General features: G+C 42.3%; 2 protein-coding genes and 1 long non-coding RNA gene across 5 annotated transcripts in view; all 3 read left to right on the forward strand.

The window, feature by feature from the left end:
* The first annotated feature begins 7076 nt into the window (after positions 1 to 7076).
* LOC115177413 (extracellular matrix protein 1) lies at positions 7077 to 26606 on the forward strand. Of its 2 annotated transcripts, XM_029738161.1 has the most exons (8): positions 7077 to 7353; positions 8136 to 8201; positions 8315 to 8655; positions 9054 to 9241; positions 23402 to 23687; positions 24122 to 24330; positions 25501 to 25588; positions 25815 to 26606. In XM_029738161.1, the coding sequence occupies exons 1-8, from the start codon at positions 7293 to 7295 to the stop codon at positions 26001 to 26003; spliced, it is 1428 nt and encodes a 475-aa protein (XP_029594021.1). In that variant the 5' UTR covers positions 7077 to 7292; the 3' UTR covers positions 26004 to 26606. The 2 variants fall into 2 exon arrangements, with proteins under 2 accessions (XP_029594021.1, XP_029594022.1); XM_029738162.1 differs by lacking the exon at positions 8136 to 8201.
* Positions 26607 to 35334: 8728 nt separating this feature from the next.
* Positions 35335 to 45948, forward strand: LOC115177001 (uncharacterized). Its single transcript, XR_003872316.1, has 2 exons — positions 35335 to 35683; positions 44905 to 45948. It is a non-coding gene; the product is annotated as an uncharacterized LOC115177001 (long non-coding RNA).
* Positions 45949 to 63181: 17233 nt separating this feature from the next.
* The window catches only part of LOC115177449 (extracellular matrix protein 1), a 21852-nt gene continuing 12944 nt past the window's right edge, over positions 63182 to 72089 (forward strand). The window contains exons 1-4 of one of the 2 annotated variants that reach the window (XM_029738231.1): positions 63182 to 63467; positions 64238 to 64306; positions 64414 to 64742; positions 65184 to 65371. In XM_029738231.1, the coding sequence (XP_029594091.1) occupies positions 63407 to 63467; positions 64238 to 64306; positions 64414 to 64742; positions 65184 to 65371 (647 nt within the window). In that variant the 5' untranslated portion in view covers positions 63182 to 63406. The remainder of the gene's footprint in view (positions 63468 to 64237; positions 64307 to 64413; positions 64743 to 65183; positions 65372 to 72089) is intronic. The other variant, XM_029738232.1, reaches the window with a different exon arrangement.

Raw genomic sequence — 72089 nt, forward strand, 5'->3', positions numbered from 1 at the left:
GTATGGGCTGTTTTCAGAGCAGATTTTCAGATGCACCAATGACTGTCTGAGATGGGATTTTCTCCTTCCCACCTTGTGTCTTTAGTCAGAGTTTGAAGCACTTTACACGTGCAGCTGCAGACTGGCGGTATCGTGGTCTGGTAGGTGAGGTCATCATCTTCACCTCGTGTTGGTTCAACGTTTCAAACATTTCCCACGTAGCTAACGCTCATCACTTTTCTGGTCTTATAGGTGAGGTTATCTTCTCATCTAGTGTTGAGGTTGAGAGTCTGGTATGATATGTTAATTCTTTGTCAGTCCTTTTAAGCACTCTGGTCAAATAGGACAATTTCATCATGCTGTCAAGCTCTCTGACCTCATTCGGGGCGTGGCTACTTAATGTGCAAAGGATATGATTAGAAGTTATCTCTTATGACTCCTAAAATCACATTCCTATCTTAACAAAAATAGTTTAATTCATTTTCATATCACAATGTATTGGATGGAAACTTGACAGATAAAGGGGGTTTCCATCCTAAGTTACAGTATTTGGTTCATACAGTTTTTACTAACATCACAAAATGAAAAACAATATGACATGATTATTATTTAGGTCCCCACTGACCATTTCCCACATTTGGATGTTAGAAATATTGTTCCAAAGTTCACTCAGAGTTTTTGGGTGGCAAAAGTCTCTCTTAGACAAAGACATTCCGATCCCAATACTAGAGTGCAAGAGATAGTTATCTCTTTGTTGATTTACGACAGGGTGTGAAGGTGACCATAAAACCGTCCCAGCCCCCTCTCCCTCTCCTCTTTTGTGGGTGAGAGGGGTCTGGTCATCGTTCGCCATTTGCCAAGCTGATCTGAGGCCTTGGATCCTCAGCCAGGAGAGTCAAGACAAGAGGATAGTGTGTACGGCCCATTACATGACTGGGACCTAGCTTCCTGCCATCTAGGACCTGTATACTAGGCGGTGTCAGAGGAAAGCCCAAAAAATTGTCAAAGACTCCAGTCACCCAAGTCATAGACTGTTCTCTCTGCTACCGCACGGCAAGCGGTACCGGAGCACCAAGTCTAGGACCAAAAGGCTCCTTAACAGCTTCTAGCCCCAAGCCATATCACTGCTGAACAATTAATCAAATGGCCACCCGGACTATTTACTATCCGGACTATCTATTCACATCGACGGGCTGTAGTGGAGCATTTTGAGAGCTTTAAATTCCTTGGCGTCCACATCACCAACAAACTATTATGATCCAAACACACCAAGACAGTTGTGAAGAGGGCACGACAATGCCTATTCCCCCTCAGGAGACTGAAAAGACTTGACTTGGGTCCTCAGATCCTCAAAAAGATCTACAACTGCACCATCGAGAGCATACTGACTGGTTTTATCACCGGCTGGTATGGCAACTGCTCGGCATCTGACCACAAGGCACTACAGAAGGTAGTGCGTATGGCCCATTACATCACTGGGGCCAAGCTTCCTGCCAGGACCTCTATACCAGGCTTTGTCAGAGGAAGGCCCTAAAAATTGTCAAAGACTCCACCCTAGTCATAAACTGTTCTCTCTACTACCACTTAACAGCTTCTCTTAACAGCTTCTACCCCCAATCCATAAGACTGCTGAACAATTAATCAAATGGCCACCCGGACTATTTGCATTGACATCCACCCCCCTTTGTTTTTACACTGCTGCTACTGTTTATTATCTATGCAAAGTCACTGTACCTCTACCTACATGTATAAATTACCTTGACTAACCTGTACCCCCACACAGTGACTTGGTATCGGTCCACCCTGTATATAGCCTCGTTATTGTTATTTTATTGTGTTATTTTTTATTTATTTTTACTTTAGTTTATTTAGTAAATATTTTCTTAACTCTTATTTTTTCTTTAATTGCATTGTTGGTTAAGTGCTTGTGAGTAAGCCTTTCACGGTGTTGTATTATGCACATGTGACAAATAAAATGTGTGTACGACAGGTGGGGGCGAAGGACAGTCTACTGGTGTGTACTAGCTATAGCTAGCTACCGTTGTCGGCCCTGCCTCTTTTTCAGTGGGGTTGATCGGTGGTTGGCATCCAACATTATGGTACATTACCGCCACCTACTGTACTGGAGTGCCCCTGCCTCCTGCCTATGTACTGGAGTCAGCTTAAAAATGTACCAATAGAAGTATAAAGAAGGGTTCCTGTAGATGCGAGGAATGCCCACTTGCAGGAACGCCCTTGAATTGCGGGCTGCAGATGCACCTTTCTCTACTAGGGTGCGTTTCCATTGATTGGCCCTCCCACCTACCTGTTTCATGTCTCAGGTAGCCTGTGAAAGCCAGCATGGATACTATTATTCTAGGTGTAACAAACATCTAGAGTAGAGAATTCACAGCATGATAATTAAAGGTGCAATATGCAGAAGTTGCTCCGCAATTTCCTGGTTGAAGCTGGTATACAAAACCAGAAGCAAAAATGTAACTTAAAACCTCTTTAGGATCATTCCTTTTTTTTCAATTTTCGCCTAAAATGACATACCCAAATCTAACTGCCTGTCTCAGGCATTGAAGCAAAGATATGCTTATTCTTGATACCATTTGAAAGGAAACAATTTCAAGTTTGTGGAAATGTTAAATGAAAGTAAGAGAATATAACACATTAGATCTGGTAAAAGAAACTACAAAGAAAAACCAACTGTTTTTTGTATTGTTTTTGTACAGTCATCTTTGAAATGCAAGAGAAAGGCCATAATGTATTATTCCAGCCCAGGCGTAATTTACATTTTGGCCACTGATGGCAGCAGTGGATGTGCAACGTTTTAGACTGATCCAATGAACCACTGCATTTCTGTTCAAAATTTTGTCTCAAGACTGCCGAAATGTGCCTAATTGGTTTATTAATAACTTTAAGTTCATAACTGTGCACTCTCCTCCAACAATAGCATGGTATTATTTCACTGTAATAGCTACTGTAAATTGAAAGCAACTCTAAGAAGCTGAAGATCTGTTCTATGTGCGTTATTTCTATGAAGCTCTTTCTTAAACTTCTTCGGGATCGGTGGGTCCCCCACGGGCCGGTTGAGCTAACGTAGGCTAATGCGATTAGCATGAGGTTGTAAGTAACAAGAAAATTTCCCACGACATAGACATATCTGATATTGGCAGAAGGCTTAAATTCTTAATCTAACTGCACTGTCCAATGAGAATAACAGATCTATAAGTCACATTTCTAGCAATGCCTCCTCTCTTTCTGATAAAGGAATTTTATATCTCTCATGTCACGTCCTGACCAGTAAAGGGGTTATTTGTTATTGTAGTTTGGTCAGGACGTGGCAGGGGGTGTTTGTTTTATGTGGTTCGGGATGTGTTTATGTAGAGGGGTGTTTATTTAGAGTGTTCCGGGGTTTTGGTTAATGTTCTATGTTAGTATATTTCTATGTTCGAGTTTAGTCTTTCTATTTCTATGTTTAGTTGATGGCGTTGACCTTCAATTGGAAGCAGCTGCTCTTCATTGCTTCTAATTGAAGGTCTTATTTAAGAGGGGTGTTTTTGTCATGGGATTTTGTGGGAAGTTGTTGTTGCACTGCTGTGTTAGCCTGCAATACTTTTCGTTCGTACGTTTTCTTGTTTTGTTTATTTAGTTGTTCAATAAATGTTTAAAATGAGCACTCAACCGGCTGCGCCTTGGTCTACTACATACGACGATCGTTACAGAACTTCCCACCACCAACGGACCAAGCAGCGGGCCCAGGAGGAGCAAGGATCCTGGGCTAGGGAGAGAAGGGAGTGGAGGACATTTTGGACATGGGAGGAGGTATTGGCAGGGGACAAAACCCTGCCATGGAAACAGGTGGAGACAGCAAGGGAGGAACGGCGAAAGTGGAGTGAAGAGCGGGCCCAACGAAGGAAGCACGAGAGGCACCCCCAATATTTTTTTGGGGGGGGCACACGGGTAGTTTGGCTGGGCCAAGGGTGAGCCCTAAGCCAACTCCCCGTGTTTATTTTGGGGAGCATATGGAGTGGAGAGCGCCGGAGTATGCGGAAGTGCGCACGATCTCGCCCGTGCGCACGCACAGTCCGGTGCGAGCGATCCCAGCTCCTCGCAAGTGCCATGCTAGAGTGGGCATCCAGCCTGGAAAGAGGATGCCTGCGCAGCGCATCTGGCCACCAGTGTGCTTCCTAGGCCCAGGCTACCCTATGCCTGCTCTACGCACGGCAACCATCAGGCCTCTGCACAGCCCAGTTCGCCCTGTGCCAGCACTCCGCTTGTGCAGGGCCCCTATTACCATCCAGCCAGGACGGGTTGTGCAGGAGGTGCGCTCCAGACCTCCAGTGCTTACCCATGGCCTGTTCCCGCTCCTCGCACTAGCCTTGGGGTGCGTGTCTCCAGTCTGATACCTCCAGTACCAGCCCCACGCACCAGGCCTCCAGTGCGTCAGCCCAGTTCAGCTCGTCCTGCTCCTGCTCCTCGCACTAGCCCTATGGTGTGTGTCCCTAGTCTGGCGCGTCCTAAGCCAGCCCTACGCATCAGGCCTTCAGTGCGCAGTCCCCGTCCAGAGCTTCCGGCGACAGTGCCTCGTCCAGAGCTTCCGGCAACAGTGCCTCGTCCAGAGCTTCCGGCAACAGTGCCTCGTCCAGAGCTTCCGGCAACAGTGCCCCGTCCAGAGTGTTCAACGACAGTGCCCCGTCCAGAGTGTCCGGCGACAGTGCCCCGTCCAGAGCTTCCGGCGACAGTGCCCCGTCCAGAGCTTCCGGCGACAGTGCCCTGTAGAGAGACGGCCCACAGTCCGGAGCCGAGAGAGACGGCCCACAGTCCGGAGCCGAGAGAGACGGCCCACAGTTCGGAGCCGAGAGAGTCGCCCTATAGTCCGGAATCGACGCAGCGAGAGTCGCCCTACAGTCCGGAATCGGCGCAGCGAGAGTCGCCCTACAGTCCGGAATTGGCGCAGCGAGAGTCGCCCTACAGTCCGGAAACGGCGCAGCCAGAGTCGCCCTACAGCCCGAGGTCTCCAGCAACGCACATCAGCCCGAGGACTTCAGCGATGCGCCATAGCCCAGAGACTTCGGGAAGGATAACATTCAATAATTATTTAGCGGGGGTGGACAGGTTAGGTGGGGGAGTAAGGCCGGAGCCTGAGCCACCTCCATAGTAGGTGGGTTGGGGAGGGGGGGGTGTAGCACAAGAACCGTCGATGACGGTGGCCACCCTCCCTTCCCTCCCTTTAGTTTGGGATTATTATTTTTTGGGGGGGTTATTTTGTGTTTTTTTTGTGTGAGGTGCATCCGGGGTTTGCACCTTTGTGGGGGGTACTGTCACGTCCTGACCAGTAAAGGGGTTATTTGTTATTGTAGTTTGGTCAGGACGTAGCAGGGGGTGTTTGTTTTATGTGGTTTGGGATATGTGTTTATGTAGAGGGGTGTTTGTTTAGAGTGTTCTGGGGTTTTGGTTAATGTTCTATGTTAGTATATTTCTATGTTCGAGTTTAGTCTTTCTATTTCTATGTTTAGTTGATGGCGTTGACCTTCAATTGGAAGCAGCTGCTCTTCATTGCTTCTAATTGAAGGTCTTATTTAAGAGGGGTGTTTTTGTCATGGGATTTTGTGGGAAGTTGTTGTTGCACTGCTATGTTAGCCTGCAATACTGTTCGTTCGTACGTTTTCTTGTTTTGTTTATTTAGTTTTCAATAAAAGTTTAAAATGAGCACTCAACCCGCTGCGCCTTGGTCTACTACATACGACGATCGTTGCACCTAATGATAATAATTAACAATCAATAAGCCTTGACTAATCCCCAGGGTTTGTAAGACACAGGGTTAATAATTAGGCAAGGACTCAGCTTTCTGCAAAAGGTTCATTCGGCTTTATTCAGAGAATGTTCTGAAGTCCAAATAACAAAGATGTTCATTTTATCCTCTCTCTCCGCTTACGCACACACATCCACACCAACCGTAGATAACCCATGCACACACATACGCACATACAGTAGGTGAACAGTATCTCTTCCTTGACCTCCCACCACTGTTCCAGCACTGCCTGTTCCTTTCCCCATAGATTAGGAGGACCTTGAAGGCTACTCCCGGTATCTCTAAACACACACACACATTTCTCTCCCTCTCCAGCCTCTACTAGACCTTTATGAGACTAACGTTAAGTACATTAATTATTACTTATCCATGCTACATAACTACTAATTAATGATGGATTATTGATTAATTTACCCTTATTAGATAATTCTCTTATCACTTTCATGTGGACAAAATGTTCTATGACTCTGTCATACAGTACACGCTTTTATTTTTTGTTGTCCTAGGCTACCTGGCTAAAATGCTTCATCCCTAGCCTAACTTGCTCTCATGGGAAACGATGAGCCAGCTGGTTAACATTGGCCTTCTACATCTAGCTACATATTGAACTTCCATCCTCTCAGGCAAGAGACACAATACATTTTATGGTTGGATCAGAATCGCTGTCATAATCATTGGCCAGTATGGAAAATTAAGTAAAACCACAAGTCCAAATCCCTATATTCATCCATGGCTAATTTGGGAAAGGGACAATTTTAGCTAGCTAGTCACTGGAGGACAACAACACAACAAGATTCAAATTGTTTCTGTCAATGACATTTGACTCTGGATGTGACATGATGTGATGTCATTGGACTGTAGCCAAATCCAAACTGGCTTCCTTGACACTTTTTGGTGTGCCAGGACCATTCACAGTTGAGCTCACTAGATTTAGTTCAACACTGATTGGCTATTATTTTATAAGTGTTTTATCAAGGAAGACCAAATGCTTGCTAGCTTCCCTTGCATTCGATATTACAAATATCAGCTGATGTAAGAAGGGCTATATAAATACATTTCATTTGATTTGAAATACAGAGAGGCGCTGTTTCGCACGATCAGTTGCTTTCCATAGTGTGATACATTCAACCTCTTGCGAAATGACAAATATTTATTTTGTTATTGGTCAATTTTGGGGGGGGTAGACTAGCTTCCATCCGTGAATACATAGCACTGCTGACTAATGGTGGGAAAATATCCTCCCTCTTTTTCCTCCAATCACAAAACAACCATACATGTATTTATGCTCTCTCACACACTCATTCTGTTTCATACCCCTCCAAAAGGACATAACGGTTTGAAAAGAAGGGACTCCAGCTGTCATTTATCGAGTAGTTTCCTGTACTTGCCGTAGCTTTGGAACAACTTTGCTAAACACAGGGAAAGAGAGTGGGGGGTGAAAGAGGGCAAAACAGAGGGAGTTGAAACAGTCCAGTGAAAGAGGACAAGGATAACTCCCGTGTCAGTACTCAAAATGAGTTGGTCTTGGGCTCTAGCCTGCTGGTGTGCATTAGTGCTGGTGTGCGCGTCTGAAGGTTTGTAGCCTACAAGGTTTTTGCATGTACTCATCAATTCATTCTGTCGTTGTTTTATGTCCTGGTATGTGTTTATGGCTCCCCTTCTGTTTGTGCATGGTCTGTTAGAAGTGAGCAGAAGAGGCCATTTTTATGCCCTATCAAGATCATGAAGAAAAACATTATTTGTTGGACGTGATACATTCCATTCCAACAGTTTAGCGTGGAACAACTTTGTCCAAGTCTACTAACAGTATAACTATTATTCTAGGTGCAACAAAAATCTAGACTAAAGAATTCACACCATGTTAATTAAAGGTGCAATATGCAGAAGTCGCTCCGCAATTTCCTGTTTGATAAAATTCAAATAGTTAGCCTAATTTCAGTTTGTGACAAAACAAGCAATGTATAGTGTAGAGAATCATTGTACCATCTAAACCGCTATGAAATACATTTTCAATAACCAAAAATATTTGCATTTTAAGCTGTTTAAAGCTGGTATACAAAACCAGAAGCAAAAATGTAACTTAAGAAATGGGAATCATAGAAATAGTACACATAGAACATATCTTCCGCTTCATAGACTTGCTTTCAATGAGAATAACAGATCTATAAGTCACATTTCTATGTGAATTGGGTCACCCAAAAAGTTACATATTAGCTTTTTCTATTCTGATTTCATGATTTCCAAAAATCTAGGTGGTAGACAACAGTACTGACATCACATGGTCAGAGTGCTATGGCTTATTTATTATCTAGTATGTGTGGGCGTGTGTGTTTACATTCTCTCATCCCTTCCACAGATAACAGATCCCTTCCTGACATGTTACAGAGACAGGCCTCTGTTGACATAGAGGATTTCCTGCACAGTTAGTGTGACATGTACTGTATATATACGTGTGTGTGTGTGTGACTGTGTGTGTGTGACTGTGTGTGTGTGTTTCAATGCCCTCACAGTGCTGTGTGTATATCTGTCTTCCAGGGGAGATTCAGCTGGAGCCTGACATGATCCAGAGGGAGATCACCCTGCACCTGAACACAGACTTTAGACCTGGAGTTCGGCCAATGGCTGGGCCTCGTTCGTTTTGGGATTCCCACCCCAGTATCCTCTTCCCCCCTGGCCGGCCCTCCCCTAAGAACCTCCAGGCCATCTGTCTCCATAGCAGCCATCGTCCCCGGTACTCCCTCCCCCAGGACGGCAGACGCCACTTTCGTCGTCGAGCTGAAGCAGTCAACCGGGTAGAGTCCTGGTACAGCGCATGTTGCCATGGGAACGGGACACAGCAGGTCCAGGAAGTGACGCTGTGCTGCGTTACACAGGCGGTGAGTGTTTCTGTGGCAACATTGGATTCTGTCCTGTTCCATTCTGTCCTTTCGTGTTGTGTTCAGTTCTGTTTAGGTCCATTCACTCCTAGTGTACCAACAGAACCACCTTCTACGTGCACAGATGCAGTAGTGATGAGGACAGAGGATGTCTAGGGAAGATGAGACAGTAGTAGTGATGAGGACAGAGGATGTCCAGGGAAGATGAGACTCAGTAGAAGGAAAGCCCATACAGACACAACAGATCAGCCTTGGAGTCTATCTGTATAGCTGTGTAGCTGTGTAGAGGGGAAGGTGTTTATGAGTCAGGCCCACTAAAGCTGTACCTTCACCATTTTAGGACTTCTTTTACCTCTATTTTTCATGTGTGAATTGATGTTTGTGTATGTCACTTACAGTGGGAACAGACCCTGTCCACATTCTGTACTGATGAGTTCTCAGTGAAGACACGCCACCACCACTGCTGCCTGAAACAGGGCGGGGCCAGACTGAGCTGTTTCCATATGGAAAACCCAAACGCCACCTACCTGCCGACCACCCCCATACCTGAACCTGGCTTCACCTTTAACCCCAACACTTGTCACAAGTAAGGGAGGGAGAGAGAGTTTTACTTTAGTTTTAGGGCAGGGCTGTTATGGTGACGGTTTTACCGCCACACTGGTGGTCACGAGTCATGACCGCAGTCAAATTCCATGTGACTGTTTAGTCACGGTAACTAGGCTTCTCCAAAACTGCATTCTGATGGTGCTGATGATCATTAGTAGAGTACCAAACTTGCTAACAGTCAGTTGCTATTGTGCTGGTACTCAGCACCTTACTGTCTCTCTAATCACACTGACATCAATAGAAATGAAATCGAAAATCTAATCAAACACTTCATGAGAGCCCATGAGCTCATGTTGCGCAACAGTTCCATAGGCTTTTCAATTGCAGGATTTTTTTGGGCCTCTATTAAAAAGAGGATCCCATCAGCTTTCTATAGGCTAAGCCTACTATATTTATTTCTCAACTTTCCTAATATTAAGCACATTGCTTCGCTTTACAACAGGAGTATAGCTTGCGTGGCTGCATGAATATTAACCATGGGAAATGCGTTAATATTGCTATTTAAGTGTATTTACATCAAATCAAACTATATTGTCACATGCGCCGAATACAACAAGTGTAGACTTTACCATGAAATGCTTACTTACAAGCCCTTAACCAACAGTGCAGTTCAAGAAGAGTTAAGAAAATATTTACCCAGTAGACTAAAATAAAAAGTAAAAAAAGGTAACACAATTAGAATAACAATCATGAGGTTATATATAGGGGGCACTGGTACCAAGTCAGTGTGCGGGGGTACAGATTAGTTGAGGTAATTTGTACATGTACAGTTGAAGTCGGAAGTTTACATACACTTAGGTTGGAGTCATTAAAACTCGTTTTCAACCTCTACACAAATGTCTTGTTAACAAACTATTGTTTGGGCAAGTCGGTTAGGACATCTACTTTGTGCATGACACAAGTAATTTTTCCAACAATTGTTTACAGACAGATTATTTCACTTATAATTCACTGTATTATAATTCCAGTGGGTCAGAAGTTGACATACACTAAGTTGACTGTGCCTTTAAACAGCTTGGAAAATTCCAGAAAATGATGTCATGGCTTTAGAAGCTTCTGATCGGCTAATTGACATAATTTGAGTCAATTGGAGGTGTACTTGTGGATGTATTTCAAAGCCTACCTTCAAACTAAGTGCCTCTTTGCTTGACATCATGGGAAAATCAAAAGAAATCAGCCAAGAAAATGTAGACCTCCACAAGTCTGGTTCATCCTTGAGAGCAATTTCCAAACGCCTGAAGGTACCATGTTCATCTGTATAAACAATAGTACGCAAGTATAAACACCATGGGACCACGCAGCCGTCATACCGCTCAGGAAGGAGACGCGATCTGTCTCTTTAGAGATTAACGTATTTTGGTGCAAAAAGTGCAAATCAATCCCAGAACAACAGCAAAGGACAATAGGACATATTCCAGTCTGTGCTAGCAAAACAGTCCTGTAGTGTAGCATCCGCGTCATCTGACCACATCCATATTGAGCGAGTCACTGGTACTTCCTGCTTTAGTTTTTGCTTGTAAGCAGGAATCAGGAGGATAGAATTATGGTCAGATTTGCCAAATGGAGGGTGGGAGAGAGCTTTGTATGCATCTCTGTATGTGGAGTAAAGGTAGTCTCGGATTTCTTTTCTTCACTGGTTGCACATGTGACATGCTGGTAAAAATTTGGTAAAACTGATTTAAGTTTGCCTGCATTAAAGTCCCCGGCCACTAGGAGCGCCGCTTCTGGGTGAGCATTTTCTTCTTTGCTTATGGCCTTATAAAGTCGGTTGAGAGCGGTCATAGTGCCAGCTTCGTTCTATGGTGTTAAGTAGACAATTACGTATAATATAGATGAGAACTCTCTTGGTAGAGAGTGTGGTCTACAGCTTATCATAAGGTACTCTACCACTGGTGAGCAATACCTCGAGACTTCTTTAACCTTTCTGGGCTAGGGGGCAGTATTTTCACGGCCGGATAAAAAACGTACCCAATTTAAACTGGTTACTACTCTTGCCCAGAAATGAGAATATGCATATTATTAGTAGATTTGGATAGAAAACACTCTAAAGTTTCTAAAACTATTTGAATGGTGTCTGTGAGTATAACAGAACTCATATGGCAGTCAAAAACCTGAGAAGATTACAAGCAGGAAGTGGCCTGTCTGCGATTTTGTAGTTCTGCTTTTGCTTGTCTATCGAAACTACAGTATCCGTGGGGTTATGTTGCACTTTCTAAGGCTTCCATTGGCTCTCTAAAGCCACCAGAAAGAGGATTGGGGCATCTCCTGTCTCTGGGCAAAGTATAGTAACTCAGTTTGTCAGTGGTCTGCCTGAGGACAAAGTGCATGGAAATGCGTGTTCACGAGACCTCGCCATTTTTTTCTTTTCCTCTTTGAATGAAACCAGTATTGTCCGGTTGGAATATTATTGCTATTAAACGAGGAAAATACCATAAAAATTGATTTTAAACAGCGTTTGACATGCTTCTAAGTACGGTAATGGAACATTTAGAATTTTTTTGTGTCGATATGCGCTCGCGCGTTACCCTTTGGATAGTGACCTGAACGCACGAACAAAACAGAGATATTTGCACATAACTATGGATTATTTGGAACAAAAACAACATTTGTTGTGGAAGTAGCAGTCCTGCGAGTGCATTCTGACGAAGAACAGCAAAGGTAATCCAATTTTTCTAATAGTAATTCTGAGTTTAGTGAGCCCCAAAGTTGGCGGGTGTCTGAATAGCTAGCCTTGATGGCCGAGCTATGTACTCAGAATATTACAAAATGTGCTTTCGCCGAAAAGCTATTTTAAAATCTGACACCGCGATTGCATAAAGGAGTTCTGTATCTATAATTCTTAAAATAATTGTTATGTATTTTGTCAATGTTTATCATGAGTAATTTAGTAAATTCACCGGAAGTTTTCGGTGGGAATACAATTTCTGAACATCACATGCCAATGTAAAAAGCTGTTTTTGGATATAAATATGAACTTGATTGAACAAAACATGCATGTATTGTGTAACATAATGTCCTAGGAGTGTCATCTGATGAAGATCAAAGGTTAGTGCTGCATTTAGCTGTGTTTGGGTTTTTGTGACATATATGCTTGCTTGAAAAATGGCTGTGTGGTCATTTCTGGCTATGTACTCTACTAACATAATCTAATGTTTGGCTTTCGCTGTAAAGTCTTTTTGAAATCGAACAATGTGGTTAGATTAACGAGAGTCTTATCTTTCAAATGGTGTAAAATAGTCGTATGTTTGAAATATTGAAATTATTGCATTTTTGAGGTTTTGAATTTCGTGCCACGCTCTACCACTGGCTGTTGAATAGAGTGGGACACTCACGTCCCACCTAGCCCAGAGAAGTTAATATTAGACATCACGCACCAGCTGTTATTGACAAATAGACACCCTCACCCCTCGTCTTACCAGAGGTAGCGTCTCTGTTCTGCCGGTGCATGGAAAATCCCGCTAGCTCTATATTGTCCATATTGTCATTCAGCCACGTCTCTGTGAAACATAAGATGTTACAGCCTTTAATGTCCCGTTGGTAGGATAATCTTAATTGTAGGTTATCAATTTTATTTTCCAATGATTGCACGTTAGCAAGAAGAACAGATGGCAGTGTGAGTTTACTCACTCGCCTACGGATTCTCAGAAGGCTGCTCGATCTTGTTAAAGGAATTTTATATCTTGATGATAATAATCAATAATCAATTCGCCTTGACTAATGCCCAAGGTTTGTAAGACAATGGGTTAAAATAATTAGGCAAGGACTCAGTTTTCTGCAAAAGGTTTCTGTAGCTTTATTCAGAGAACGTTCTGGCGTCAGGATAACAAAACAGTCATTATATAGTTCTTGCTTACTTACGCACATACATTTACACACAATCTGTTGGTAACCTGCAACCCCCATTGACTTCTCACGCTGTTTATCACTGGCTCAGCCTGTTCCTTTCCTTCAAGGTTAGGAACTCTTTGAAGTTTTACTCCCTTGACCATCTGCTTCTGTAGCTCTCTATACTAATTGCATACACACATTTCTTTCCCTCTCCAGTGGTTCCTGGACTTTCCGGAACTAATCAGACCAATCGATCCCTACATTGATCATTACATTGATTATTCATTAACCGTGCTGTATGACTAATAATTCATGATGGTTTATTGATTCATTTACCTTTTGTAACGATCGTCGTCGGGTGATGAAGAAGCGGACCAAAGCGCAGCTGGGAGCGAACACATGTTTATTCTTCACACTGCAATAAACACGTACACAAAACCAAGAAAAATGCCGATACGTTAACTGCTCAAACACAAAGAGGCAACACCCCCCAAACAGCGTGGGGGAAAAAGGAACTTAAATGTGATCCCAATCAGAGACAACTAGCGACAGCTGTCTCTGATTGGGAATCGACAGAACCCAACATAGAAATAACCCACATAGGCTATAACGCAAACATAGAAAACAAACCAAGGAAAAATACCCAACATGACACACCCTGACCAAAATACCTGAGTTCACCTAGTCAGGGCGTGACAGTACCCCCCCCCCCAACGGTGCGTACTCCCGGCGCACCAAACTTAACCTCTTACATCTAGATGTTCTGCTAGCGGAACACCTGCTCCAATATCCAATGATGGGCGTGGCGTGAAATACAAATTCCTCGAAGATCCGAAAACTTCAATTTTTCAAACATATGACTATTTTACAGCTATTTAAAGACAAGACTCTCCTTTATCTAACCACACTGTCCGATTTCAAAAAGGCTTTACGGCGAAAGCAAAACATTAGATTATGTCAGCAGAGTACCCAGCCAGAAATAATCAGACACCCATTTTTCAAGCTAGCATATAATGTCACAAAAACCCAGAAGACAGCTAAATGCAGCACTAACCTTTGATGATCTTCATCAGACGACAACCCTAGGACATTATGTTATACAATGCATGCATGTTTTGTTCAATCAAGTTCATATTTATATCAAAAACCAGCTTTTTTACATTAGCATGTGACGTTCAGAACTAGCATACCCCCCGCAAACCTCCGGTGAATTTACTAAATTACTCACGATAAACGTTCACAAAAAACATAACAATTATTTTAAGAATTATAGATACAGAACTCCTCTATGCACTCGATATGTCCGATTTTAAAATAGCTTTTCGGTGAAAGCACATTTTACAATATTCTCAGTAGATAGCCCGGCATCACAGGGCTAGCTATTTAGACACCCACCAAGTTTAGCACTCACCAAAATCAGATTTACTATAACAAAAATGTTGTTACCTTTCCTGTTCTTCGTCAGAATGCACTCCCAGGACTTCTACTTCAATAACAAATGTAGGTTTGGTCCAAAATAATCCATAGTTATGTTCCATCAGCGACGTTTTGTTCGTGCGTTCTAGACACTATCCCAATGGTAAATAACGCATTTCGTGACAAAAGATTTCAAAATATTTCATTACCGTACTTCGAAGCATGTCAACCGCTGTTTAAAGTCAATTTTTATGCCATTTTTCTCGTAAAAAAGCGATAATATTCCGACCGGGAATCTGCAATTAGGTAAACAGCCGAAAGAAAATAAAACACGGGGTCGAATCGGGCACGAGCATGAAGCCCTTTGTCCTCTGATAGACCACTTAGCAAAAGCGCTCGTGTGTTTCAGCCAGGGCTTTGAATTACGTCATTCAGCTTTTTCCCGGGCTCTGAGGGCCCATGGAAGCCGTAGGAAGTGTCACGTAACAGCAGAGATCCTTTGTAATGGATAGAGAGAATCAACAAGGGGAAGAAATGGTCAGACAGGGTACTTCCTGAACAGAATCTTCTCATGTTTTGGCCTGCCAAATGAGTTCTGTTATACTCACAGACACCATTCAAACAGTTTTAGAAACTTTGGAGTGTTTTCTATCCAAAGCTATTAGATAATTATATGCATATTCTAGTTACTGGGCAGGAGTAGTAACCAGATTAAATCGGGTACGTTTTTTATCCGGCCGTGCAAATACTGCCCCCTATCCCCAACAGGTTTTAACTGACTTGCCTAGTTAAATAAAGGTTACACACACACACACCCCACACTGACCAAAAAGTTATTTTGTTGGCATTTATGTATGTCCCCAGTATCAGTAAAACATAATCAACATTTCTTTCACTTATTTGCTGTGTTGTTTCGTTGTTAATTTGTTCAGTCGTTTCATTCTCAACCAGTATTTCTATGGAACACCGTTTGGGTCTTTCCGTGTCAAAAAAGATACAAGTCTAATAACTCTATTTGACGTGTCAAATAACACAACATAATCTGTTTCAGTAGCTATAGTTACCTAGCTAACTATATAGCTAGGTGTCATCTAAAATAACCCTAATTTATAAGACAGTTCTTATTTGATTAATTGTGGTCAGACCCATCTATGTGAAGCTAGCCACAATAAGGATTAGCCACAATAGTGGACTTTGCGGTTAGCCTTCAAAATAAAGTATGGCATAATTCTATTTGTATTCATTTGCATCACTGTCAATGACATACCTTTATCTTGAAGGCAAACCGCAAATTCCACTACTGTGCCTAATCCTAATTGTGGCTAGCATTACAACACAACCCAGTCTGGTCGAGCCTCACTAGCCAGAGGAAACTAGCTGGCTACTTATAACGTTAAATTGCAATAGGCAAACAACAAGTGTCAGCCTAGCTAATACTTACAAGGATTCCTAAATCATTGCTAAGAATAATGAAAATAACAGCAGTTTTTACTGGTCGTTGTGTTCAGGCTGGTTGAATTGGTGCTAGCTACGTACCAAGCTAATGCTAGCTACCCCTGAAGTTGCGGTCGAAAAAATTATGCTTTATTACCAATGCGGTATTGTGAGCACATCGTTCGTGGCCGGTTTTTGCTTGTTTGCAGACTTTTTTGTACAGCTTTGACAGTGCTACTATATATTTTTTGACACGCAAAGACTCAAACGCCTTTCCATAGTATGTATGTCGTCAGGCTAATAGCAGTGACGATATTACTGTGCAACTCCGGTAGGGCAACTTCATAAAAATAGCGCACTTGTTAGGGTAGTGTTAACTGGTGCTCGACCAGTTGGCAAAAGCCAACATCACCAACGACAGAGAACGGTTGATTGTCAAGGGCAATGAATGCCATTATCTTGGCTTTAATGGATTTCACCTTTGAGTTATCTTGCTGAAATGTTTACTTGTTGACTGCTCGATCCACACAGCATACATTGTGGGCTAGTTTAGGAATGCTGTGTTGCACATATAGCGCAAAATTGTACGTGGCGTCATTACGTCATGTACCTTCGTTCAAATCAAACGTATTTGTCACATACACATGGTTAGCAGGTGTTACTGCAAGTGTAGCGAAATGCTTGTGCTTCTAGTTCCGACCATGCAGTAATATCTAACAAGTAATATAACCTAACAATTTCACAACAACTACCTTGTACACACAAGTGTAAAGGAATGAATACGAATATGTACATAAAAATATATAAATGAGTGATGGCCGAATGGCATAGGCAAGAAGCAGTAGATGGTATAGAGTACAGTATATACATATGAGATGAGCAATGCCGGGTATGAAAACATTATATGAAGTGACATTGTTTAAAGTGGCTAGTGATACATTATAACAAGATGGCAAGATGCAGTAGATGGTATTGCGTACAGTATATACATATGAGATGAGCAATAGGTATGCACGCCAGCTTTGACATCGGTTTTGCAAATTTGGCGTTAAACTAGACATCGGCTGATACCGATGTTGGCATTTTTAGCTAATATCGTCCGATTCCGATATGTTCACGATATATCGAGCAGCCCTATTTAGTATATGTAAAGACAAGATTAAACTAGTCTAATGGGTGACAATATTATAATTTGTTAATGATGCCCAGTATGTGCAGTAAGGCAAGAAACAGCGCATGCTTTATTTTGTGCAACTTTTTCAAATCATAGTCGCCAACATCATGTAGCCCATAGGCCTATATGTTTTGACAAGATTTGTATCATAACTAACGTGGCCAAATAACTCCAAACGCAGCCTGCACACCTAGAACCCCTGGGACACGGTAAGAGAGCACATGGCCTACAGGCCTAGAACCCCTGGGACACGGTAAGAGAGCACATAGCCTACAGACCTAGAACCCCTGGGACACGGTAAGAGAGCACATAGCCTACAGACCTAGAACCCCTGGGACACGGTAAGAAGAGCACATAGCCTGCACACCTAGAACCCCTGGGACACGGTAAGAGAGCACATAGCCTACAGACCTAGAACCCCTGGGACACGGTAAGAGAGCACATAGCCTACAGACCTAGAACCCCTGGGACACGGTAAGAGAGCACATAGCCTACAGACCTAGAACCCCTGAGACACGGTAAGAGAGCACATAGCCTACAGACCTAGAACCCCTGGGACACGGTAAGAGAGCACATAGTCTACAGACCTAGAACCCCTGGGACACGGTAAGAGAGCACATAGCCTACAGACCTAGAACCCCTGGGACACGGTAAGAGAGCACATAGCCTACAGACCTAGAACCCCTGGGACACGGTAAGAGAGCACATAGCCTACAGACCTAGAACTCCTGGGACACGGTAAGAGAGCACATACAGAGAGAGCCTACAGAGCGTAGTGAAACATGTGCTCTTATAAACCCAGGCATTGCAGAGTTGTGTGTGAAAACAGAGTTTTGACTGGCCACTATATAAAAGAGGATCACAGCTTTCTTGTGCTGATATATTTATGTCTAAATTCTTAAAATTAAACACATTAATCTGCTTCACAACCGGTGTAGCCTAACTGGCATACATAGGCAGTGCATGAGTTTCATATTTGGGGAAGATATTTTTCACCATAAAAATGCACCTTTTATAATAATGCATTACATGCATATAATGCTGTTTCTTATGTAAAATAGCCTACTATTGGAAATGTGATGAGTAGATTGGATGGTCATAATTTAGGCTAATAATGCATGGCTGCGCGTGTATAGCATAGAGCTTCCCAAACTGGGGTAAAAAAAAAACTTTTTTTTCTTCACATTTTCAAACAGTTGATTTAAATTTTCCAACAAGGCTATACATTTTGGTGTTTTTTTTTCTCTCCTGAGTAGCCTCATTTCACTGCCAAAAATAGAAGTAAACCATCTATTGTTCAGCGAAATAACAACACAATGTCAAATACAGGTAGCCTTGTCAAATAATTAACATCCAATCACATTAACCGTTACTCTCTTGCGGGAATTCCACCAATGGTCCATATATAGCCAAACATAGCTGCTGCTCATTCTGTTTGCTCAAAAATTGATAAATGGTTAAAAAAGTAAGGCCCGCGTCCATAAAGACACATACCAACAGTACTACCCCTGCACCTGTCGACGACACAAGTTGTTCTGCTTCCACGAGCACATCCAATGCTAGCATCAGTAATTCTACATTTGTTGTTAGCTCAGCTAGCATGGACACTGACAGTTGTGAATCTGATGCAGCCGAAGAGCTACTGCCCCTTACCTAGGAAAGCACCGAACAACAGACAGGGACGTTGGGCCATCGAGAGGCGCAAATATGACTACATTGATTTGGGGTTCACTTACACTACCATTCAAAAGTTTGGGGTCACTTAGAAATATCCTGGTTTTTGAAAGAAAAGCAAATAGTTTTGTCCATTACAATAACATAAAATTGTTCAGAAATATAGTGCAGACATTGTTAATGTTGTAAATGACTATTGTAGCTGGAAACGGCTGGTCTTTCATGGAATATCTACATAGGCATACAGAGGCCCATTATCAGCAACCATCACTCCTGTGTTCCAATGGCACGTTGTGTTAGCTAATCCAAGTTTATCATTAAAAAAGGCTAATTGATCATTAGAAAACCCTTTCGCAATTATGTTAGCACAGCTGAAAACGGTTGTTCTGATTAAAGAAGCAAAAAAACTGGCCTTCTTTAGACTAGTTGAGTATCTTGAGCATCAGCATTTGTGGGTTCGATTACAAGCTCAAAATGGCCAGAAACAAAACTCACTTGTAACGGCTTTCGTTTGAAGAAGTGGATCAAAGCGCAGCGTGGTAAGTGCTCATCATTTATTGTATATAACGAAACACTTAAACAAAGAAACAAAACGAACGCAAACAGTTCCGTCAGGTAACAGATAACTAAACGGAAAACAACTACCCACAAACACAGGCTGCCTAAGTATGATTCCCAATCAGAGACAACGATAGACAGCTGCCTCTGATTGGAAACCATACTCGACCAAAACAAAGAAATATAATGACATAGAACGCCCACCCCATATCACACCCTGACCTAACCAAACAGAGAAAAACGGCTCTCTCAGGTCAGGGCTTGACAGACCACCCCCAAAGGTGCGGACTCCCGGCCACAAACCTGAACCTATAGGGGAGGGTCCGGGTGGGCATCTACCCATGGTGGCGGCCCCCGCTCCGCCGATCCCTCCGCTTTTGTATCCCCGGACCGTGGATTGTCGGAGGAGGAACCGGACCGCGGTACATCGCCGGAGGCTCTGGACTGCAGACCGCCGCCGGAGACCCCGGACTGCAGACCGCCGCCGGAGACCCCGGACTGCAGACCGCCGCCGGAGACCCCGGACTGCAGACCGCCGCCGGAGACCCCGGACTGCAGACCGCCGCCGGAGACCCCGGACTGCAGACCGTCGCAGGAGACCCCGGACTGCAGACCGTCGCAGGAGACCCCGGACTGCGGACCATCGCTGCAGGCTCCGCGCCATGGATAGTCGCTACAGGCTCCACGCCATGGATCGTCACTGGAGGCTCCGTGCCATGGATCATCACTGGAGGCTTCGTACTATGGATCATCCCTACAGGCTCCGGGCCATGGATCATCCCTGGTGGCTTCGTGCCATGGATTATCACTGGAGGCTACGGACCATGGATTATCACTGGAGGCTTCGTGCCATGGATCATCACTACAGGCTTCGGACCATGGATCATCACCGGAGGCTTCTTACGTGGAGCCGGAACAGGTCTCACCGGACTGAGGAGACACACTGGAGACCGGGTGCGCAGAACAGGCACAGGGTATACTGGGCCGTGGAGGCGCACTGTAGGTCTGGAGCATAGGGCTGGCACAACCCGTTCTGGCTGGATGCTTACTTTAGCCCGGCAAGTGCTGGGCGCTGGTACAGGACGAACTGGGCTGTGAAGGTGCACTGGTGACACAGTGCGTAGAGCTGGCGCAGGATATACTGGGCCGTGGAGGCGCATTGGAGGTCTGGAGCGTATGGCTGGCACAACCCGTCCTGGCTGGATGCTCAGTTTAGCCCGGCAAGTGCGGGGCGCTGGCACAGGACGAACTGGGCTGTGAAGGCGCACTGGCGACACAGTGCACATCACCACATAACATGGTGCCTGACTGGTCACACGCTCCCCACGGTAAGCACTGGGAGTTGGCTCAGGTCTCCACCCTGACTCTGCCAATCTACCCGTGTGCCCCCCCCCCCAACATTTTTTGGGGCTGCCTCTCGTGCTTCCGTCGTTGCCGTGCTAGTTCCTCGTAACGTTGCCGTTTCTCTCTCGCTGTCTCCACCTGCTTCCATGGCAGGGTCTTGTCCCCTGCCATTACCTCCTCCCAGGTCCAGGATGTCCTCCACTCTCTCCTTTCCCGGGCCCAGGATCCCTGCTCCTCCTGGGCATGCTGCTTGGTCCATTTTTGGTGGGTAGTTCTGTAACGGCTTTCGTTTGAAGAAGTGGACCAAAGCGCAGCGTGGTAAGTGCTCATAATTTATTGTATATAACGAAACACTTATACAAAGAAACAAAACGGAAGCAAACAGTTCCGTCAGGTAACAGCTAACTAAACGGAAAACAACTACCCATAAACACAGGAGGGAAAAGGCTACCTAAGTATGATTCCCAATCAGAGACAACGATAGACAGCTGCCTCTGATTGGAAACCATACTCGGCCAAAACAAAGAAATATAATGACATAGAATGTCCACCCCATACACACCCTGACCTAACCAAACAGAGAAAAACGGCTCTCTCAGGTCAGGGCATGACATTTCTTCTGAAACTCGTCAGTCTATTCTTGTTCTGAGAAATGAAGGCTAATAACAATGTCTACACTGTAGTTCTGATACATTTTATGTTATTTTAATGGACAGAAATGTGCTTTTCTTTCAAAAACAAGGACATTTAAGTGACCTCACACTTTTGAACAGTAGTATATACGGGGAGTAGTGCCTTACCTCAGCCACAGTGTGTTATATGTGCAAAAGTACTATCTTACAACTCAATGAAACCTTCACTCTTGCGCAGACATTTAGAAACAAAACATTTGAAAAATAAAACCCAGGAGTTTTTTGAGCGAGTATTAAGACATCTTTCGAGTAGTAAGACATGCATAAAAGCAACAGATACCATTAATAAGAAGGGGCTAGAAGCGTCTTATGTGGTGATCTACCGAGTGGCTAGGACAGCCAAGTCCCATACTATTGTGGAGGACTTATTTCTTCCTGCTGCCGCGGATATGGCTGGGACAATGCTGGGGGAAAAGGCCAAAAAAACTATACAGACAATGCCTTCATCAAACAACACTGTTTCATGACGCATCAGTGACATGGCAGGAGATGTTTTGAAACAATTACTGCTTTGCATACAAGCCAGTGAATTCTATGCATTATAGCTGGTTCAGTCAAAAGACGTGTCGGGCCTAGCACAGCTCCTGGTATATGTCCGTTACGTTTATGGGGGGTCAATTAAGGAAGACATCCCCTTCTGCAAACCACTGGAAACCAGGACAACAGGAGAGGATATTTTTTAAGTACTGGACAGCTTTGTGACATCAAATGGACTTTGGTGATCAAGATGTGTTGGTATCTGTACTGATGGCGCAAAAGCCATCAGTACAGATAAATATGAACTTGATTGATCAAAACATGCATGTATTGTATAACATAATGTCCTAGGAGTGTCATCTGATGAAGATCATCAAAGGTTAGTGCTGCATTTAGCTGTGGTTTTGGTTTTTGTGACATTATATGCTAGCTTGAAAAATGGGTGTCTGATTATTTTTGGCTCGGTACTCTGCTGACATAATCTAATGTTTTGCTTACGTTGTAAAGCCTTTTTGAAATCGGACAGTGTGGTTAGATTAACGAGAGTCTTGTCTTTAAATGGTGTAAAATAATCATATGTTTGAGAAATTGAAGTAATAGCATTTCTAAGGTATTTGAATATCGCGCCACGGGATTCCACTGGCTGTTGAGTAGGTGGGATGCAAGCGTCCCACCTAGCCCATAGAGGTTAATGTAAATGCATTCCAGATGACAACCTCATGAAGCTGGTTGAGAGAATGCTAAGAATGTGCAAAGCTGTCATCAAGGCAAAGAGTGGCTACTTTGAAGAATCTCAAATATATTTTGATTTGCTTAACACTTTTGGTTACTGCATGATGCCATATGTTATTTCATAGTTTTGATGTCTTCACTATTAATCTATAATGTAGAAAATAGTAAAAATAAAGAAAAACCCTTGAATGAGTAGGTGTGTCCAAACTTTTGACTGGTATTGTATATCACAACTAAAGTTGCATTAACAACAAAACATTAAGCATACAGGAGGACCTGTTTCTTTGTTAAGCGTTCAACACAGAATAGCAGCATGTGTTCACTCCCTCGTAAATCGTTTGGAGAAAATATCCTTTCTATTTTATTATGCTATGTTCAATGGAATTCTTCATAATATAAAACAATGCCACGGAATTCTAAGAAAATCTTGTCTGCTAAATGAACTAGTGTAGCCCACAGCCATATGGCATAGCCAGATCAGGACCCAACATAGGGACAACTCAGAGTATGCTATTCTGTTCTTCTGAAATAGACTACATTTTCGTCATATCATGTTTCTTTACACCTGTCTAAAATAAATAATGGTTTTATTGTGATGGTGTAGCCTATATTAAATGGATTTATTAGACTTCTTAAAATGTAGATGTTCCAAAGGTCTGCATCAGTGGCTTGTAGGCTATGTGTGGAAACCAGGAGATGCTAAACATGTTGATGTTAAATAACTTCAATTACCATGAGACTGGCAGTCATTTGCATGACCGCCACAGCCCTGGCAACTAATGACTACATGTATTGTGTCCTTTCCTCCCAGGTCCCAGCCTGGTCCATGTGCTGTCAGAGGGGAGGTGAACAAGGAGAGCCCCCAAGCTACTCCCAGAGACTCTGACATCAGCTTCCCCCCTGGACGCCCCACTTCTGACAACATTGAATTGGTCTGCTGCCTACACAACCGCCGACCCCTCTCCACCACCAAGTGGCTGCCACGTACAGGCTTTGGCTGGCTGGCCCACCAATCAAAGGCCATGAACCGGCTGGAGAGAGGATTCAAACACTGCTGTAAGGGACAGGAGGACGTGCTACCCTGTGCTGAGGGAAAGGTAAGGAGCATGGTGTGTGTGTGTGTGTGTGTGTGTGTGTGTGTGTGTGTGTGTGTGTGTGTGTGTGTGTGTGTGTGTGTGTGTGTGTGTGTGTGTGTGTGTGTGTGTGTGTGTGTGTGTGTGTGTGTGTGTGTGTGTGTGTGTGTGCGTGCTATGGCCTGCCTACCTGCACATGTCAATGTGGGAAAAATAAGGATCCCATTCATACCTACACTGAAGAAGGCTGATAAACCTAAACATCTGTATAAACTATCCTCTACAGTGAACAATAATACATTGTTTTTTTAGGTATCTTTTTGTGTGCAGATCTATACATGTTTTTGCAGGCATTAAGGTTCTCCCCTGGCATTCAGAGTGCAGCTCAAGCTTAGATGTACAGTTCGAGTGTTGATCAATTCAAGTGTTTACAGTACATCTCTCCACCTCTCTCTTAGTGGCGTGAGGTGCTTGACAGGTTCTGTGAGGAAGAGCAGAAGGGGAGGCTTCACAACTCCTCCTGTTGTGATGTGGGAGAAGGTGAGGAGAGGTACACCTGTTTCTCCTCCCGCGCCCCTCATCCAGACTATGACCAAAAGCTCGACTCTGCCGCACCACAGACTCACACCCTCGGACACATCTGTGAAACATACAAGATCATCAAGAAGTAAGGGTTTGTTTAGGATTAGTGTGTGTGTGTGTGTGTGTGTGTGTGTGTGTGTGTGTGTGTTTAATTTGACCTTTTTCCTCCTCAGTCACATTTTTATGCTGCCCAGCCTGATTGTTTATCTTTCTGGGTGACAGAACCAGAACTTTCAGAAAGGGTACATTTCACTGTAGTTGATGGTGACTGTAGCTAGGATTCCATCCAGTTGGTGACAGATTTTAAATATTGCCATTTTCCCACCAGTGGTATGTTTTCACCAAACTGACTTGTTGCTGATTTTTGTAGTGCACACAAAAGGTACTTTTCCCTTAACATGTCATGTACCGAATAAAAATCTGAAGTTCACTGTGTCTCCATCATATTTTCAACTCTACCGATAGATTTGTCACAAAAACGGTTGTTATAAATAGTATATGTGCCCACTCTGGTCTTGGCACATGCGCTCTAGCAAACGGATACAGTGCGGGTAGGCTAGTCCAGATGATGATATTATTATGGATAACAGTGAGAATATATATATTTTTCAAACGGCAGTCAAGCATCGATCATCATGTCACCAGAATAAAACCCTCGATATTTACTGGAAAGGAGCATCACTGTGCATCTTCACCACCCTGTGAAGTTCATCATTTATTTAATCTGTAGCCTAATAAACTGCATAGTTTCCTGAGTCGTAGTGGAAGGACCAAACACCATATTATCGAGTGACTGCAAGTTTACATCGATATGATGGTTATTATATCAATAATAACGAGCATAAAGGCATTTCCACCGCCATTTCTCACATAACTAATTTTACAGACGAAAAGATCCCACCATGTCAAACAAACAAATTATCTGTCAGTATTTATACAACTTTACGAAAAATTCCTGTTTCCATTACAGTTGTTGTGGTTTTGTTTTATACGGTATGAGCTTACTTGCATAAAAACTGTGGATGGAAACGTGGTTAATGACATTAAAATTCCAGATTTGCATTGTATGAAAGACCATTACCAAAAATGTAAAAACAATAGTATAGAATAACTTTCACAAGTATCTTATTACAGCAGCTAGTTTGATCCAGGCACATTTGTACATATCTGTCTAACAAAGCCCTTTGACTGATTTGATTATCGAGTAAAACAAAGATGTAGTATACTGAGATAATCTTGCAATCTGGTCTCTCAGGTTCCCTTTGGCTCTTCCTGTCCAGAACTTAGTGGTCCAATGCTGCCCCCTGCCAGCAGACCAGAGAACTGCATGTGTTCAGATACAGGTGAGTTCGACACTTAATAATGCAGGTTCACTCAGACAACCCCATATCTCATATTAACCAGGTTGTCCCATTGGGATAAAATGAACATGATTGGCCATCAAGTGTCTACAGGATCTTAGACTGCGAGTTAGTTATAAACCATTTTATTTTTATATTGTGTCTCTGCATATTGCAGGCTTTTTGATATTGTTGTTTTCATAACTTCTCTCTTTGACTGTGAACCCAGCTAGTGATGCTGTCGCAGAGACGCTGTCTTGAGGGGAAGCCCTCCTCTTCCGCTGTCTTGCAGAAGTCCTGCCCTTCCTCCTCCTTCTCCCAGGACTCCCCTATGTGCCTCTCCAGACTGCTCATGAATGCCATCACCAAGGCAACCAAGTCACCACACCTCAGAAAGAGGAAATTCCTCCTCACCTGATTTTGTTTTTACTCTGATGGCAGTGGGCCAATCCGAATTGGCGGTCAGGGGATTTCTGCAGTAGTCACTAGATGACCATGCCAGAAAGGATAGAATTGGCTAATACAGAAGAACTGTTGAGCAAGTGCATGATTTAGTCAAACAGGGGATAGGGTGTGGGTAAGAGTAAGCAGAATTTATAGTTAGAAAGTGCCATTTATTCCATATTTTCTTACATGGCCAGATGACAACCAATTAATATATGGTATCACAGTGCACATAATATTTCAGTATTACTGTCAGTGTCTGTCATTAAGAGGGTGTTATAATGATAGAACACAGAGAGCTGATACGAATATAAAAAAGAAGTGGTAATTCAAATGGTGATTTGTTTCGTAAAGCAGACATGTTTCAGATTTGTTAGTTGTATTATTCATATAGTTCCAGAACTGCTAGTCCAGTTGTCCTGTTCTATTTCTAACGTTTGAAAAAAATCTTTCTAGAATATGTCTTAATCATTTTGGAGTGAAGCACTGCCAGTTATTGTAATTTGTCGTTATCTGACACATAAACAACATTGAAATTATTATTTGAATAAACTGAAATGTTGATGGAAGTGGACCTTATGTTATAGTGACTGTGTGACTTGCATTAATAAAGACAGACAGGGACCTAACTAGCTGTCACAGCCACAGAGTTTAGCCTAAAGCCTGGCAGATGGCGACATTGAGTCGTTTCATCTTACCGTCCAAAGGCACTGTATGAAACCGGCTATATACACTTGTATCCTTAGTGGACCGGTTATTGCATGAAACATTCTCCATTCAGGCTGCAAAGGCATCGATTTCCTCCGTAATTTGATTTAATGGCGAGAAGGCAGAAGAAAAAGTGGCTAAGAATGTTAGTCCCAGATGTTGCATATTGCGTTCAGCCAATCAGGTTGCAGAAGTCTGTATACCTTACCCCAGTGACGCTGGGTCAGGACAGGAGAGTCTTCACCTTTCTAAGCCTGTTATCGTAAAGGCTCTTATCAGCTTGACTACGTTGTTTCTTACAGTTGATCTTCCCTTGGTACTGTAGTAGCTAGCCAGTTTGAGTCAGGTCATGAGAATAGACAGGTCTGTTTCGGTCCCACAATAACAAGCCTGATTGCTTTATGGGAATCTAAGTCTGAATACAGGACTGCGAACTAAGGCAATGAACACACACATACAAATGATACAGGGTGTTTTCACTATATACAGTACCAGTCAAAAGTTTGGACACACCTACTCATTGAAGGGTTTTTCTTTATTTTGACTCTTTCTACATTGTAGAATAATAGTGAAGACCTCAAAACTATGAAATAAGACACTATGAAATAATGTAATAACCAACAAAGTGTTAAACAAATCAAAATATATTTTATATTTGAGATTTTTCAAGTAGCCACCCTTTGCCTTGATGACAGCTTTGCACACTCTTGGCATTCTCTCAACCAGCTTCATGAGGAATGCTTTTACAACAGTCTTGAAGTAGTTCCCACATATGCTGAGCACTTGTTGACTGCTTTTCCTTCACTCTGTGGTCCAAATCATCCCAAACCATCTCAAATGGGTTGAGGTCGGCTGATTGTGGAGGCCAGGTCATCTGATGCAGCACTCTATCACTCTCCTTCTTGCCCTTACACAGCCTGGAGGTGTGTTTTGGGTCATTGTCCTGTTGAAAAACAAATGATAGTCCCACTAAGCACAAACCAGATGGGATGGCGTATCGCTGCAGAATGCTGTGGTAGTCATACTGGTTAACTGTGCCTTGAATTCTAAATAAAACACAGACAGTGTCACCAGCAAAGCACCATCACACCTCATCCTCCATGCTATACTGTGGGAAGTACCCATGCGGAGATGATCCGTTCACCTACTCTGCGTCTCACAAAGACACGCCGGATGGAACCAAAAATCTCAAATTTGGACTCATCAGACCTAAGGACAGATTTCCGCTGGTCTAATGTCCTTTGCTAATTTTTCTTGGCCCAAGCAAGTCTCTTCTTCTTATTGGTGTCCTTTAGTAGTGGTTTCTTTGCAGCAATTCGACCATGAAGGCCTGATTCACGCAGTCTCCTCTGAACAGTTGATAGGCAAGATGGCGCCTGACAGATAGGGCAGTTCTGCTTCTAGCTCCCAAGCAACTTTGCAGTATTTAGCTTTTTGTGTGTTATTTCTTACATTATTAGCCCAGGAAATGTTTGTGTTATTACATACAGCTGGAAATAACTTTTGGATATCAGAGTGGCGGTAACTCACCAGCATTACCACCGGGAATTTGACTTTCCCAAATTGGATCTTTTGTTCGTATCCCCGGGGCAATTTAACTTATTCCAGAGGCTGATCCAAAACACCGCCGGCGGAGAAGGGGTATTCGGAGTGGACTTCTAGTCCGACTCAGGAGGCGCACACACCATCCACTGCTTCCTAGTGTATTACTTGCTAATGTTCATTCTCTGGATAATAAATTAGACGAGCTCAGGTCGAAAATCTCCTTCCAGAGAGACATCAGGGATTGTAACATACTCTGTTTCACGGAAACATGGCTGTCTCGGGATATACTGTCTTTGTCCATACAGCTAACTGGGTTCTCAATACATCGTACAGACAGGAATAAAGAACTCTCTGGGAAGAAGAAAGGCGGGGATGTATGTTTCATGATTAACTACTCATGGTGTGATTATGATAACACACAAAAACTCAAGTCCTTTTGTTCACCTGACCTAGAATACCTCACAATCAAATGTTCGTATTACCTCCCAAGAGAATTCTTTGGTTATAGTCACAGCCGTTGATATTCCCCCTCAAGCCAATACCACAAAGGCCCTCAAAGAACTTCAATGGACTTTATGCGAACTGGAAACTACATATCCTGAGACCGCATTTATTATAGCTGAGGACTTTAACAAAGCAAATCTGAGGAAAGATCTGTGGTGATAAATCATCAGGAGTCATCTGCGACGGCTGAAAGGTGAGACTGCAGCACTTCGCACCTAGTTTCACTCTGACCAGGCAGACATAACAAACCGTGTGGTCAGATTACTTATTTCCAGGGGTTTCATTGGTTATGTCAATGGTCCTCTCTCCACCTCAGGGTTTTCTCCAGCGTAGTTAGCTGCTGTGTGTGTCCTACTCCTGTTCCAGACAGAGTAACTGTCCTATAGACAGTGCCAGCCGCAACCGCTGCCAGAGCTGCCGACTGCAGAAGTGTGTGTGTCACGTCCTGACCAGTAAAAGGGGTTATTTGTCATTGTAGTTTGGTCAGGGCATGGCAGGGGGTGTTTGTTTTGTGTGTTTCAGTGTTTTTGATTTAGGTTCTATGTTTTCTATTTCTATGTTTAAATCTGGGTTTCTATTTCTATGTTGGGGTTTTGGTAGGACCTCCAATTAGAGGCAGATGGTTGTCGTTGCCTCTAATTGGAGGCCATATTTAATTGGGGTTTGTTTCACTTGTGTTTTGTGGGTGGTTGTTTTCTTCTATAGCCTGTGGTGCCTTACGGAACTGGTTTGTTAATTTTGTTAGTGGTTTCTTCAAATAAATTAAGAAGATGATGAGCACTTTACCCGCTGCGCCTTGGTCCAATCCTTACGACGCCTATGACAGTGTGACCCAGGGCATGAGCCAGGATGGTGAGACACGCATGCACACCTAAAAAAAAAAGATGTCTCCTGGTAAAATAAAGGTTGAATAAATACACACTTTTCAGATCAGGACGGTGGATCAGCGTCTACAGATCGTAAATTGTAATGCAGTAGACAACTCCTTTCTGGTCTCTAGTATGGGTGAATGGAATGTCCAAAACTTCAACATCAAACAATGAACACTGGGACAATATATTTCAAATGCTGGGAATGATGAGAGATGGAATATAGAAAATGTATAAAGACATTATAACGAAAACTTGAGGGGCTTTAACACCAGGTTTACATCCTTTACGTGGTGTAGAAAATATCAAGGATGAAGAGAATGTTTTGTGATAGGATTGTGATTTTAGTTCTCTAATAAGATCATAGTGATTAGAATACTTTGCCTCGTAACTAGCCACGCCCCAGTGAGCCCAGAGAGTGTGTCAGCATGATGAAAACTCACCCCCTTTTTTTTTTAAAAGAGTGGATCACCTATATTGCAGAAAGATTGTTGCTTCCAATGTAATTGGCTGCATCATTTCCAATCCCCCATATATTTTTGGGGGTAACCATATACATACATATATACATACACATACCTGTATAGATATATACTTTTTTTTGAATATACCTTTATTATTCCTGCAAACCCTACCACCCTTCCCCCAATTGGAGTAAACGAATAAACAATACCACTTTGGCTTCTACCTTCAGTTTATACATCTTATACACATTTTACAGACACAATCTATTTTACAATAGTTATATTTTGTTTTTAGTCCTTCCTCTATTTCTGATGTCCATCCAGTTTGATTTCTATTTGTAACTGTGCTATTTCACAAAATTCCTGAACCTATATACTTTTTACAGACCCAGTATGTTTTACATTGGTTATCTTGTTATTAGTCCCATCCTTCAGCTCCATTCAACCCCTCCCATTATCTCTCAACACCATCCATTTTGGATTTCTATTTGCCATATATTTTTCAACTGTGCTGTGATGCTTGACAAAAGTACTGAACCTTTCAATTCTCATAGCTTCTACAGATGGTAAATTAAAAAGAGTTTTGCTAAAATAATAATTATTTATTGATTGACTATCGCTTTTCAAATCACCCAGTATTGCTATCTGCAGCGTTAGTTCTAGGCAAATGTTGCAATTCTTCAGCCATTCCTGGACCTGTGACCAAAAACGAGCTACATACGGACAATAACAAAATAAATGATCTAATGACTCTGCCTCCTCACAGCAAAATCTGCAGAGCTGGGAAGATTGTATCCCCCATATATATATATATATAACATTCTATTGGTTGCAAGAATTTTGTATAGAAATGTAAATTAAAAAAATGTGAAGTTTTGATTCCGGCGTTGTTTTCGGTATCAATTAATAAACCATGTGCCATGGAATGGGTACATCAAAAATCTCTTCCCAACTATTTAGCAATTTATATGGCACAGCTGTCAGTTTTTTGGTCCTTAAATGAAATTAGTATATGTTTTTATTTATCACACTTTTCTTTAACCATTTATGTTCTTTAATACAAGTAAGTTCCTTACTTTTTCCCTCTTCTACTTGCCTCTTCCATTTTTGTGGTAATGCTGCAATTAGTTGGTGGTAATTTTGAGCAGACATTTCCATATGTCTGTGTTAGCTGCATGTGTGACATCACTACACCAGTCCTATTTATTATATCATTCACTAAAATCATACCTTTTTTTTTAAAATGTTTTTTTTATCAATTGGTATATTTGAGTTTAACCACAACATTTGTATTATTTGTTCTGTCTTTTCAGGTGGATTAAACTGTAATTGCAACCAACTTTCTAAGGCTTGTTGAAAAAACAATGATATTTTGGAGATTATTTTCTTTTCAAACAACCGAAGGTGAGCAGGTGTAATCTGAATAAAGGGAAAAAGGCCATTCTTGAACATAGGATGAAACATTCCTACCAATTTACTAGAGAACCAGTTTGGATTTAAATGTAACTTTTGTATGACTGCCTTTAGTGAGAGGTCTAATGCTTTAGTATTTAATAATTTTTGCCCTCTGAATTTATATTCGTTATATAAATAGGCCCTTTTAATTTTGTCTGGCTTGCCATTCCAAATAAAATGGAATCTTTTTTGTTTATATAATTTAAAAAGCAGGTCACTAGGTGTACAGAAAACCATAAGCAAATAGGTAAACTGTGATATGACTAAAGAGTTAATCAGGGTGATTTTTCCACAAATAGACAGGTATTTTCCTTTCCATGGTAGCAAGATCGTATCTATTTTTTGCTAACTATATATATAAAAATGTATTGGAGTGAGATCATTTCGTTCTTTTGGGATTTGTATATCGAGTATGTCCAAATCTCATATTCTTAAAGTACTTTACTTCCTCTTTCAAAATATAATTCGGTGAATCATGCGTGACTCCATTTGTAACAAGTTTCAATACATTTTTTTTGTATCATTTCTATATTGAAGATTGAAAAAGAATTTGGTGCATTTTTCCACATATTCCATCCAGTTCGCTTTATTTTTATAATATATTACACTGGATCTTTCTTGAATAAGTTCCTCCATTTCTTTTTGTTTTTCCTCGAATTTATTCTGTGCCTCTATGATACAGTTTTTATTGCTATCTAACTGTAGTGTTAGTCCTTCAAGTTCCTTTGTTAATATGGACTCTTTTGATCTAAACTGCTTTTGTTTTATAGATGAATACTGAATTGCATGGCCTCTAAAGGCACATTTTAAAAGTGTCCCATACAATAAGGGGATTTGCTGTACCTATGTTATGTCTGAAAGTCAGTTATAAATTCTTCTGTCCTAGTTCTAAACAATTTATCATCTGGTAGGCTTTGATTCAATTTCCAATATCCTCGCCCACATGGAAATTCGGTAAGAGTAATATAAATTCTTATATATATTTTCAAAGAAACTTGGATCATCATTATTTGGACCGTATAGGTTAATAAGCCATATCTGTTTATTGTCCAATAACATATATAAAATTATCCATCTTCCTTGATGATCTGTTTGGACAATTTGCACATTTGGATCAAAATTACTGTTAATTAAAACCATCACCCCTTTTGAATTTCTTTGCCCATGGGAGAAATATATTTCGCCCCCCAGTCCTTTTTCCACAAAACTTCATCTAAAATTGAATGAGTTTCCTGTAAACAATAGATATTATATTTCTTCTCTTTTAGCCAGGCAAATACTGATCGTCTGCTAAGCCATCTGCTAAGCCATTACAGTTGTAACTGGCTATACTTATTTCACCACTTACCATAATGAGACACAACTTTCAATTCTATTTATCAAAATATGTTTGTAAACGTGCCATTAAAAAGTAACATGATGATTGAGTGTCTATATAGCTGTACCATGATACTTGCATTGCTACTAAGTAAACCTCCAATTGGTCCCCACTTTTCCACCCGCTAAAAGCCCTCCTCATCCCGAGTTGGGTTGTCATCCCAATGCCCGGCCGACCACCCCCGACCCCCGTATCTTATAGCCCTGAAAAGACTGGCATCCATCCTTCAAAAAGAGCACACAGTGCCATTTACAGAACAGAAGTAGATCAACCGCCAAATGCATTTCCATCGCCCTCACCTCGATTTGCATTATATATAGCAAAATCCTGTTTCTTAATTTCCATAATTAGCTGTTCATATTTGTAGTAATGTAGGCAATTTATGCAAAGGATTTTACCTCTCACCAGTCTCACCATTACCAAAATTACATTATTGCAAGCAATTATTATATTAGCAAACAATTATTGTGAATCATCCTATATTGTCCCTAACATCTTTATTCCTTCGCAACAGTTGTGGGATACACACACACACACTCAACCCTTTCCCCCCACACAACCATAGGCTCACATTCAACAGTTGCACCATCCCAGAGCCCAACTCAAGAAAGGTCTTGATTTACGAATGCATATACAGTTGCAGCTGTATGAGAAGGCCTGCAAGACTGTGCAAAAAAAAATGGGCAGAAATGGAGAGATTTTATTAACCATTGTCACGTCCTAGATGATGGAGGTCAAATGTACACCTATTCCCTGAAACACCCACAACACAGTCCCCTGTATTGACCATATTCGCAAGCATCTCCATGCAGTCAGACTTATGATTTTGTGCCACCAGGGCCACAATAATATACCCCTTCTCTGAATGTCCGAGTGTGACCCCCTCCCCATGGGTTACTGCAGCTAGTGTTGCCAGCACTTTTTATCTTCACCATGTTGAATTAGTGCTTTTGTGTTCCAATTAGTTATATTTGAAGATATACAGAAAGGCTATATTTTTTATTGTATTATTACAATCCATAACCGGGCTAGAATTGTGTTTCATTATCTATTACCCCTTCCTCTTTCTCACTCCCTCTTCTTCAGGGTTCGACTCCCGTCAGCCATCTCTTGACCAGACGATAGGGATGGGAATTAGATTGTATGACCCAGAAGACCCCTACTGCCCTTACCCCCTGCTACACATAGAGGAGCTGTGTGACAGTATCGTGCGGTCCCATAGGGACACCAGTCAGAAGACAAAGTACAGTGAGACACAGGTTTTATCTTGGACATATGAAACGTAGGAGGGATACAGAGGGCGAGGGGCAACAGAAGATGAACAGCAGAGGGGCTAAGGATTTTAGAGATAGGGAAATGTCAGAAAACGGGGGAAAGTTTACAGGACTCCACCCGGAGGGGCAGGTCCCGAGTGGAAAGCCATACCCTCTGCCCGAGCCGATAGTTGGGAGCAGGGGTTCAGTGGCAATCCGCTTGTCGAAGATACCTGAATGTGGTCTTCAAAAGAGTGGCCTGGGCTCTCTTCCAGGTACGGCGACAGCGGCGGATGAACATCTGGGCAGAGGGTATGCTGACTTCTTCTTGCTCAGGGAGGAGCGGGGGCTGATATCCCAAGGAACACTCAAAGGGCGAGAGACCAGCGGCCGAGCAGGAAAGGGTGTTACGGGTGTATTCCACCCACACGAGTTGCTGGCTCCAGGTGGTGGGGTTGGCGGAAATGAGACAACGAAGGGCCGTCTCAAGGTCCTGATTGGCTTGCTCCGACTGGCCGTTAGATTGGGGGTGGAAACCAGAGGACAGGCTGGCTGACGACCCAATGAGGGTGCAGAACGCCTTCCAGAACCGGGACGAGAACTGGGTACCATAAGGCATTGCTGTAACTCCTTGTGTCTTCCAATGGTGGCTCTTTGCTGTGAGACAGCATTGCGGAGCTGGTCTGAGTCTGCTGGGTCATTCATGGGCAGTTCATACTATAAACGACTCAGGATGTAGGATGTAGATGCAGACACAGGAGGCGGATAGTACAGTTTTCACTAATTTCTTATAACACGGGGCAAAGGGCAGGTCGTGGACAGGCATAGGTTCATAATCAAGTCAGAGTCAGGCAGGTACAGGATGGCAGGCAGAATGGTTAGAACAGGAAAATGTGAAAGCATGCTGGTAACACGACGAACTGGCAACAGACAAACAGAGAACACAGGTATAAATACACGGGATAATGGGGAAGATGGGCCACACCTGGAGGGGGGTGGAGACAAGCACAAAGACAGGTGAAACTGATCAGGGTGTGACACTCTCGCCCCCTTTCCCTCTCTCTCCCCCTCCTTCCCTCTTTCTTTCTCCCCCTAACCCCCCCATAGCTCTCTCCCTCTCTAGTCAGTAGATGAGATGTCGCAGCACTGTGCGGTACACTACGTGGTAGAGTTTGCTAAATGCATCCCAGGGTTCCGTGGGCTCAGACAGAACGATCAGATCACCCTGCTCAAGACTGTTGAGCCAAACCCACCTGTCAATCACTACTTACTCTACTTTCCTCTCCCAAGCAAAGTCTTCCTGTAAAAAGTGCACATTGCCATTATTAAACCTTCTTGACCCTCTCTCTCTCTCCATCTCTCTTTCTCAGATTCGATGGAGGTGGTTCTGGTCAGAATGAGTAGGTATTTTAACACAGAGAACAGCACCATCTTCTTCAATGGGAAGTTTGCCAGCACTGAAGTTTTCAATTCTCTGGGTAAGTCCATTGGTTCCTAGTCTTAGCTGTTGAAGGGATGCTACAGTGCCCTCCATAATTATTGGGACAGTGAAGGATTTTTTAAATTCTTATGGCTCTATTCTCCAAAAGTTTGGATTTGAAATCAAACAATGACTGAGGTTAAAGTGCAGACTGTCAGCTTTAATTTGAGGGTATATACCACCCCCATTTTAGGGGACCAAAATGATTGGGACGAATTCATTTATATGTGTATTAAAATAGCAACAAGTTTAGTATTTGGTCCCATATTCATAGCACGCAATGATTACATCAAGCTTGTCGTGTCTTTGGCATCATTAAAACTGAAGACTTATTTATCAAATAACTCTGTAATTATCATTACGCGATTAAACTGATTAATCATGTAACTGCAATTAACTAGGAAGTCGGGGCACCAAGGAAAATATTCAGATTACAAAATTATAATTTTCCTAAGAGAGGGGGGATGGTGCACTTTCGGATATTTTAATATCTGATCAATTAGTCTTCAAATTAATTAATTATTATTTACCTCACGTTAGTCTCATTCCAAATGTCGTAAATTGTTGGTTATCTGCACAAACCCAGTCTTCACTATGAGTCATCCATACATCAATTGTCTTAAATCCTTTATTTACTAACTAAGTGATTCACAGAAATGCATAACAAACAGTAGATATGGTTACAAGGAAATGATAGGGGAATGTGCCCTACTGGGCTAAACCGGCATGGCGGCTTGTTACACAAAAAGGGAAGTGGGAGTCGACTGAGAAGACAATTATAACAATTGAAATGCTAATCCTTTGCACATGAACGCTCACTCATTCGGGAATATTTGCAATCATTATATATATTTACGCTCAGTGTGTTGTGCTGATATCTGTTGGAAAGTTTGTCTGCCCTCTCTCTCTCTCTCATGGTTAGAATGGATAGTTCAGAGTAACATTCATTCCTGTCCTTATGGAATAGATGTTTTTGCGGTTGTCGGTCTTTGCGTTCAATGATACCGAATTCCTAGCTGTAGACTAGTAATTAGTATAAAAGATTAGTTCTTATTCTGTCGGTATCAATAGTCTTAGAGTTTCAACAACCGTTACGACCTTAGCTTATACTCAGGTTTTATGGTCTGGTCTCAAATCTTAGCCCTCTCATGGAAATCGAGGTAGGCTGGTCTCGTCTCAACCCTTAGCCCTCTCGTAATTGAGGTAAGCTCGGTCTGGAGTGGGAAAACCCAGGTGGGGGTTTTATTCGGAACATAGAAAAGGGATGTCCCATGATGCCAGATCAGAACTGTGCTCATGGGCAGTCCTCTGACTCAGTTAACCTGTTTAGGATAGGGGGCAGTATTTTCACGGCCGGATAAAAAACATACCCGATTTAATCTGGTTATTACTCCTGCCCAGAAACTAGAATATGCATATAATTAGTAGATGTGGATAGAAAACACCCTAAAGTTTCTAAAACTGTTTGAATGGTGTCTGTGAGTATAACAGAACTCATATGGCAGGCCAAAACCTGAGAAGATTCCATACAGGAAGTGCCCTCTCTGACCATTTCTTGTCCTTCTATAGCCTCTTTAAGGAAAATAGAGGATCTCTGCTGTAACGTGACATTTTCTAAGGCTCCCATAGGCTCTCAGAAGGCGCCAGAACGGGGAATGATGACTCTGCAGTCCCTGGGCGAAAAACAGTAGGGCATTTGGAAAGTGGTCGATCTGAGAACAATGACACGGGGGCGCGCGTGCATGTGAAGACTCCATTTTATATTTTCAGTCTTTGAACGAAAACAAGGTTTCCCGGTCGGAATATTAACGCTATTTTATGAGAAAAATTGCATAAAAATTGATTTTTAAACAGCGTTTGACATGCTTCGAAGTACGGTAATATTTTGACATTTTTTGTCACGATATGCGCCGGCGCGTCACCCTTCGGATAGTGTCTTGAACGCAACAACAAAATGCTATTTGGATATAACTATGGATTATTTGGAACCAAACCAACATTTGTTGTTGAAGTAGAAGTCCTGGGAGTGCATTCTGACGAAGAACAGCAAAGGTAATCCAATTTTTCTTATAGTAAATCTGAGTTTGGTGAGTACCAAACTTGGTGGGTGTCAAAATAGCTAGCCTGTGATGGCCGGGCTATATACTCAGAATATTGCAAAATGTGCTTTCACCGAAAAGCTATTTTAAAATCGGACACCGCGATTGCATAAAGGAGTTCTGTATCTATAATTCTTAAAATAATTATGTTTTTTGTGAACGTTTATCGTGAGTAATTTAGTAAATTCACCGGAAGTGTTCGGTGGGAATGCTAGTTCTGAACGTCACGTGCTAATGTAAAAAGCTGGTTTTTGATATAAATATGAACTTGATTGATTCCCCCCATCCTGGGAGAAATATGATTTGTCCCCCCCAATATATCACTGAAACATAACTATGTAATTTAAATAATATTAATAATATGCAATGAAAGCAATTGTGCTGATTATAGACACTTAATAGCACGTTTTTAAGTTTCAAAAGATTGCGACCCCCCCCACCCTTTGCCTCACAATGTTTTGATCCACTGCCAGTTCCTTAGTTGGCAAGGTAACAGAGGGGTTGTATCTACTGTCTGAAAGGCACTCAATGAACGTAACTGAAGTGAGGTTAATCCAGTCAATCGCGCACACACACTAGCTGAATATGCAGAGCTAGCGCGCAAATATTAACTTCTTACATCTAGACGTTCCGCTAGCGGAACACCGCTCCAATATCCAATGATAGGACGTGGCGCAAAAAACAAACTCCTCGAAAATCCGAAAACTTCAATTTTTCAAACATATGACAATTTTACACCATTTTAAAGACAAGACTCTCGTTAATCTAACCACACTGTCCGATTTCAAAAAGGCTTTACAACGAAAGCAAAACATTAGATTATGTCAGGAGAGTACCCAGCCAGAAATAATCAGACACCCATTTTTCAAGCCAGCATATAATGTCACAAAAAACAAAACCACAGCTAAATGCAGCACTAACCTTTGATCTTCATCAGATGACACTCCTAGGACATTATGTTATACAATACATGCATGTTTTGTTCAATCAAGTTCATATTTATATCATAAACTAGCTTTTTACATTAGCATGTGATGTTCAGAACTAGCATTCCCACCGAACACTTCCGGTGAATTTACTAAATTACTCACGATAAACGTTCACAAAAAACATAACAATTATTTTAAGAATTATAGATACAGAACCCCTTTATGCAATCGCAGTGTCCGATTTGAAAATAGCTTTTCGGTGAAAGCACATTTTGCAATATTCTGAGTAGATAGCTCGTCATCACAGGCTAGCTATTTTGACACCCACCAAGTTTGGTACTCACCAAACTCAGATTTACTATAAGAAAAATTGGATTACCTTTGCTGTTCTTTGTCAGAATGCACTCCCAGGACTTCTACTTCAACAACAAATGTTGGTTTGGTTCCAAATAATCCATAGTTGTATCCAAATAGCGGCGTTTTGTTCGTGCGTTCAAGACACTATCCGGAGGGTAACGAAGGATGACGCGCGGACGCGTATCGTGACAAAAAATGTCAAAATATTCCATTACCGTACTTTGAAGCATGTCAAACGCTGTTTAAAATAAATTTTTATGCGATTTTTCTCGTAAAAAAGCGATAATATTCCGACCAGGAGACGTCCTTTCCGTTCAAAGACTCAAAATCTAAAATGGACTCTTCACGTGCATGCGCGCACCCGTCTCATTGTTCTCAGATCGACCACTTACCAAATGCGCTACTGTTTTTCAGCCATGGGCTGCAAAGTCATCATTCAACGTTCTGGCGCCTTCTGAGAGCCTATGGGAGCCTTAGAAAATGTCACGTTACAGCAGAGATCCTTTGTTTTGGATAGAGATGACAAAGAAGGCCAAGAAATGGTCAGAAAGGGTACTTCCTGTACAGAATCTTCTCAGGTTTTGGCCTGCCATTTGAGTTCTGTTATACTCACAGACACCATGCAAACAGTTTTAGAAACTTTGGAGTGTTTTCTATCCAAAGCTACTAATTATATGCATATTCTAGTTTCTGGGCAGGAGTAATAACCAGATTAAATCGGGTACGTTTTTTTATCCGGACGTGAAAATTCTGCCCCCTATCCATAACAAGTTAAAAGTGCTTTCCTCACCATCTTAAATGAGCATGCCCCATTCAAAACATTTTGAACCAGGAACAGATATAGCCCTTGGTTCACTCCAGACCTGACTGCCCTTGACCAGAACAAAAACTTCCTGTGGCGTACTGCATTAGCATCGAATAACCCCCGCGATATGCAGCTTTTCAGGGCAGTTAGGAAAGCAACGGCTAGCTTTTTCAAACAGAAATTTGCATCCTGTAGCACAAACTCCAAAAAGTTCTGGGACACTGTAAAGTCCATGGAGAATAAGAGCTTCTTCTCCCAGCTGCCCACTACACTGAGGCTAGGAAACACTGTCACCACCGATAAATCCGTGATAATTGAGAATTTCAAGAAGCATTTTTCTACGGATTGCCATGCTTTCCACCTGGCTACCCCTACCCCGGTCAACATCCCTGCGCCCCCCACAGCAACTTGCCCAAGCCTCCCCCATTTCTCCTTCACCCAAATCCAGATAGCTGATGTTCTGAAAGAACTGCAAAATCTGGACCGCTACAAATCAGCCGGGCTAGACAATCTGGACCCTCTCATTCTAAAATTATCCGCCAAAATTGTTGCAACCCCTATTACTAGCCTGTTCAATCTTTCTTTCGTATCGTCTGAGATCCCCACAGATTGGAAAGCTGCCTCGGTCATCCACCTCTTCAAAGGGGGAGACACTCTAGACCCAAACTGCTACAGACCTATATCTATCCTACCCTGCCTTTCTAAGGTCTTCGAAAGCAAAGTTAACAAAGAGATCACAGACCATTTTGAATCCCACCGCACCTTCTCTACTATGCAATCTGGTTTCCGAGCTGGTCATGGATGCACCTCAGCCACGCTCAAGGTCCTAAACGAAATCATAACCGCCACCGATAAGAGATAATACTGTGCAGCTGTATTCATCGACCTGGCCAAGGCTTTCGACTCTGTCAATGACCACATTCTTATCGGCAGACTCAACAGCCTTGGTTTCTCAAATGACTGCCTCGCCTGGTTCACCAACTACTTCTCAGACAGAGTTCAGTGTGTCAAATCGGAGGGCCTGTTGTCCGGACCTCTGGCAGTCTCTATGGGGGTGCCACAGGTTTCAATCCTCGGGCCGACTCTTTTCTCTGTATATATCAATGATGTCGCTCTTGCTGCTGGTGATTCTCTGATCCACCTCTACGCAGATGACACCATTCTGTATACTTCTGGCCCTTCTTTGGACACTGTGTTAACTGACCTCCAGATGAGCTTCAATGCCATACAACTCTCCTTCCATGGCCTCCAACTGCTTTTAAATGCAAGTAAAACTAAATGCATGTTCTTAAACCGATCGCTGCCCACACCTGCCCGCCCGTCAAGCATCACTACTCTGGACGGTTCTGACATAGAATATGTGGACAACTACAAATACCTAGGTGTCTGGTTAGACAGTAACCTCTCCTTCCAGACTCACATTAAGCATCTCCAATCCAAAATGAAATCTGGAATCGGCTTCCTATTTCGCAACAAAGCATCCTTCACTCATGCTGCCAAACATACCCTCGTAAAACTGACTATCCTACCGATCCTCGACTTCGGCGATGTCATTTACAAAATAGCCTCCAACACTCTACTCAGCAAACTGGATGCAGTCTATCACAGTGCCATCCGTTTTGTCACCAACCCCCATATACCACCCACCACTGTGACCTGTATGCTCTCGTTGGCTGGCCCTCGCTTCATATTCATTGCCAAACCCACTGGCTCCAGGTCATCTATAAGTCTTTGCTAGATAAAGCCCTGCCTTATCACAGCTCACTGGTCACCATAGCAGCACCCACCCGTAGCACGCGCTCCAGCAGGTATATTTCACTGGTCAACCCTAAAGCTAATTCCTCCTTCGGCTGCCTTTCCTTCCGGTTCCCTGCTGCCAATGACTGGAACGAACTGCAAAAATCACTGAAGCTGGAGACTCATATCTCCCTCACTAGCTTTAAGCACCAGCTGTCAAAGCAGCTCACAGATTACTGCACCTGTACATACCTCATCTGTAAATAGCCCATCCAACTACCTCATCCACCATACTGTTATTTATTTTGCTCATTTGCACCCCTGTATCTCTTCTTGAACACTCATCTTCTGCACATCTATCACTCCAGTGTTTTAATTGCTATATTGTAATTATTTTGCCACTATGGCCCATTTATTGCCTTACCTCCTTATCCTACCTCCTTTGCACACATTGTATATAGACTTTTTCTATTGTATTATTGACTGTATGTTTGTTTATTCAATGTGTAATTCTGTGTTTTGTGTCGCTTTGCTTTATCTTGGCTAGGTCGCAGTTGTAAATGAGAACTTGTTCTCAACAAGCCTACCTGGTTAAATAAAGGTGAAATAAAATATATGTCTATTTCTCTTTTGCCCTGTTTATCAAAAATGTTGTGAAAACTTGTCAATAATCAACTGACTGACTTTCTTGATGTCTATAGTGTTCTCTCAGGTATGCAATCTGGTTTCTGCTCAGGTTATGGATGTGTCACTGCAACCTTAAAGGTCCTCAATTATGTCACCATTGCCCTTGATTCTAAGCAATATTGTGCTGCTATTTTTATTGACATGGCCAAAGCTTTTGATACGGTAGACCATTCCATTCTTGTGGGCCGGCTTAGGAGTATTGGTGTCTCGGAGGGGTCTTTGGGCTGGTTTGTTAACTACCTCTCTCAAAGAGTGCAGTGTATAATGTCATACAATCTGCTGTCTCAGCACCAAGGGAGCACCAAGGGAGTACCCCAAGGCTCAATCCTAGGCCCCACACTCTTCTCAATTTATATCAACAACATAGCTCAGGCAGTAGGAAGCTCTTTCATCCATTTATTTGCAGATGATAGTCTTATACTCAGCTGGCCTCTCCCCGGGCTTTCTTAGTGTCCAACAAGCTTTCTCTAACATTAACCTGGTTCTAAACACCTCCAAAACAAAGGTCATGTGGTTTGGTAAGAAGAATGCCCTCCTCCCACAGGTGTTATTACTACCTCTGAGGGTTTAGAGCTTGAGGTAGTCAGCTCATACAAGTACTTGGGAGTATGGCTAGATGGTGCACTGTCCTTCTCTCAGCACAAATCAAAGCTGCAGGCGAAAGTTAAATCTAGACTTGGTTTTCTCTATCATAATCACTCCTCTTCACTCCAGCTGCCAAACTATCCCTGATTCAGATGATGATCCTACCCATGCTAGATTACAGAGACATCATTTACAGATCGGCAGGTAAGGGTGTTCTAGAGCAGACAGATGTTCTGTACCATTCGGCCATCAGATTTGTCACCAGTGCTCCTTATGACACATCACTGCACTCTATACTCCTCTGTAAACTGGTCATCTCTGTATACCCATCGCAAGAACCACTGGTTGATGCTTATTTATAAAACCCTCTGAGGGGGGGAGTGAGGCCTATCTGAGATATCTACTGCAAATCAAATGCATTTATATAGGCCTTCTTACATCAGCTGATATATCAAAGTGCTATACAGAAACCCAGCCTAAAACCCCAATCAGCAAGTCACTGACCGTGCTTCTACACCTATGCTTCTACACACAGGTGTAGAAGCACGGTGGTTAGAAAAAACTCCCTAGAAAGGCAAAAACCGAGAGGAACCAGGCTATGAGGGGTGGCCAGTCCTCTTCTGGCTGTGCCGGGTGGAGATTATAACAAAACATGGCCAAGATGTTCAAATGTTCATAAATGACCAGCATGGTCAAATAATGGTAATCACAGTGAACAGGTCATGCTTCCATAACCGCAGGCAGAACAGTTGAAACTGGCACAGCAGCACGGCCAGGTGGACTTGGGACAACCAGTCATCATGCCAGGTAGTCCTGAGGCATGGTCCTAGGGCTCAGGTCCTCTGAGAGAGAGAGAAAGAGAGAATTAGAGAGAGCATACTTAAATTCACACAGGACACCGGATAAGACAGGAGAAATACTCCAGATATAACAGACTGACCCTAGCCCCCAGACACAAACTACTGCAGCATAAATACTGGAGGCTGAGACAGGAGGGGTCAGGAGACACTGTGGCCCCATCCGATGATACCCCCGGACAGAGCACAGCCCCCACACCACTAGAAGGATATCTTCAAACACCAACTTACCATCCTGAGACAAGGCCGAGTATAGCCCACAAAGATCTCCGCCACGGCACAACCCAAGGGGGGGCGCCAACCCAGACAGGAAAACCACGTCAGTGACTCAACCCACTCAAGTGACGCACCCCTCCTAGGGACGGCATGGAAGAGCACCAGTAAGCCAGTGACTCAGCCCCTGTAATAGGGTTAGAGGCAGAGAATCCCAGTGGAGAGAGGGGAACCGGCTATGCAGAGACAGCAAGGGCGGTTCATTGTTCCAGTGGCTTTCTGTTCACCTTTACACTCGTGGGCCAGACTACACTCAATCATAGGATCTACTGAAGAGATGAGTCTTCAATAAAGACTGCAGCCCTCATCCTCCACATACAACACTTGTTCTGCCAGTCACATTCTGTTAAAGGTCCTCAAAGCACACACATACCTGGGTTGCTCCTCTTTTCAGTTTGCTGTAGCTAGCGACTGCAATGAGCTGCAACAAACACTCAAACTGGACAGTTTTATCTCAATCTCTTCATTCAAAGACTCAGTCATGAACACTGTTACTGATAGTTGTGGCTGCTTTGCGTGATGTATTGTTGTCTCTACCTTCTTGCCCTTTGTGCTTTTGTCTGTGCCCAATAATGTTTGTACCACGTTTTGTGCTGCTACCATGTTGTGTTGCTACCATACTGTGTTCTCATGTGTTGCTGTCTTGCTATGTTGTTGTCTTAGGTCTCTCCTTATGTAGTGTAGTGTTGTCTATCTTGTTGTGATGTGTGTTTTGTCCTATATTTATATTGTATTTTTTATTTTTAATCCCAGGCCCCCGTTCCTGCAGGAGGCCTTTTGCCTTTTGGTAGGCCGTCATTGTAAATAAGAATTTGTTCTTAACTGACTTGCCTAGTTAAATAAAAATAAATATAACTATCGTTGACGAGCTGTGTGTTTGATGTCCCCAGCTCTACCAGAAGGTGTCAGTGTTGCAGTCTCTGTGCAGTCTGCATGTAGAGAAGCTGCACTGGTTCAGCCAGTGCTACCTGCTCACCGTCCACTCTGTCTTCCCTCCTCTATACAAGGAGCTGTTCACCTCCGACCTGCCTTCTGTGGACTCCCTCTGAACTGCACCGTACATGTTGACAGATAATTAGACATGCATACAGTAGTAGACAGACACACAAACACACACAGAGACACAGAGACACACAGAGGCACAAACACACACACACACGTATACATTGATACATGAGATTATTAACTTGTTGAATAAATATATATTTTTAATTTCAGAGAGCAAGGAAATGATCTCAGTAGCCTATTATTGATTGGACATTGAAGCTATTTTCATGCACATGTTTTTAGAAATTGTTGTTTTTTCTTTTTGAGAGTGTTATCTGAGTGTATTTCGTCCTTGAGACGATGTATGTTATTTTGACTCAGGGTGGCTGTTGTGACTGTATCCAGACCAGTTGCTAGCTGGTATAAATGACCATATTTAGATGATCTCTATGAAATATAATGGGTGTTTTCTGAGTTGTTTTTAAATGTGACTTTACAGAGTCGGCTAACCCATCAGACTGAGTACCTGAGCTATAGCCCATGGGCCCCACAGTTCAGGACCCAAACACACATTCAAGTATATAGCTAGTCTTCTCAATGAACTGTGTGTGGATCGAATTTGACCAACAATCCTATCTGTCGCTATCGAGCTTTAAAAGTGGCTGTGTGTTTCATTAAAACAGAGTCGGAAATCCTAGACAGGCAGAAATGTAAATATGAATAATCTAGAACATAAACTTGGATGCTGGGTAATATTACTGTAGGCCTACAGTATGTAGGCATTTGAATGACTAACTTTGGGCATGACTGTTATTGTAAACAGATTTCACAAACATTACCAGTGTGTTTCTTTAACATTCTCTCTGTTAGTTTGTCTCCTAAGTGTTACTATTGTGATTCCCATGGAAAAGGCTTCCAATAAACAGCTGATATGATTTAAAAAATGACTGGTGTTCCTGTATTGTCTGTTTTCCCAATGTACAAAATAAGATGTTTAATTGCATACCAGGAAGCGAGAGCTTGAAGAAAGAGCTTGAAGAGCTTGAAGAAACATAGCGGGGAGAGCTCAGTGCATGCAGCTGCACACTGGTAGAATTGACATGTTTTAACGACACATCTATGACAAAACACACACAGACATTCCTGCTTTGAGCCGTCCTCAACGGTGTGTGTGTGTTTGATTCATAGACTATCCAATGAGCTGAGTGTGTTCTATCGACATCTGTGTGTATTTGTGTGTGAGAGAGCGTGGTGAAAGCAAAGTAGACCCCAGCACACTGCTGAATGCTGCGGCTGTTCATCGAGTGCAATGTCCTGGCTTGAATCATAATTTCCACTTGAGTTTCAAATATAACTTAGTCACGCATTGATGTCATTGAGAGTCAAAATTCAACTTAAGTGGAAGTTAAGATTCACCCCTTGATGAACTGCAGAGGCATTCAGCAGTGTGCGGATGTCTGTTTTTCTTTCATGACTTTACCTTTGGTACCTCGTAGCTGAAAGTAGCCTAACTGGATGTGGGTACAGGACACCACTTCTTAACTGTGTGTGAGAGTGGCAGTGGCTGACATTCAGCTGAGCTTTGTTGTGTGCATGGGAATACTTGTTTGGTCTAAGAGTTTGTATGAGAGAACTGAAGAATGTTGTTTACTGAGCTTCCAAGGAGAAGTGACTAAGACCCGGGTGAGTTGTTAGGACATGATTAAGACAACTACTCTCTCTCCGCCCTACAACCACAAACACTTCAAATCCGGTCAGAGAGGTTGCCCAGCGGTCAGGGACTAGGATCAGTCCCACACAGTAACAGTGAGAGGGAGAGTTACATGTGGTCTCACTCTGAGTTGTTTTTTGCTGTGCTCTCTGGCCTTTCCTGGGGAATGTGTGTTCTGTTCCAGCACAAACACACATTTCTGACTTACTGGTTCTTCAAGACACATCTCAGAACATAAAGTCTCAGTCAAATCTGGCACACAATCTCTGTACCATCAAAAGTACTAATTCTGTGAGATTAAAGTAAAGTTTGAAGATTATCAGTAGATTGTCCCTTGAGTTTTAGTCATATAAGCTATTTTACTCTTCCTCCTCTTAATTCTGCTTTTCCTGGGAAGTTCTAAAGCTGAGAAACACTGCTCAGGGACATTGTGTTTGTGTGTCACCCAGGAAGGGGAGGAGGGATGAAGGGAGATAAGGAAAGGGGTAAAAGGGTGAGGCAAGGGGGAGCCACAGTCTGTAGATTTACAATGGAATCCTTCAGTGTTAACTCTGCACTGGATTAACTGGGACAGCAGATAGCCTAGTGGTTAGAGTTTTGGGCCAGTAACTGAAAGGTTGCTGGATCAAATCCCCGAGCTGGTAAAAATCTGTCGTTCTGCCCCTAAACAAGGCTATTCCCCGGTAGGCTGTCATTGTAAATAAGAATTTGTTCTTAACTGACTTGCCTAGTTAAATCAAATTATTATTATTCTGCGTGTGCACAGTAGCTATGTTTCCAATAACTTGTCCTTATTGGAAAGTGTGGGAGATAAGCAGCTGTGCTGAAGGAGAAAGAACATAAATACATTGGCTATAGGAGGAGAAGATGACATCTGGTTCTAATAGAGCAACAGGCCACGGTGGGAGGCATAGCGACCTGACAACTGTATTTGAGTTATGCAGAAAGGGCCCCAATTACTCAAGATAGTCAGACAAAGGGGCACAGAGAAAAGGATGGCGGCAAGAGGACCACACATGAGCATGCAGTGCATGCATTATTTTTGTACCACATGAGGAGGCCCTGCTAGCATTATAATCTATACAGCTGTCAGATGTGGGCGTTAACAAGCAACAACTGATATGGAGAGATAATGGTAAAGAACGGTCAAGGGAAGCTATTTTCATATAGAGGGAGGGGAGTCTATACGTTATGCAAAGACAGAGTCCTATAAAGATAGGACTCTGTAATATGAGAATTTAGTCTTTTTCATGGAGGGGCTCGGCTCTGTTGCGTGTGTGGTAGGGTCCTTCCATGGAAGGGCTCGGCTTTGCTACTCTGTATTAAAGTCTATATTGAATTCACAAGTTCTTGTAAGAGTATTATGTTCTTAAGACGATTTTCCACGACATAAATGGCGAGCTTGCCAGGAGATCGAAGAGACCTCGGACAGTGTCGTTCTTGGCTGGTGACAGTTTCTCTGGACAATCTCACAAACGGGTGGCCGCCCAACTTTATACAGGAAAGCTTGTTCTTACGCAGTTGAAATGTTTGTGTAGATTGCTTCAGGAATTCTGTCTCAGCGGAGGGGACGTCACGTAGGTCTCTCTTTAAATTCCAAAAAAAACAGTAATACTAAGAGCTTTTGAATTCAATAGAACTGCATGCATGCATGAATTTTGGGGGTTGTTAAATGTAATTATATGTACATTTGTGAGGATTACATGCGTAGTGAGTTGTGAACCTGCTGGTGTTGGGTGTTTAGCGGAGGGGGCTTGCGCTTGCGCTGATTGGACCGTTCTAACGGACCCACATGTGTGGTTTGGTTGGGTGGGGTTGTCCCGTCTGATTCTGCTTGGCCGAGGTCGACTGTTCAGGATCTGTTTTGGGATGTGCGTTAACACACCCCAATCAACCTGATCAGGTGGATCGTGTTGGGTGTGTGATTCGGGTTGCTCCTCTCGCTAGACCATTCATCTGTGGACCTTGTGTGGCCTGGGGGGTGCGTGCGTTTGCTCTCTTTTAGCTGAACTGCCTGGCCTGGTGTGGGGCTACTGCTACTGTTTGCGTGTGGTCAGAACAAATTGATAAATAGATAGAAAATCCTGTGATACTGCTTCGAACAAAACATTTAACGAAGGACTGCTTGGACAGGCTATTTGGCTATGTGGCTCTGCTAGATTAAAAGGGCTGCATAAATAAATTGGTAGAAATCCCACGACACCGCGCCTGGGAGGGAACTAGAAGGCTTGGTTGGGTGGGCTATTCACGATATCGCTCGAGTAACGAGGGTCTGTTTGCAGTGAATAGGTAAGGGCGCAGGAGAAATTCGACCTAGGTAGGCGAATGGTAACTGCAAAACTAATCCTACGGATAATAACGCTCCGCCTTGCTAACGGGGTCGGAAGATCAGTAGGTCGCACCGTGTAGCTGATCTGAGGGACAGAGGATAGTACGGGTGGGCGAACAGAGTGAAGGGAAACTGACTCGATTAAGCAGAATTCCCGACATACTGTAAAAATCCTATAAATGCAAAGTTATCCTGTGCTGAGGAAGTGTATCAGGAATAGACTGAGGTTTATAGGTCGCTTTAGGTAAGGCGAGGTGTGAATGAACGAATGTGAATAAAGAGTGTATGAATGTAAATGGGAGAGGAAGGGAAACTGACCCGATTAGGCAGGACTTCCGCCATACCATAAAAACCTGAATGAGTGGAAGCTTCTCTGTGTTGAGGAAGTGAATTAGAGAAGCTAAAGACTGCAGTTAAATATAGTATATACTGGTGTGTGTGTGTGTGTGTGTGTGTGTGTGTGTGCCAACTAGTCAAGGGGAAGGAATGCGCAAACCTCTCTGTGACAGTTGATTGAGTGTAATTTGAGAAAGGTGTGTCTAGAGTGTACTAGGAAGAAGAAATAATAAATCAATAGATATTAGACAAAAGGAACTATGTAAAGATAACACATTAACATAATAAATGTGTTAAATAACTATTCTGGAATGCATAGAACTTGTGGTAAAAAGTATTAAACAAGACACATAGTATATACGGTGTGTGACGTGAGAAGATAAAACATACAGATAAGAAAAATATATACTGTATGGTTACAATAAACTCATATTTTATATTATGAGTTTATTATGAGTTTATTACAGCACCGTGAAGGACGGTAGGAGTAAAACAGTGGGTAACACTGTAGCTGCAGGACCCCTAACCCCTAAGAAGTTACACCATCTAGGAGAGAGAGTGGGTCTGGAGAGACTCTACAAGTATAGAGAATAGGTAGGATAAATTAGGAATATAAGTAACAGTAGGATAGAATATCATAGGTGAATAAATATAAAGAGATAAGAAAGTGTAGATATAAACAACAGCTGAATTAGACGGGAAAGTGTGATAAATAGGATGTAATAAAGTTAAAGTAATGGAATTTAGTAAAGCCATGGAGTCGCTGAGAGAAGCGCACAATAATTCCACCAATTCGGTTTGAATGTGAAAGAGCAAACTGGATAATGTGGGGCAACATTACCCGGTAAACTCGATAAATAGAATCAAATAAAACCAGAATAAGAAGCTATATTTACCAGTGTTTTGAAACCAACATTCTATCATCAGAAAATACATTACGATGGGGGCCAGATATGACTCTGCTCGCCTCGCAGATGTGCGAGGTGTGAGTAGAGCCATAAAAGCCATAAAATATCAAAACGTAAGAAGATATGGGACTATTAGATATGTGTGTAGGGTGACACTGGAACCTAGTGCAGTGGCAGGAAATGCAGCTTACGAGAGTTTGCATCCTTTTCAAAAGAGCAACAACTAATCGTTTTGAGGTTAGTAAGAATGGAACTTTCACAAAGCGGTGTATGGTCTCTGTTCGATCAATGAGTGATTAATAGAGATTACAGTTTCTATGTGATGGAAGACGTATTAGATCACGTTTTACCTAACTGTTATTAGAGCACCGATGGGATTTACAAATGGTCCCACTTGGTATCATTTTGTATTGAAACAATAGTTTCGGTGGTGATAAAATATGTGGATGATTTGTTATTAGCGTCTAACAACGGAAAATAAACTTATATGAGAGATCACCACCGTAGTAAATTAGTTGGAGGAACAGGCAAAGCAGAATGTAGTATATTTGAGCTTTTCAATTTCTGAAGGCAAGACTTAACCCGGGATCGGGTAGAAACTATGCGTTCAGAAGCATGGCTAAACTCTCCGCGCAAGCTCAGGAAAACATAAGGGGTTTTCAATATTGTTAGACATTTTATGCCGACATTCTCTGAAACTGCTAAAACACTTGTAGAATGGAATCAAGAGTGTGAGGAAATGTTTGTCGGTTTAAAGAAGTAATTGGGTTAAACGCCAGCATTGGGATTGCCAAATTTAAATTAAAACTTTTAAAATGTTTTAGTTAGTTTATGAACATAGTGGAGGATTGAAACAAACATTTAATGATTGGAGTAAGGATAGTGGAATTATAATTATAATGTTCTGTATCAAAGTAATACTATTGGCTTGCTGACTAAAAGGTAACATTGTGAATACTAACGAAACGTACACTTTCTTTTCCAAAAGGGGTTTTCATTTTCTCTTGTCGGAAATGTCCTTGAGACTGCGATACTGGGGAAAGCAGTTAGTGATAGTCGGCTGTTTTAAGAGTAAAAGTATCTGGATTAGGCTATAAATGGAGTTCCGAATAAAAGAGTACAGTTCCTGTGTTCTTGACCTACCAGCAAGTACACACCATACCGGGAAAGAATATGCGTTAGTGGATTTATTTAGAGAAGGGATAGTGTAAAATGGGGTGCTTGGTAATGTTTTTCAGGCTATTTTGGTGGGATGTCAAAAGCACTAGTATGGATATACCAAAGTGCAGAAGAATGGATTAGTTTACAAATGTCTGATTGAATATTGCTGGTGTCAGTAAACGTCAGGGAAGAAACATAATTAGAATTATTGCAAGCAGCACAGTTAAACGTTAGCTTGGGTGTTTGACTGTCATATGGGAAAAATAGTAGGAACTAATGATTCAGAAAGTTTGGTTCAACTCTGTTCATTACAACATATTTGGGGTTTTGAGAACCATGTGACGTATTGACTAACAAGATGATAAGACAACATCAACTTTTTGAAGGTTCTACAGTGGTTAACCAATAGTTTTGTATTATATACTAAACTAATGACACAGGTTAAAATGATAAGATTACTGGAAAGGCCTCTGGGATTTAATTTGGATGGACCTTTTTCAATTCAGTTTTAAACTGGGTATACAGGAAGATGGAAATGTTTTGAAATATATCTAAATGGTTTCTGAAGGACAGGGACAGAGAAGGGAGAGGAAAAATGTTATGGTGTCAAATGCCCTGAATCCTAAGAATTTCCCGTGAAGACTGATCAACTTCACTAGAAATTATTGGAACAGGTGGGATTTAAATGTAAAATGACTAAGAAACACCAGTCTCTATTCAGAGTGTACAATTACTTTGAATTTCTATTATTTCCATATGAAAATGATGAAGAGTTGTAATCTTAAATTGACTAGTTACTCAAATAATTGTATTTTTTTATTTAACATGTTGTTGTTGAATCATGTGGTCATAGGGAAAATTATCAGTTCCATGGGGTTATGGTTTTTGGGTAAATATACAAATGTGCTTTGTTCAGTCTGCCTATAGAAGGGAATATCTGTTATTAACAAGGGATGACAGTTACTCCAAATGGATTATGATATAAGTAAAGATGATTTCATTTTGTGTTTTTATTTCAATACAAAATTTGCAACATTGGGATATTGAAGTTTGCAAGGGGTTATGTTGTTAAATTATCTGTAACTCGTCAGAGATCACCAGTAGAATAAGGGAGTTATAATGGAAGGTGATGTCAGAATGCTTTAATACATGGGAGAGATATTTTTACCACAAGTGTGTGTGAAGCTCAAACCCTCCCTAACCGGCTGAAGAGTGAGGGACAACTGTGTCTGATGACCTGTGAACTGTATCTGAAATAAACATGCTGGAATGATATGTGAAGGAAGACTAAAGGGGAATAGGTTACTGACCTTTCATTACCAGGCCTCTCATGACAGAAAAACAGAGGCAAAAGGGGGCTGTAATATGAATAGATAGTACTGGTACTACAAGTTTAGTATAAATGTACATTTTTAAGGGGATGAAGCACTAAGGACTGAATTCTGATTTGGGTTGGACAATTTATAAAACGTTGTAGTTATGATTTGGACATAGAACTGTTTAAATTGACTAGGCCTAGGGAAGCTCTGGAAACGAAATCCTGAGACAGGGAGGTTGACAGAATTTACAGAAGATTAGATTAAAGGTTTTTGTCTCTTTTGTTTTATTATGTCATTAGAAATGTAATGTTAAATTGTATTGATATAATTAATTGCATAAAAGGTTTATAGTCTGTTTTTGTCAGAATGCTCAAGGAAGCAGGAGGGTTGAAGTCAGGCGCAGGAGACACAAGTCCGTGAACACTCATCTTTAATAAATAATCCACACTTGCCAAAAACAGGTAGGGCAGGGCAAGGTAAAACAAATACCCATAAACAGCCCGAACACAGCGTAGGGACGCAGCCCAAAACACACTGCCACAAAAACCCACAGGCAGAAGGAAAAAACACCTGTTCCCCAGACGTACAACCTGACGAAAATAATCACGCACAAACACAGACATACCTTGCTAGACTAAATAACCCCCCCTACTAATAACTAAACCAAAACAGGTGCGTGCCTACCTAGACCTGACCAACAGAAAGTGAAACAAAGGATCGGTGGCAGCTAGTAGGCCGGCGATGACGACCGCCGAGCGCCGCCCGGTCGACGAGGGGCGCCACCATCCGTCGGTGTCGTGACAGTTTTGCGATAACACACAAGGATGAAGGAGGAGACCAACATAACATGGGCATAGAACGTAACGGATGGACGTTTTCCCCTGGTTTAGTTACATTATGAGTAGTGGTCACTTATTACAAATATGCAGTTATTGTAATTTATTTTTCTCTTTTCTTGTCTGGTCAATTTATTTTTTGTTTTAAGGAACATACGTGTGTTTATTGTTCCTGAGGAGGGAATGATATAAATTGACTAAAATTTATTTGAGAATGTTTTGGTATGTATCAAACGGTGTGTCAGGGATTTCCTCGTCGTTTGTCGATATAGCGAAATCATCGTCGGAAAAAGATGACCAATATGCAGCAGAGTTGTGATAGTTCATTTTGAACGTTTAATAAACTAAAAGATGAACATACAAAAATAACAAAAACGAACTCACGATTTACAGACAGTCCTGTTAGGCTCACTCACGCTAAACAAGAAACAATCTCCCACAATTAAACAGACAAACACACCCAACTAATATAGGACTTCCAATCAAAGGGAACACCACACAGCTGCCTTCAATTGGAAGTCCACCCCAATTAACCAAACATAGACATACAACTAACTAGATCAACATAGAAATACGTAAACAAGGAACAGTGCCCAAAAACCCCGTAATACTTAAATCAAATGCCCTTTTTAGAAAAACACCACCCCTAACCACATAAAACAAATACCCTCTGCCACGTCCTGACCAAACTACAATACCAATTAACCCTTATACTGGCCAGGACGTGACACGGTGGAAGGAAATTAGAAGTAGGAAATGATGTGTTATGGGTTAGAAGAACTGTGACTACATTGGGGATCTGAGGGGGCTCATAAATGAAGGTTATGGTAGTAGAGGGGTGTTATTTCTAGAGACTATGTATATTATTAGAGGAAGATAACTCACAGAAGAGAAAGGACAGCTGGCTGTGTAAAATATAGGGATGCACAACATAGGGACAATTCTGAGTAAATTGAACATTACACATACCTAGATTATGGAAAGAGTAAAAGTGATAGTGGTGACATTTTTGAACACTATGGTAAAAGTTTAAGAGAGTTATGACTTGGAGTTTTAAGAGGTTGGATATTCTTCCAACTGGAAGACACTTGACTGATTACATGTTATTCTAACAGCAGTTGCTGTAGGGACCATAATTTGGCTATCATTATGTATAAGCATATCTGTGGCAGGAGGCCAGGTATTTGAGACAGAATGTTTACATAGGGCTGTTATTTAAATATTACAAAGTAGTGATCTTGACATAAGAGAAAAGTCTGTTGTCAGGAAATAACCCATGTGTTAGTGTGTATATCCTCAGGAGAAAAAGCAGCACACAAGAAGCCAGAAATAACCAAGGGCATGGGCTGAATTCTGGAGATTGAGTGTATATCAAGATACACCAGGCTGGGGGTATACTTCTTAAGCACCTGCAGTGGTAAAGATCATCATGTCTCTCTTCGGTGGGTGCATAATTCTCACAAGAAGTAAGGTCCAGCTGAATAATGGGTGAGCTTGAAAACACCATGACAGAGGACGTGGAGAGAGCGAGAGAGACTAGATTCCACTGTAGACATACAGTTGTTGGGTTTGGGAGCTACTTATTTTATTGGTTAATGCATCATATGAAAAAGGACAGATGTTAGGGTAATTGTGCTCTAAACAACATGTTGAAGGCAATAATGCGAAAGCATATACAGTGTTGAATTAAGAAGATAAGATATAATGTTGATTAGGGATATGCCTATCGGGTGAAATGGAGCAGATGGGAAACAAAGTGAAAATGATATGATTTGGGAACACCTCTCAGAACCTGGGGCCGAAAGGGGAAGACTGGGTGAAAGCATGAGGAAGCTTTTTAGTGCTTTTATTTTTGTGGATTCCAGCAGAAAAGTATCCTGGAGGCATGGAGTCAGGTGAAGAGAGAGTGGGAATTGTCATGGTCTCAGATTTCGGTTTTCATGAATATATTTGTGCATAACATATCACATTGTCAATACTGTTGTGTTTTTGTTTTTCACTTTCCAAGTCTTATGCTTAGGAACCAGAAGGAGAGGGGTCGCCAGCTTCAGCTGGAATGTTAGTTGTTGTGTGATGAGTGATGGAAATAAGAGGATGTATGGTGTGATCATAAAACAGAGGCCATAAGTCTCTAAGTTTGAATGCCTCACAGAAAGAAGGCAGAAACCTGAACCAGGACCAGAGGTTCCACGTCTGGTGATCCAAGAGACCAGGTCCGAGTGTTCCGGAAGAAAGGAATGAGACACGAGGTGGCTCGAACAATGTTAACTGCTGTCCAGGTGAAAGGAAGCAACACCTGGTACCATCTAAACCACTGTACAAAAGTCCCGTCGGAAAGGAGGGGACAACCACCAGGCCATGAAGGAGCAGAGGGAATCAAGGAGCCAGGCAGGAGCCAGGCAGGAGCCAGGCAGGAGCCAGGCAGGAGCCAGGCAGGAGCCAGGCAGGAGCCAGGCAGGAGCCAGCCAGGAGCCTGGCAGGAGCCAGGCAGGAGCCAGGCAGGAGCCAGGCAGGAGCCAGGCAGGAGCCAGGCATGGGATGGGGAGGAGTGACATGCCTGTTGCTCCTGATGACATACCTACACTGGCAGATACCCTTGACAGAGGTGCTGTCCAAGGGGACGGAGAAACAACGACAGGAGAATGGAAAGGAGACTTTCTGTCCTCACATGGTCTTCCTAACAGACAGTGAACAAGGACAGATGAAGAACGGTAGAATGGCCTTGATAGCAACAGCGACAAACCTAGAAGAAATTGTAAAATCACCTCCCACTAGAGATTAGTACACAACAGCTAAACGTAGGATGGACAATTGCAATTTGTGTTGCAAATCACCTTTGTCTGATCTTTTAATAGTACCTGAATTTGCATCAATTGAAGAATGTGTTAAATGGAAAATGTTCAATGTATTCAGAGAAAATACTACATACTTTTGTGTACCATAGAATGCAGCTTGGCATTAGGTAGCACTAAAGGTAGAAGTGAATTAAACAAAAATATGTTGAGAGAACATGAATGTGCAACATATGACTTAAGAACTGAATTAAATGGTCCTCATAAATGATAGGTTTACTATTGTAAAAAGTAGATATGAATGTTTCTACAGCTATGGAGATAATGGGATAGATGTGAGAAACACTACAGTTAATTGTTAAACTATTTGGGTGTTAGAAACTGCAGGAGTTAGTAAATTTGATGATAAAGGAATGATTATGGATCACAAAGGTACATGTGGTAATATAACTCAAGTAACACTATCTCTTGCAATATTGTACGAATCAGATCCTAGAGTGTACCTTGATGCAATTGGACAACCTAGAGGTGTTCCCAATGAATTTAAGGCCAGAGATGAGATTAAATCTGGATTTGAATTAATATTTCTTTGGATAACACCTAATAATAACAATGTACTAGATGGAACTTTTCCTGTAGCTATGACCAAACTGAAGGGATTGTGACAAGAGGTTAAGGACAATGAACCCATGGTTGGGACTGGTTGGATTTAGCTTTAAGTAAATGGGGTTACTCCAGGAGGAGGACATGATTGCAATGATTATGGTGTTCAAGGGTTTCCTGTTTTAGTAAAGCTCCTGATTATTATGTGCTTGATTGAAAACTGAACTGATGCAATATGTATAACCTGGTAATCATTTACTATGGAGTGTATTGTCTATTTCCTTTCTACCTTTGACAAGGGATAAATTAAGTTAGAACTTCTGAATTTTGTATACTAAACTTGTGGGTAAAATGGGGAAATTCCGGTTACAAGTGTCCATGGACCATGTCCTTAATCCTTTAGCAGGTGTTTTCATTTGTGATTTCACTGTTGTTACAGAGGTGTCTGCAAGGAAGGATCTTGTTTAAGTGTCGTATTTAGAATGACTTTATAAGGGTTTTCTTATTTTCTTTATGTTTTAAATAACTGAGATAACCTCAGGCAAGGCTATGTGCTACATGCTCATTGCTTCATCATAATATATTGGTTTATTATGTGTGTTTTAATTTTAATTTTTAAGGTTGACTGGGTTTTTTACTCTTGTCTATGTTATTGGATTGGAGATGTTTGGTCCAGTTTATGTCTATATCTTATTTCACATGTCGTTCTAATGTTCACTATTCTGTGTGTGTATCATTCTGCTTCCATCCTTGTTGCTTGTATTTAGATATTATTTTAGTGTGGGACTAATTAGTCCCAGAGGAGGGATTTATGTGGGAGATAAGCAGCTGTGCTGAAGGGGAAAGAACATAAATATTTTGGCTATAGGAGGAGAAGAAGACATCTGGTTCTGATAGAGCAACAGGCCACGGTGGGAGGCATAGCGACCTGACAACCAGACTTGAGTTATGCAGAAAGGGCCCCAAATACTCAAGATAGCCAGACAAAGGGGCACAGAGAAAAGGATGGCGGCAAGAGGACCACACATGAGCATGCACTGCATGCATTATTTTTGTACCACATGAGGAGGCCCTGCTAGCATTATAATCTATACAGCTGTCAGATGTGGGCGTTAACAAGCAACAACTGATATGGAGAGATAATGGTAAAGAACGGTCAAGGGAAGCTATTTTCATATAGAGGGAGGGGACTCTATACGTTATGCAAAGACAGAATCCTATAAAGATAGGACTCTGTAATATGAGAATTTAGTTTTTGTCATGGAGGGGCTCGGCTCTGTTGCGTGTGTGGCAGGGTCCTTCCATGGAAGGGCTTGGCTTTGCTACTCTGTATTAAAGTCTATATTGAATTCACAAGTTCTTGTAAGAGTATTATGTTCTTAAGACAATTTTCCACGACACCAAGCTGATCTGAGGCCTTGGATCCTCAGCCAGGAGAGTCATGACAAGAGGGTAGTAGGTACGGCCCATTACATGACTGGGACCAAGCTTCCTGCCATCCAGGACCTGTATACTAGGCGGTGTCAGAGGAAAGCCCCAAAAATTGTCAAAGACTCCAGTCACCCAAGTCATAGACTGTTCTCTCTGCTACCGCACGGGAAGCGGTACCGGAGCGCCAAGTCTAGGACCAAAAGGCTCCTTAACAGCTTCTAGCCCCAAGCCATATGACTGCTGAACAATTAATCAAATGGCCACCCGGACTATTTACTATCCGGACTATCTATTCACATCGACGGGCTGTAGTGGAGCATTTTGAGAGCTTTAAATTCCTTGGCGTCCACATCACCAACAAACTATCATGATCCAAACACACCAAGGCAGTTGTGAAGAGGGCACGCCAATGCCTATTCCCCTTCAGGAGACTGAAAAGACTTGGCTTGGGTCCTCAGATCCTCAAAAAGATCTACAACTGCACCATCGAGAGCATACTGACTGGTTTTATCACCGGCTGGTATGGCAACTGCTCGGCATCTGACCACAAGGCACTACAGAGGGTAGTGCGTACGGCCCATTACATCACTGGGGCCAAGCTTCCTGCCAGGACCTCTATACCAGGCTTTGTCAGAGGAAGGCCCTAAAAATTGTCAAAGACTACACCCTACTCATAGACTGTTCTCTCTACTACCGCATGGCAAGTGGTAAGTCTAGGTTCAAAAGGCTTCTTAACAGCTTCTACCCCCAATCCATAAGACTGCTGAACAATTAATCAAATGGCCACCCGGACTATTTGCATTGACATCCACCCCCCTTTGTTTTTACACTGCTGCTACTGTTTATTATCTATGCAAAGTCACTGTACCTCTACCTACATGTATAAATTACCTTGACTAACCTGTACCCCCACACACTGACATGGTATCGGTCCACCCTGTATATAGCCTCGTTATTGTTATTTTATTGTGTTACTTTTTATTTATTGTTACTTTAGTTTATTTAGTAAATATTTTCTTAAAACCTGTTAGGGACAGACGTTCCTCTAGCGGAACGCCTCACCAATATCCAATGGTATAGCGTGGCGCGAATTACAAATACCTCAAAATGCAAATACTTCAATTTCTCAAATATATGACTATTTTACACCATTTTAAAGACAAGACTCTTTACAACGAAAGCAAAACATTAAATTATGTCAGGAGAGTACCCTCTCAAAAATAATCACACAGCCATTTTCAAAACAAGCATATATGTCACAAAAACCAAAACCACAGCTAAATGCAGCACTAACCTTTGATGATCTTCATCAGATGACACTCCTAGGACATTATGTTATACAATACATGCATGTTTTGTTCAATCAAGTTCATATTTATATCAAAAACCAGCTTTTTACATTAGCATGTGATATTCAGAACTAGCATACCCACCGCAAACTTCCGGTGAATTTACTAAATTACTCACGATAAACGTTGACAAAAAACATAACAATTATTTTAAGAATTATAGATACAGAACTCCTTTATGCAATCGCTTTGTCAGATTTTCAAATAGCTTTTTGGTGAAAGCACATTTTGCAATATTCTGAGTATATAGCCCGGCCATCATGGCTAGCTAATTTGACACCCACCAAGTTTGGTCCTCACCAAACTCAGATTTACTATAAGAAAAATTGGATTACCTTTGCTGTTCTTCGTCAGAATGCACTCCCAGGACTTCTACTTTACACCCAATGTTGTTTTGGTTCCAAATAATCCATAGTTATATCCAAATAGCTGCGTCTTGTTCTTGCGTTCAAGACACTATCCGAAGGGTGACGCGCCGGAGCGTTTCGTGACAAAACATTTCAAAATATTCCATTACCGTACTTCGAAGCATGTCAAACGCTGTTTAAAATCAATTTTTATGCGATTTTTCTCGTAAAATAGCAATAATATTCCAACCGGGAGACGTTGTTTTCGTTCAAAGACTGAAAATGTAAAATGGACTCTTCAAGTGCACGCGCGCGCCTGTGTCATTGTTCTCAGATCGACCACTATCCAAATGCGCTACTGTTTTCCGCTCAGGGACTACAGAGTCATCATTCCCCGTTCTGGCGCCTTCTGAGAGCCTATGGGAGCCTTAGAAAATGTCACGTTACAGCAGAGATCCTCTGTTTTCGATAAAGAGGCTATAGAAGACCAAGAAATTGTCATAGAGGGCACTTCCTGTATAGAATCTTCTCAGGTTTTGGCCTGCCATATGAGTTCTGTTATACTCACAGACACCATTGAAACAGGTTTAGAAACTTTAGGGTGTTTTCTATCCAAATCAAACAATTATATGCATATTCTAGTTTCTGGGCAGGAGTAATAACCAGATTAAATCGGGTACGTTTTTTATCCGGCCGTGAAAATACTGCCCCCTATCCTAAACAGGTTTAGGGCTTGTGAGTAAGCATTTCACGGTGTTGTATTAAGCACATGTGACAAATAAAATGTGTGCCCGACAGGTGGGGGCGAAGGACAGTCTACTGGTGTGTACTAGCTATAGCTAGCTACCGTTGTCACCCCTGCCTCTTCTTCAGTGGGGTTGATCAGTGGTTGGCATCCAACATTATGGTACATTACCGCCACCTACTGTACTGGAGTGCCCCTGCCTCCTGCCTATGTACTGGAGTCAGCATAAAAATGTACCAATAGAAGTATAAAGAAGGGTTCCTGTAGATGCGAGGAATGCCCACTTGCAGGAACGCCCTTGAATTGCGGGCTGCAGATGCACCTTTCTCCACTAGGGTGCGTTTCCATTGAACTATCTTGTGTCGATAAAAACTGCTGGACGTAATGACGTCACACCTAAAAAAAACGTTTCCGCAAAAACCTAGTGTTGAATAAAAATATAGTGGTAGAAGTGTTTCCATTAGCCATTTAAGTAAATTGCGCATTTACAAATTGGCCCTCCCACCTACCTGTTTCATGTCTCAGGTAGCCTGCGAAAGCCAGCATGGATACTATTATTCTAGGTGTAACAAACATCTAGAGTAGAGAATTCACAACATGATAATTAAAAGGTGCAATATGCAGAAGTTGCTCCGCAATTTCCTGGTTGAAGCTGGTATACAAAACCAGAAGCAAAAATGTAACTTAAAACCTTTTTAGGATCATTCCTTTTTTTTCAAATTTTCACTTAAAATGACATACCCAAATCTAACTGCCTGTCTCAGGCATTGAAGCAAAGATATGCATATTCTTGATACCATTTGAAAGGAAACAATTTGAAGTTTGTGGAAATGTTAAATGAAAGTAAGAGAATATAACACATTAGATCTGGTAAAAAAAACTACAAAGAAAAAAACAAACGTTTATTGTATTTTTTTTGTACCGTCATCTTTGAAATGCAAGAGAAAGGCCATAATGTATTATTCCAGCCCAGGCGTAATTATATTTTGGCCACTGATGGCAGCAGTGGATGTGCAAAGTTTTAGACTGATGAACCACTCCAATGAACCACTGCATTTCTGTTAAAAATTTTGTCTCAAGACTGCCGAAATGTGCCTAATTGGTTTATTAATAACTTTAAGTTCATAACTGTGCACTCTCCTCCAACAATAGCATGGTATTATTTCACTGTAATAGCTACTGTAAATTGAAAGCAACTCTAAGAAGCGGAAGATCTGTTCTATGTGCGCTATTTCTATGAAGCTCTTTCTTAAACTTCTTCGGGATCGGTGGGTCCCCCACGGGCCGGTTGAGCTAACGTAGGCTAATGCGATTAGCATTAGGTTTTAAGTAACAAGAACATTTCCCAGGACATAGACATATCTGATATTGGCAGAAGGCTTAAATTCTTAATCTAACTGCACTGTCCAATGAGAATAACAGATCTATAAGTCACATTTCTAGCAATGCCTCCTCTCTTTCATGTGGACGAAACATTCTATGACTCTGTCATACAGTACACGCTTTTATTTTTTGTTGTCCTAGGCTACCTGGCAAAAATGCTTGCTCGCTAGCCTAACTTGCTCTCATGGGAAACGATGAGCCAGCTGGTTAACATTGGCCTTCTACATCTAGCTACATATTGAACTTCCATCCTCTCAGGCAAGAGACACAATACATTTTATGGTTGGATCAGAATCGCTGTCATAATCATTGGCCAGTATGGAAAATTAAGTAAAACCACAAGTCCAAATCCCTATACTCATCCATGGCTAATTTAGGAAAGGGACAATTTTAGCTAGCTAGTCACTGGAGGACAACAACACAACAAGATTCAAATTGTTTCTGTCAATGACATTTGACTCTGGATGTGACATGATGTGATGTCATTGGACTGTAGCCAAATCCAAACTGGCTTCCTTGACACTTTTTGGTGTGCCAGGACCATTCACAGTTGAGCTCACTAGATTTAGTTCAACACTGATTGGCTATTATTTTATAAGTGTTTTATCAAGGAAGACCAAATGCTTGCTAGCTCCCTTGCATTCGATATTACAAATATCAGCTGATGTAAGAAGGGCTATATAAATACATTTGATTTGATTTGAAATACAGAGAGGCGCTGTTTCGCACGATCAGTTGCTTTCCGTAGTGTGATACATTCAACCTCTTGCGAAATGACAAATATTTATTTTGTTATTGGTCAATTTTGGGGGGGGAAGACTGGCTTCCATCCTGAATACATAGCACTGCTGACTAATGGTGGGAAAATATCCTCCCTCTTTTTCCTCCAATCACAAAACAACCATGCATGTATTTATGCTCTTTCTCAGCTCTCACACACTCATTCTGTTTCATACCCCTCCAAAAGGACATAACGGTTTGAAAAGAAGGGACTCCAGCTGTCATTTGTCGAGTAGTTTCCTGTACTTGGCGTAGCTTTGGAACAACTTTGCTAAACACAGGGAAAGAGAGTGGGGGGTGAAAGAGGGCAAAACAGAGGGAGTTGAAACAGACCAGTGAAAGAGGACAAGGATAACTCCCGTGTCAGTACTCAAAATGGGTTGGTCTTGGGCTCTAGCCTGCTGGTGTGCATTAGTGCTGGTGTGCGCGTCTGAAGGTTTGTACCCTACAAGATTTTTGCATGTACTCATCAATTCATTCTGTCGTTGTTTTATGTCCTGGTATGTGTTTATGGCTCCCCTTCTGTTTGTGCATGGTCTGTTAGAAGTTCGCAGAAGAGGCCATTTTTATTCACTATCAAGATTATGAAGAAAAACATTTGTTGGACGTGATACATTCCATTCCACCAGTTTAGGGTGGAACAACTTCGTCCAAGTCTACTAACAGCATAACTATTATTCTAGGTGTAACAAAAATCTAGACTAGAGAATTCACACCATGTTAATTAAAGGTGCAATATACAGAAGTCGCTCCGCAATTTCCTGCTTGATAAAATTCAAATAGTTAGCCTAATTTCAGTTTGTGACAAAACAAGCAATGTATAGTGTAGAGAATCATTGTACCATCTAAACCGCTATGAAATACATTTTCAACAACCAAAAATATTTGTATTTTCAGCTGTTTGAAGCTGGTATACAAAACCAGAAGCAAAAATGTAACTTCAGAAATGGGAATCATAGAAATAGTACACATAGAACATATCTTCCGCTTCATAGACTTGCTTTCAATGAGAATAACAGATCTATAAGTCACATTTCTATGTGAATTGGGTCACCCAAAAAGTTACATTTAGCTTTAAGTATTCTGATTTCCAAAAATCTAGGTGGTAGACAACAGTACTGACATCACATGGTCAGAGTGCTATGGCTTATTTATTAACTAGTATGTGTGGGCGTGTGTGTTTACATTCTCTCATCCCTTCCACAGATAACAGATCCCTTCCTGACATGTTACAAAGGAGAGTGGTCTCCTTTGACATAGAGGATTTCCTGCAAAGTTAGTGTGACATGTACTGTATATATACGTGTGTGTGACTGTGTGTGTGTGACTGTGTGTGTGTGTTTCAATGCCCTCACAGTGCTGTGTGTATATCTGTCTTCCAGACATGACCCAGAGGGAGATCACCCCGCACCTGAACACAGACTTTAGACCTGGAGTTCGGACAATGGCTGGGCCTCGTTCGTTTGGGGATTCCCACCCCAGTATCCTCTTCCCCCCTGGCCGGCCCTCCCCTAACAACCTCCAGGCCATCTGTCTCCATAGCAGCCGTCGTCCCCGGTACCCTGCCTACTCCTTTCCCCAGACAGGCTTTGGCTACCTTCGTCGTCAAGGTGACGCCGTCAACCGGGTAGAGTCCTGGTACAGCGCATGTTGCCATGGGAACGGGACACAGCAGGTCCAGGAAGTGACGCTGTGCTGCGTTACACAGGCAGTGAGTATTTCTGTGGCAACATTGGATTCTGTCCTGTTCCATTCTGTCCTTTCGTGTTGTGTTCAGTTCTGTTTAGGTCCATTCACTCCTAGTGTACCAACAGAACCACCTTCTACGTGCACAGATGCAGTAGTGATGAGGACAGAGGATGTCTAGGGAAGATGAGACAGTAGTAGTGATGAGGACAGAGGATGTCTAGGGAAGATGAGACAGTAGTAGTGATGAGGACAGAGGATGTCCAGGGAAGATGAGACTCAGTAGAAGGAAAGCCCATACAGACACAACAGATCAGCCTTGGAGTCTATCTGTATAGCTGTGTAGCTGTGTAGAGGGGAAGGTGTTTATGAGTCAGGCCCACTAAAGCTGTACCTTCACCATTTTAGGACTTCTTTTACCTCTATTTTTCATGTGTGAATTGATGTTTGTGTATGTCACTTACAGTGGGAACAGACCCTGTCCACATTCTGTGCTGTTGAGTTCTCATTGAAGATAAACCACCACCACTGCTGCCTGAAACAGGGCGGGGCCAGACTGACGTGTTTCCATAGGGAAAACCCAAACGACACCTACCTGCCGACCACCCCCATACCTGAACCTGGCTTCACCTTTAACCCCAACACTTGTCACAAGTAAGGGAGGGAGAGAGAGTTTTACTTTAGTTTTAGGGCAGGTCTGTTATGATGACGGTATTACCGCCACACTGGTGGTCACGAGTCATGACCGCAGTCAAATTCCATGTGACTGTTTAGTCACGGTAACTAGGCTTCTCCAAAACTGCATTCTGATGGTGCTGATGATCATTAGTAGAGTACCAAACTTGCTAACAGTCAGTTGCTAATGTGCTGGTACTCAGCACCTTACTGTCTCTCTAATCACACTGACATCAATAGAAATGAAATCGAAAATCTAATCAAACACTTCATGAGAGCCCATGAGCTCATGTTGCGCAACAGTTCCATAGGCTTTTCAATTGCAGGATTTTTTTGGGCCTCTATTAAAAAGAGGATCCCATCAGCTTTCTATAGGCTAAGCCTACTATATTTATTTCTCAACTTTCCTAATATTAAGCACATTGCTTCGTTTTACAACAGGAGTATAGCCTGCGTGGCTGCATGAATATTAACCATGGGAAATGCGCCGTCCATTTGCTATTTAAATGTATTTACATCAAATCAAACTATATTTGTCACATGCACCGAATACAACAAGTGTAGACTTTACCATGAAATGCTTACTTACAAGCCCTTAACTTGTTATGGATAGGGGGCAGTATTTTCACGGCCGGATAAAAAACATACCCGATTTAATCTGGTTATTACTCCTGCCCAGAAACTAGAATATGCATATAATTAGTAGCTTTGGATAGAAATCACTCCAAAGTTTCTAAAACTGTTTGAATGGTGTCTGTGAGTATAACAGAACTCAAATGGCAGGCCAAAACCTGAGAAGATTCTGTACAGGAAGTACCCTGTCTGACCATTTCTTGGCCTTCTTTGTCATCTCTATCCAAAACAGAGGATCTATGCTGTAACGTGACACTTTCTAAGGCTCCCATAGGCTCTCAGAAGACGCCAGAACGTTGAATGATGACTCTGCAGTCTCTGGCTGAAAAACAGTAGCGCATTTGGATAGTGGTCGATCTGAGAACAATGACACAGGCGCACACGTGTACGTGAAGAGGCCATTTTACATTTTCAGTCTTTGAACGAAAACAACGACTCCCGGTCGGAATATTATCGCTATTTTACGAGAAAAATCGCATAAAAATTTATTTTAAACAGCGTTTGACATGCTTCGAAGTACGGTAATGGAATATTTTGCATTTTTTTGTCACGATACGCATCCGCGCGTCACCCTTCGTTACCCTTCGGATAGTATCTTGAACGCATGAACAAAACGCCGCTATTTGGATATAACTATGGATTATTTGGAACCAAACCAACATTTGTTGTTGAAGTAGAAGTCCTGGGAGTGCATTCTGACGAAGAACAGCAAAGGTAATCCAATTTTTCTTATAGTAAATCTGAGTTTGGTGAGTACCAAACTTGGTGGGTGTCAAAATAGCTAGCCTGTGATGGCCGGGCTATCTACTCAGAATATTGCAAAATGTGCTTTCACCGAAAAGCTATTTTAAAATCCGACATCGCGATTGCATAAAGGGGTTCTGTATCTATAATTCTTAAAATAATTGTTATGTTTTTTGTGAACGTTTATCGTGAGTAATTTAGTAAATTCACCGGAAGTGTTCGGTGGGAATGCTAGTTCTGAACGTCACATGCTAATATAAAAAGCTGGTTTTTGATATAAATATGTACTTGATTGAACAAAACATGCATGTATTATATAACATAATGTCCTAGGAGTGTCATCTGATGAAGATCATCAAAGGTTAGTTCTGCATTTAGCTGTGGTTTTGGTTTTTGTGACATAATATGCTAGCTTGAAAAATTGGTGTCTGATTATTTCTGGCTGGGTACTCTCCTGACATAATCTAATGTTTTGCTTTCGTTGTAAAGCCTTTTTGAAATCGGACAGTGTGGTTAGATAAAGGAGAGTCTTATCTTTAAAATGGTGTAAAATAGTCATATGTTTGAAAAATGGAAGTTTTCGGATTTTCGAGGAGTTTGTATTTCGCGCCACGCCCTATCATAATTATATGCATATTCTAGTTTCTGGGCAGGAGTAATAACCAGGTTAAATCGGGTACATTTTTTATCCGGCCGTGAAAATACTGCCCCCTATCCATAACAAGTTAACTGACTTGCCTAGTTAAATAAAGGTTACACACACACACACACCCCAAACTGACCAAAAAGTTATTTTGTTGGCATTTATGTATGTCCCCACTACCAGTAAAACATAATCAAAATTTCTTTCACTTATTTGCTGTGCTGTTTCGTTGTTAATTTGTTCAGTCGTTTCATTCTCAACCAGTATTTCTATGGAATGTCGTTTGGGTCTTTGCGTGTCAAAAAAGATACACGTCTAATAACTCTATTTGACGTGTCAAATAACACAACATAATCTGTTTCAGTAGCTATAGCTGTTTATGTAGCTAGGTGTCATCTAAAATAACCCTAATTTATAAGACAGTTCTTATTTGATTAATGGTGGTCGGACCCATCTTTGTGAAGCTAGCCACAATAAGGATTAGCCACAATAGTGGACTTTGCGGTTAGCCTTCAAAATAAAGTATGGCATAATTCTATTTGTATTCATTTGCATCACTGTCAATGACATTTATTTTGAAGGCAAACCGCAAATTACACTATTTTGCCTAATCCTAATTGTGGCTAGCTTCACAACACAACCCAGTCCGGTCGAGCCTCACTAGCCAGATGAAACTAGCTGGCTGCTTATAACGTTCAATTGCATTTACATTTACATTTAAGTCATTTAGCAGACGCTCTTATCCAGAGCGACTTACAAATTGGTGCATTCACCTTATGATATCCAGTGGAACAACCACTTTACAATAGTGCATCTAAATCTTTTAAGGGGGGGGGGTTAGAAGGATTACTTTATCCTATCCCAGGTATTCCTTAAAGAGGTGGGGTTTCAGGTGTCTCCGGAAGGTGGTGATTGACTCCGCTGTCCTGGCGTCGTGAGGGAGGTTGTTCCACCATTGGGGTGCCAGAGCAGCGAACAGTTTGGACTGGGCTGAGCGGGAACCGTGCTTCCTCAGAGGTAGGGGGGCCAGCAGGCCAGAGGTGGATGAACGCAGTGCCCTTGTTTGGGTGTAGGGCCTGATCAGAGCCTGAAGGTATGGAGGTGCCGTTCCCCTCACAGCTCCGTAGGCAAGCACCATGGTCTTGTAGCAGATGCGAGCTTCAACTGGAAGCCAGTGGAGAGAGCGGAGGAGCGGGGTGACGTGAGAGAACTTGGGAAGGTTGAACACCAGACGGGCTGCGGGGGGGGGGGGGTTAGAAGGATTACTTTATCCTATCCCAGGTATTCCTTAAAGAGGTGGGGTTTCAGGTGTCTCCGGAAGGAGGTGATTGACTCCGCTGTCCTGGCGTCGTGAGGGAGCTTGTTCCACCATTGGGGTGCCAGAGCAGCGAACAGTTTGGACTGGGCTGAGCGGGAACCGTGCTTCCTCAGAGGTAGGGGGGCCAGCAGGCCAGAGGTGGATGAACGCAGTGCCCTTGTTTGGGTGTAGGGCCTGATCAGAGCCTGAAGGTATGGAGGTGCCGTTCCCCTCACAGCTCCGTAGGCAAGCACCATGGTCTTGTAGCAGATGCGAGCTTCAACTGGAAGCCAGTGGAGAGAGCGGAGGAGCGGGGTGACGTGAGAGATCTTGGGAAGGTTGAACACCAGACGGGCTGCAGCGTTCTGGATGAGTTTTAGGGGTTTAATGGCACAGGCAGGGAGCCCAGCCAACAGCGAGTTGCAGTAATCCAGACGGGAGATGACAAGTGCCTGGATTAGGACCTGCGTCGCTTCCTGTGTGAGGCAGGGTCGTACTCTGCGAATGTTGTAGAGCATGAACCTACAGGATCGGGTCACCGCCTTGATGTTAGTGGAGAATGACAGGGTGTTGTCCAGGATCACGCCAAGGTTCTTAGCACTCTGGGAGGAGGACACAAGGGAGTTGTCAACCGTGATGGCGAGATCATGGAACGGGCAGTCCTTCCCCAGGAGGAAGAGCAGCTCCGTCTTGCTGAGGTTCAGCTTGAGGTGGTGATCCGTCATCCACACTGATATGTCTGCCAGACATGCAGAGATGCGATTCCCCACCTGGTTATCAGAAGGGGGAAAGGAGAAGATTAATTGTGTGTCGTCTGCATAGCAATGATAGGAGAGACCATGTGAGGATATGACAGAGCCAAGTGACTTGGTGTATAGCGAGAATAGGAGAGGGCCTAGAACAGAGCCCTGGGGGACACCAGTGGTGAGAGCGCGTGGTGCGGAGACAGATTCTCGCCACGCCACCTGGTAGGAGCGACCTGTCAGGTAGGATGCAATCCAAGCGTGGGCCGCGCCGGAGATGCCCAACTCGGAGAGGGTGGAGAGGAGGATCTGATGGTTCACAGTATCAAAGGCAGCAGATAGGTCTAGAAGGATGAGAGCAGAGGAGAGAGAGATAGCTTTAGCAGTGCGGAGAGCCTCCGTGACACAGAGAAGAGCAGTCTCAGTTGAATGCCCAGTCTTGAAACCTGACTGATTAGGATCAAGAAGGTCATTCTGAGAGAGATAGCAGGAGAGCTGGCCAAGGACGGCACGTTCAAGAGTTTTGGAGAGAAAAGAAAGAAGGGATACTGGTCTGTAGTTGTTGACATGGGAGGGATCGAGTGTAGGTTTTTTCAGAAGGGGTGCAACTCTCGCTCTCTTGAAGACGGAAGGGACGTAGCCAGCGGTCATTTGCAATAGGCGAACAACAAGTGTCAGCCTAGCTAATACCTACAAGGATTCCTAAATCATTGCTAAGAATAATGAAAATGACAGCAGTTTGTACTGGTCATTGTGTTCAGGCTGGTTGAATTGGTGCTAGCTACGTACCAAGCTAAGCTAGCTACCCCAGAAGTTGCGGTCGAACAAATGATGCTTTATTACCAATGCGGTATTGTGAGCACATCGTTCGTGGCCGGTATTTGCTTGTCTGCAGACTTTTTTGTACAGCTTTGACAGTGCTACTATATATTTTTTGACACGCAAAGACTCAAACGCCGTTCCATAGTATGTATGTCGTCAGGCTAATAGCAGTGACGATATTACTGTGCAACTCCGGTAGGGCAACGTCAGAAAAATAGCGCACTTGTTAGGGTAGTGTTAACTGGTGCTCGACCAGTTGGCAAAAGCCAACATCACCAACGACAGAGAACGGTTGATTGTCAAGGGCAATGAATTCCATTATCTTGGCTTTAATGGATTTCACCTTTGAGTTATCTTGCTGAAATGTTTACTTGTTGACTGCTCGATCCACACAGCATACATTGTGGGCTAGTTTAGGAATGCTGTGTTGCACACATAGCGCAAAATTTGACGTGGCGTCATTACGTCATGTACCTTCGTTAAAATCAAATCAAATGTATTTGTCACATACACATGGTTAGCAGGTGTTAATGCAAGTGTAGCGAAGTGCTTGTGCTTCTAGTTCCGACCATGCAGTAATATCTAACAAGTAATATAATCTAACAATTTCACAACTACCTTGTACACACAAGTGTAAAGGAATGAATACGAATATGTACATAAAAATATATAAATGAGTGATGGCCGAACGGCATAGGCAAGATGCAGTAGATGGTATAGAGTACAGTATATACATATGAGATGAGCAATGCAGGGTATGAAAACATTATATGAAGTGACATTGTTTAAAGTGGCTAGTGATACATTACATCAAGATGGCAAGATGCAGTAGATGGTATAGCGTACAGTATATACATATGAGATGAGCAATAGGTATGCACGCCAGCTTTGACATCGGTTTTGCAAATTTGGCGTTAAACTAGACATCGGCTGATACCGATGTTGGCATTTTTAGCTAATATCGTCCAATTCCGATATGTTCACGATATATCGAGCAGCCCTATTTAGTATATGTAAAGACAAGATGAAACTAGTCTAATGGGTGACAATATTATAATGTGTTAATGATGCCCAGTATGTGCAGTAAGGCATGTAGTCTTACTGCACGTCATGTAGTCTAGCCCATAGGCCTATATGTTTTGACAAGATTTGTATCATAACTAACGTGGCCAAATAACTCCAAACGCAGCCTGCACACCTAGAACCCCTGGGACACTGTAAGAGAGCACATAGCCTACAGACCTAGAACCCCTGGGACACGGTAAGAGAGCACATAGTCTACAGACCTAGAACCCCTGGGACACGGTAAGAGAGCACATAGTCTACAGACCTAGAACCCCTGGGACACGGTAAGAGAGCACATACAGAGAGAGTCTTCAGAGCGTAGTGAAACATGTGCTCTTATAAACCCAGGCATTGCAGAGTTGTGTGTGAAAACAGAGTTTTGACTGGCCACTATATAAAAGAGGATCACAGCTTTCTTGTGCTGATATATTTAGGTCTAAATTCTTAAAATTATGCACATTAATCTGCTTCACAACTGGTGTAACCTAACTGGCATACATAGGCAGTGTGTGAGTTTCATATTTGGGGAAGATATTTTTCACCATAAAAATGCACCTTTTATAATAATGCATTACATGCATATAATGCTGTTTCTTATGTAAAATAGCCTACTATTGGAAATGTGATAGTAGATTGGATGGTCATAATTTAGGCTAATAATGCATGGCTGTGCGTGTGTAGCATAGAGCTTCCCAATCTGGGGTAAAAAAACTTTTTTTCCTTCACATTTTCAAACAGTCGATTTATATT

Source organism: Salmo trutta, chromosome 37 (genome assembly GCF_901001165.1).
Source record: "Salmo trutta chromosome 37, fSalTru1.1, whole genome shotgun sequence".
NCBI lineage: Eukaryota > Metazoa > Chordata > Actinopteri > Salmoniformes > Salmonidae > Salmo > Salmo trutta.

Coding starts and splice junctions, on each gene's coding strand:
- LOC115177413 (XM_029738161.1), top strand. CDS start 7,293: ATGAGTTGGTCTTGGGCTCTAGCCTGCTGGTGTGCATTAGTGCTGGTG. Junction 23,688..24,121: donor TACCCTGTGCTGAGGGAAAG/GTAAGGAGCATG, acceptor CCTCTCTCTTAG/TGGCGTGAGGTGCTTGACAG. Junction 25,589..25,814: donor CTGCATGTGTTCAGATACAG/GTGAGTTCGACA, acceptor CTGTGAACCCAG/CTAGTGATGCTGTCGCAGAG.